This window comes from Haliotis cracherodii, unplaced genomic scaffold, assembly GCF_022045235.1.
Source record: "Haliotis cracherodii isolate W230 unplaced genomic scaffold, xgHalCrac1.p SCAF_27, whole genome shotgun sequence".
In the NCBI taxonomy this organism is placed as follows: Eukaryota; Metazoa; Mollusca; class Gastropoda; order Lepetellida; family Haliotidae; genus Haliotis; species Haliotis cracherodii.
The window spans coordinates 1540986-1613074 of NW_027266283.1; the positions used below are offsets into that span (position 1 = coordinate 1540986).

Genomic DNA, 72089 nt, shown 5'->3' on the forward strand with positions numbered 1-72089 from the left:
TCAGGAGAGCGGTAGGTCGTGGATTCTTGACCTCCTCCGTGGTCTAGTGGTAGAGCGTCTGTCATGAGAGCGGTAGGTCGTGGATTCTTGACCTTGTCCGTGGTCTAGTAGTAGAGCGTCTGTCATGAGAGTGATAGGTCGTGGATTCTTGACCTCCTCCGTGGTCTAGTGGTAGAGCGTCTGTCAGGAGAGGGGTAGGTCGTGGATTCTTGACCTCCTCCGTGGTCTAGTGGTAGAGCGTCTGTCAGGAGAGCGGTAGGTCGTGGATTCTTGACCTTGTCCGTGGTCTAGTGGTAGAGCGTCTGCCAGGAGAGGGGTAGGTCGTGGATTCTTGACCTCCTCCGTGGTCTAGTGGTAGAACGTCTGTCATGAGAGTGATAGGTCGTGGATTCTTGACCTCCTCCGTGGTCTAGTGGTAGAGCGTCTGTCAGGAGAGGGGTAGGTCGTGGATTCTTGACCTCCTCCGTGGTCTAGTGGTAGAGCGTCTGTCAGGAGAGGGGTAGGTCGTGGATTCTTGACCTCCTCCGTGGTCTAGTGGTAGAGCGTCTGCCAGGAGAGCGGAAGGTCGTTGATTCTTGACCTCCTCCGTGGTCTAGTGGTAGAGCGTCTGCCAGGAGAGCGGTAGGTCGGGGATTCTTGACTTCCTCCGTGGTCTAGTGGTAGAACGGCTGCCAGGAGAGCGGTAGGTCGTGGATTCTTGACTTCCTCCAGCTTTGTCAAGTCCGCTCTCTTCGAGTTGATATGAAGCTTGTCATGTCAGCCTTATGATGGTATGAAGCGTTTCAAGTCCGCTTCATGTTGGTATGAAGCTTGTCGATTCCGCCTCATGTTGGTATGAAGCTTGTCAAGTCCACCTCATGTTGGTATGAAGCTTGTCAATTTCGCCTCATGTTGGTATTAAGCTTGTCAATTTCGCCTCATGTTGGTATGAAGCTTGTCAATTTCGCCTCATGTTGGTATTAAGCTTGTCAATTTCGCCTCATGTTGGTATTAAGCTTGTCAATTTCGCCTCATGTTGGTATTAAGCTTGTCAAGTCCACCTCATGTTGGTATAAAGCTTGTCAAGTCTACCTCATGTTGGTATGAAGCTTGTCAAGTCCGCGTCATGTTGGTATGAAGCTTGTCAAGTCCTCTCTCTTCAAGTTGGTATGAAGCTTGTCAAGTCCTCTCTCTTCAAATTGGTATGAAGCTTGTCAGGTCCACCTCATGTTGGTATGAAGCTTGTCAAGTCGGCATTATGCTGGTATGAAGCTTGTCAAGTCCTCTCTCTTCATGTTGGTATGAAGCTTTTCAAGTCGGCTTGGAGTCGGATTTTAACGGTGCGTGACCGACGCAGCAGAAAGGCCTAATCGGGATTCGGGTCACATTGAGATGTACACGTGCAATAGCCGGTGATGCGGGTCTCATTTGACGTTTGGAACTTGGGTGATCTCACACCAGCTCGGTGATTGTGCTGACGTTCTCACTGATGGGATTGTGCTTGGATTCTACATAATGATCATAGGATTCTGACACACCAAAGGCACACATCTTTTCACAGCACATAGTGCCACACAAAACGACTGGGCCTCCCATATCCATACTGATCTACAAGTCGGCTAAGTCCAATCTCCTGCTATCAGCTGTGGGGCTACTGACCAATCTGCCATCACCAATTGCTGGAAGCTCGTGATTAGTCGGAGCCGGGGCTCAAACTCCAGGTACAGATATCCCGTCACAGTTGCTGTCCCGGCGCTCACTGACCGCAACACAATGTACGTCCACGCCTTGCTGCCATCATTGCTAAAATCAACCATCACCACCGACCACCACCACCGACCTACATCACCCAAACCTGTCAAACCTAGAAACATAATCGGGGCGAACCGGGATTCGAACCCACAAGCATAGGTTTCTGGCGTGCGCAAGGGACGCAACTCTGCACAGCGAGTCGCGGCGCCTTAGACGACTGGGCCATCCGTGCCCCCTTATTATGACACCGTATACGGCAATTAATGACACCATAACGAATTTATTATACCGATAAGTATACACTATTTGGTATCTTTGTCGCACATGTCATGTCAAAACTTAAAACTCAAAACTTAACACTAACATCCTAAGACGCTAAGGGTCAAAGGGAGACTTCTCTTCAAACCTCAGAGGCCAAACCTTACTTTAACTTTCTATATAATCTTTATTAAAGTTGCCAACGTGATAAAAAAAACCCCAAAACATTAACGTCCTTGCACATCAAAATTAATGATATTAAAACAAAAAAGAGTGTCGAATAACGAATTTCTGTACCAGAATTTTCATGTTAAATATGTGAAGAGGTTGTTGGAAAATCCAAAATGCCTTTACTGACGGTATACGGGGTCCAGTGGGGTCAGTAGTTCTGCTCTCTGATTGGTCAATCTCACTTTGAAGCATAATAAAAATAATTATTACCTACGAGGGGTTCATAAAAATCATATGTGCCATATCAAAACAGTGTATTGTATCATCCAGACGGCAGTGTTGACGTCATTCGAATATTATTGTGACGTAAGGTCAGAATGACGTCACACTAGAAACGACGTCATAGCTCAAGATTGTTGACGTCATTCAACAAATTGTGGTTCCGCTGCTGTTGCTACTTGCTGTCCTTATAGTTAAACACTAAAATTTCTCTCCGTATGTAGACAATAAATAGAACATTATATTCGTGTTCATGTAATACTATGTCAACGACAAAAACAAAACAAAGCTGAGGTCGTAAACATAGTATGACATGAACACAAATATAATATCCTCTACATATGGTCTCTGGAAGCAATAAAAAGAGCAGAATAACTCCTTATCATACTCAAGGGAACAGGCAGTGTCAAAGATTTAACAGGCCATTACACTGTCAGAACTAGTACATGACCATAATCTACCTGCTGAAACAGGACTAGCCGGCCCTGGGTTGGTGCAAAGTGGATCAATCGTAGGTCTTCAGACAGAACTGTCACCAATACGGGAAGTGAAAGTGAAACCAGGTGGCAGTCTGTATGTACTCACATACCGAGAATGTATCTTGAAGGAGAAGCTTTAATTTCGCGTCCAAGATCTTTGCACTTCTATAGCTACGTGCTTGCACCTGTGTGGCTGCTTGTAGTCAGGACTAATGCCCATTGTAGAGTGCTAGACAACAGAGACACCATGCCATAGTTTAACATGAATACCCCACACAGACACAGTATAAGGACTCCGAGTCGACCAGTCCTTGTTTCAGCCCCTCAATGCCACTATTACCGCTAACAGCGACTTGTCAGCAGAGCAAATGCAGGTGCAAAAAAACTATTCAGGGCCACATTCCACAAAGCGATCGTAGTGCTAAGACGATCGTAACTCCTATACTTTAACATAGACTTACGACTGTCGTAGCGCTACGATAGCTTTGTGGAATAGGGCCCAGGAATCTGGTATTTCCATCACTCCTTGCGATTTCTTACAGCACTGCAAGCACTGTTCCATCTAGCAATCTGATCCCATTACTGGTACAAAACTGACATGGTATGACTCACTTACAAAACATTTTCAGTAATGAAAGACAAAGAAGAGGATGACATTGGCAGTGAGTTTTATTTAAGGCTACTTTGACACATCATGACAAGGAAGATCCATGTTTGTCTTGATTTTCAGCGACCCAGGCTTTCTGTAACAAGTGACTAACAAATTTGTGTGGCCCAGATTGGATTATTTACAGACACGCAAAGAACATTCATAGTTTCTTTGTTTTGGTTTTCAGCTTAGTTTTTAGCTCAGCAGTGTCTTTTAAAGATTTGGACTTGGTCTGTTTGTTTGTTGGTTTTCTAGTTTTCGGTTGTCTCTGTGAGGAGTCTGATGACGAGTTGATTCCCTGCTTGTATTTCTGAAGCAGGACCTGCTGCTTTGTCTCCAATTCTCCCTGTCGGCACCACACTAGGATGTTCACACCTGAAACAGTTGGGATTCAGTCAGTGAGTCAACACCACATTAGGATGTTCACACCTGAAATAGTCGGGATTCAGTCAGTGAGTCAACACCACACTAGGATGTTCACACCTGAAACAGTCAGGATTCAGTCAGTGAGTCAACACCACACTAGGATGTTCACACCTGAAATAGTCAGGATTCAGTCAGTGAGTCAACACCACATTAGGATGTTCCCACCTGAAAGAGTCGGGATTCAGTCAGTGAGTCAACACCAACACCACGATGTTCACACCTGAAAGAGTCGGGATTCAGTCAGTGAGTCCACAGCACACTAGAATGTTCACACCTGAAATAGTCGGGATTCAGTCAGTGAGTCAACACCACACTAGGATGTTCACACCTGAAAGAGTCGGGATTCAGTCAGTGAGTCAACACCACATCAGGATGTTCACACCTGAAATAGTCGGGATTCAGTCAGTGAGTCAACACCACACTAGGATGTTCACACCTGAAATAGTCGGGATTCAGTCAGTGAGTCAACACCACATTAGGATGTTCACACCTGAAACAGTCGGGATTCAGTCAGTGAGTCAACACCACACTAGGATGTTCACACCTGAAAGAGTCGGGATTCAGTCAGTGAGTCAACACCACATTAGGATGTTCACACCTGAAAGAGTCGGGATTCAGTCAGTGAGTCAACACCACACTAGGATGTTCACTCCTGAAATAATCCGAATTCAGTCAGTGAGTCAACACCACATCAGGATGTTCACACCTGAAAGAGTCGGGATTCAGTCAGTGAGTCAACACCACATCAGGATGTTCACACCTGAAATAGTCGGGATTCAGTCAGTGAGTCAACACCACACTAGGATGTTCACACCTGAAATAGTCGGGATTCAGTCAGTGAGTCAACACCACACTAGGATGTTCACACCTGAAACTGTCGGGATTCAGTCAGTAAGGCAACAACACACTAGGATGTTCACACCTGAAATAGTCGGGATTCAGTCAGTGCGTCAACACAAACACCAGGATGTTCACTACTGAAAGAGTCGGGATTTAGTCAGGGAGTCAATACAAACACAGGATGTTCACACATAAAACAGTCGGGATTGAGTGAGGGAGTGAACACCACACTAGGATGTTCACACCTGAAATAGTCGGGATTCAGTCAGTGAGTCCACACCACACTAGCACTGCCTAAATCTAGCGCTCATTTACATTGTTTATTGTGAGATATTATTTCTAATGCAACAACCGACATTCCCATTTTCCTCATCAGCTTCATGCTCGCATAAAACTTCCTGATTTACAGTATCTAATTTGTATACATATGTTATTGGAGTGTGGCCAGGATCAATCTAACTAGCATTTGTCCTACTTGGCCTCTATATCCACTCTGTTGAGCTCTAAGGTCACGATACGGTACATGGATAGGTGAGGTGAGGTGGGGCGAGATGAGGACTAGTAAAATATGATGGTGGTTTTAAAATGTTAGCCCGATGAGATTCAAGCCGCACACAGACACAGTATTTTGACTCAAAGCCAACCAGTCCATGTTTTATCCCAAGCACCAGGCTGGGTAACAATAAGTACCATATTTTAATATCTTTGGGCATGACATTGTGGGGGATCTTAGATTTTCCGATCTCACCCTCAAATGCAAATGTTGCTAAAACCTCACAGGACCCCTGAAGATCTAGGGTAGAATAGGTCTTCAGCAACCCATGCTTGCCGCAAAAGGTGACTAACGGGATCGGGTGGTCAGACTCGCTGACTTGGTTGATGCATGTCATCGATCCCAATTGTGTGGATCGATGCACATGATATCAATCACTGTATTGTCTGGTCCAGACTCGAATATTTATGGATCACCACCATATAGCCGGAATATTGCTGAGTGCGGCAATACACAACAAACCAACCAACCAACAACGTCAAAGTCGTAAACCCATAATGCTAACAACTCAGCCCAAAACATATTTGCTAAACAAAGCAACATTTGACAATCAGTGGATTCACTCACCCATGCCTGAAGCTAGCTTATCTCCATCTGGGCTGAATTTGTTCAACTGAAAAATACAAACATTTTGAATGTTGTTTTATTCCACGGCTGAGCAGTAGAACATAGAACAAGGTGAGGTATGTGCTGGGGACATGGGTGGCCACTGTGCTATAGCGATGCAATTCGCTGTATAGATTTGCATCCCTTAGATGTGGAAGACAACCCGGATTTCCAGAATTGCTCTCATTCTGTTCCTGGGTCTGTCAATTTGCACCCAAACCGTGAAGATCTGTGCGTTATCTGACAACAATGCCGTCCATACCCGTGAAGATCCGCGTCTTCAGCAACCCAATCTTGCCGTAAAAGGCGATAATTATTTTTGCTTTTTAAAAATAAAAGGTGATTAACAGGATCAGGTGGTCAGGCTCCCTGAAATGATTGATCCATGACATCGCATCCCAATTGCTTAGGTATATGCTCATGATGTCAATCACTGAATTGTTGTTCAGACTTAATTATTTACAGCCACTGTCATATAGCTGGAATAATGCTGAGTGTGGAATTAAACAAACAAAAAAACAAACAAATAAATAAACAATTTACACACTTTCCCTACTCGTAGGTGCCACCAACGGTAAGTCAGTTTTTCAGTGAGCATTGACATGACATCTCAACATAACAAACTTGGCAATATTGATATGAACAGGTGGACTTTAACAAGGTAATATTACAAGATTGAAATTTTACAAAACCAGGGCTTCAAACAATTGGCTAAAATCGCAAACGGCTAGCGCTCTATTGATCCACTTTTACCACTTCTGATAAGGATTTTTAGTCAAACGTATTTTATTGTCTAAACAGACAAAGGGATTGGGCACAAATGCACTTGTTGATGCCTTTTCCCTCCATACAGCTAGACATAATATTGCATACCAAGGATAAGGATGGGTTACTAGGAAATGAACAGAACATGACATGACATCCGGTCCTCACCGAGACTATCCCTGGTGCTGATGGGTCATGCAGCTGACACACTGTAGCCCCTGTGTTTGCATCGAACACATCGATTGTTCGCCTCTCACCGCTCGTGTAGCCGGGGAATGTCTTGTCAGGGTAGCGACCCACCACGATCAGGTCCAGGAGGGGGTGCCATGATGCCTGCAGACAAACAAACAAGCAGTCCTTAGTTCAAAACATATTGCTCTCTTGCTCCTATTACATTATCCCCCCTGGACATGTCCTTATCATGTTCAGTGTGATTACCAGGCTATTAGATTATTCCCCCTTGACATGTCCCTATCATGTTCTGTGTGATGTGATGTGATGTGATAGAAGATTACACTATCCCCCTTGACATGTTCCGATCACGTTCGGTGTGATGTGATGTGATGTACCAGGCTCTTACATTATCCCCCCTTGACATGTCCCTATCATGTTCAGTGTGATGTGATGTACCAGGCTCTTACATTATCCCCCCTTGACATGTCCCTATCATGTTTGGTGTGATGTGATGTGATGTTCCAGGCTATTACATTATCCCCCCTTGACAGTCCCTTTCATGTTCAGTGTGTTGTAACAGGCACTTCCATTATCCCCCCTTGATATGTCCCTATCATGTTCGCTGTGATGTGATGTACCAGGCTATTACATTATCCCCCCATGACATGTCCCTACCTTGATGGGTGTGATGTGCTGGAAGAAGCGATGTGGGTGTGGTATTGTCCTTTCAAGGCTCCACTCAGGAGCCCGATACACACGGATCTCAGATCCCTGGTCAGTGGTGAGGAGTCGGCAGCCATCAGATGGATTGAAGTACACTGAATCATACAAACATACAGAACTTGTTCTTATGGTTCATATACTGCTGGGGGCGGTCGAGTAGCCTAGTGGTTAAAGCGTTCGCTCGTCACGCCGGAGACCCAGGTTCGAATCCCGACACGGGTACAATGTGTGAAGCCCATTTCAGGTGTCCCCTGCTGTGATATTGCTGGAATATTGCTAAAAGTGGTGTAAAACCATTTACTCTCTCACTCATTCACTCACTCACTATTCCCGAGGCAAGAGAGTTAACTGACTTTAAAAGTCCAGTTTTCACCCTTGCCGAACTAGGCTGGAATTCCTGGGCTCGATCGTAGCGCAACCTGTGGCTATTACAAGTTATGTCCTTTCTATGCCTCTCCTATTGACCAATCAGATTTAACCTCTCGTATCACTTGCATTTGCTTCTAACGAAACGGTGGCGCCCAGTCAAGACAATCTGATCGATAATCAAGATCTATAATGTGATGTGTGTGTCTTACATCGCGACGTGCATCAAATCACGTGAGCACCTTGATTAAAAACATGAACAGATTTAGAAAATATCTGTTGACAACGAGTTAGTGGTGCACATGCTTTGCAAATCCTGCAGTCAACCGAATTCTGCATGACACTTTACGAACTGGATTTCGATTTCGGTGCCCGATTTTGATTGGAATATGCATAGACTCGTTAGTCCAGCCAAAATGTAACTCCATAATACCAGCCTAGTTCGGCAAGGGTAGGAACTGGACTTTTATAGTCAGTAAACTCACTTGCCTCGGGAAGATGTCATATATACTGCTGGGTGAGTGATTGACTATTGGGTTGAATAGCAAGCCAGTAAAGATTAGGGCTGATAGCATCACCAGGGTTGAAGTTGGTCACAGTCTCAAGGTGCCAATCATGAGAAATCTTTGACTTGTCAGTAATACCTTCACAGCGTGTCTTCAAACTAGACATACCAGAGTTAACTCCCTTGTCATGTTGCAGAACACAGAGGGCGCTCTTCTTGTCCTTGATCATGCGTACGTCCCAGAGCTTGACGGTGTGATCGATGGAAGCGGTACACAACGACCAGTCTTCCCGAGGGGAGAACTCTGCGTGGGTGACCTTGCCCTTGTGTAGCTTGTGGCTCCAGATCTGACATAGATCATTATATTATTACAAATCATAATGTTGAAGAAAGATCGACATATACACAAAATAAATTGTTATTTAATCTTCACGCATGATTCAGGGTTGGAACAGCAAGCCTGTGTGTTTAATGATATAATTTGAGACACCGGAAAATATTAAAACTCAAAATGTACTTTGGAACCAAGGTTAATCATGTCATCCTTTGCATCTATAGACTCAATACACATCATGTCAATGTTGAGGTAGTAAAGTATGGCCTGAAAACCACTGTCAGATGAAGCACATCCATAACTAACTAAACTGAGGACTGAAAAGACTGAAAGACTCAAATATCTTGATTACATATGATGCAATCCATTTAGCCATGTATCGAATATTGTGTCACCTGTCCATTTGTGCTTGGTGACTAGCAATGATGGCAACATTCTCAATATGTTTTTGTTCATACCTAATGGTTTACACCCAGATTGATTTAAATGTGTGTGTGGTTTACAAATGGATTGATGTGAATGTTTGTGGTTTACACACGACTGATGTGAATATTTGTAGTTTACGCACGACTGATGTGAATATTTGTGGTTTACTCACGACTGATGTGAATATTTGTGGTTTACGCACGACTGATGTGAATATTTGTGGTTTACACGCGACTGATGTGAATGTTTGTGGTTTACACACGACTGATGTGAATATTTGTGGTTTACGCACGACTGATGTGAATATTTGTGGTCTACACACGACTGATGTGAATATTTGGGGTTTACACGACTGATGTGAATATTTGTGGTTTACACACGACTGATGTGAATATTTGTGGTTTACACACGACTGATGTGAATATTTGGGGTTTACACACGACTGATGTGAATATTTGTGGTTTACACACAACTGATGTAAATATTTGTGGTTTACACACAACTGATGTGAATATTTGTGGTTTACTCACGACTGATGTGAATATTTGGGGTTTACACACAACTGATGTGAATATTTGTGGTTTTCACAACAACTGATGTGAATATTTGTGGTTTACGCACGACTGATGTGAATATTTGTGGTTTACATATGACTGATGTAAATATTTGTGGTTTACACACAACTGATGTAAATATTTGTGGTTTACACACGACTGATGTGAATATTTGTGGTTTACACACAACTGATGTAAATATTTGTGGCTGACACACGACTGATGTGAATATTTGTGGTTTACACACGACTGATGTGACTATTTGTGGTTTACACACAACTGATGTAAATATTTGTGGTTTACATATGACTGATGTAAATATTTGTGGCTGACACACGACTGATGTGAATATTTGTGGCTGACACACAACTGATGTGAATATTTGTGGTTGACACACGACTGATGTGAATATATGTAGTTTACGCACGACTGATGTGAATATTTGTGGTTTACACACGACTGATGTGAATATTTGTGGCTGACACACAACTGATGTGAATATTTGTGGCTGACACACGACTGATGTGAATATTTGTGGTTTACACACGACTGATGTGAATATTTGTGGTTTACACACAACTGATGTAAATATTTGGGGTTTACACACGACTGATGTGAATATTTGTGGTTTACACACAACTGATGTAAATATTTGTGGTTTACACACAACTGATGTGAATATTTGTGGTTTACTCACGACTGATGTGAATATTTGGGGTTTACACACAACTGATGTGAATATTTGTGGTTTTCACAACAACTGATGTGAATATTTGTGGTTTACGCACGACTGATGTGAATATTTGTGGTTTACATATGACTGATGTAAATATTTGTGGTTTACACACAACTGATGTAAATATTTGTGGTTTACACACGACTGATGTGAATATTTGTGGTTTACACACAACTGATGTAAATATTTGTGGCTGACACACGACTGATGTGAATATTTGTGGTTTACACACGACTGATGTGACTATTTGTGGTTTACACACAACTGATGTAAATATTTGTGGTTTACATATGACTGATGTAAATATTTGTGGCTGACACACGACTGATGTGAATATTTGTGGCTGACACACAACTGATGTGAATATTTGTGGTTGACACACGACTGATGTGAATATATGTAGTTTACGCACGACTGATGTGAATATTTGTGGTTTACACACGACTGATGTGAATATTTGTGGCTGACACACAACTGATGTGAATATTTGTGGCTGACACACGACTGATGTGAATATTTGTGGTTTACACACGACTGATGTGAATATTTGTGGTTTACACACAACTGATGTAAATATTTGTGGTTTACATACGACTGATGTAAATATTTGTGGCTGACACACGACTGATGTGAATATTTGTGGCTGACACATGACTGACGTGAATATTTGTGGCTGACACACGACTGATGTGAATATTTGTGGCTGACACAGGACTGATGTGAATATTTGTGGCTGACACAGGACTGATGTGAATATTTGTGGCTGACACACAACTGCTGTGAATATTTGTGGTTGACACACGACTGATGTGAATATTTGTGGTTTACACTCGACTGATGTGAATATTTGTGGCTGACATAATCCATAGTAATGGGTAAGGGGACAGACTGAAGTGAAGTGCCCCTTCCTTGTCACCGAGCCTATGACCAGTCTCACCTTCTTCCCCTCGTGAGACAACAGCAGCGTGTTGCCCACGTTGTCCCCGACAACCACCACCTTCCGTGCCTGGCTCACGTCCACAGAGCAGTACCAGAAGCTGAAACATGCATTCAGCTCCTGTCAGACTTGCTGTCTGTATGTTAAAAGTTATAAAACTCTTGTGGCAGAACAGCTCTGACTCATGAGCACCGGTAGAAACTAACATGTTTAGTCCACGAGTCCTTATAATGATAACATATAGCCATGATAGCAAAACCCTTAAAATGGTAATTTCTACTTGTTCTTATGATACCTTAACTATTGGGCACTTTGGACTACAGGACTAGTTCCAGTTTCTAACCCTGAAGAGTATATAACAATCATAAAATTTGAAACATATAGAAAAGATTGAAATATTGGCAGCTAAATTGAAAGTCAGATTAATACCTAGTCTTTGAACGACTAACTCATGACAGCTCCAACTAGGGTGTCGGTTGATGACAGCTTAAAAGAGGGTGCTCACGAGGCACCTGACTTACTCACGACAGTTTAAACAAGGGTGTTGGCCGACGAGGCACCTGACTTACTCATGACAGTTTAAACAAGGGTGTTGGCTGACAATGCACCTGACTTACTCACGACAGTTTAAACAAGGGTGTTGGCTGACGAGGCACCTGACCTACTCATGACAGTTTAAACAAGGGTGTTGGCCGACGAGGCACCTGACTTACTCATGACAGTTTAAACAAGGGTGTTGGCTGACAATGCACCTGACTTACTCACGACAGTTTAAACAAGGGTGTTGGCTGACGAGGTACCTGACCTACTCATGACAGTTTAAACAAGGGTGTTGGCTGACGAGGCACCGGACTTACTCATGACAATTGAAGGTGTCAGACAACACATCTGCTTTTCTTCCGTCGGTGTCCTGGAGGACGACTCTCCCATCAATGGAGGCAGTGATGATGCGCCTGTGGTTCCATGGCCAGAACTTAATGGCCTGTATAGATCCCCCAGGTCCTATCTGAAACACAGACAGTCACCAGTGACCTACCCTTGCTGGCTTCAAGTTCTCCTCCTTGTCCATCCCTCACAGGGTAAAGTGAAGTATATCAATAATAAGCAACAGGCTGCAACAAATAAGCTGGTTCAGTAATGCGGCACAGCAGTGTCTGAAACTGAGGGGGCTCTGGGTTGCATCAGTTTTACTCCTATTTAGGGACATAAATCTTGGGATCCCTGAATCTTTAGCTTTTACCATTCAGTAAGGATTAACCTAGAACTGGTCAGGCTGATATCACAGCAATTGTCAGTAAAAATTCCCAATTTGAAATTCAAATTTCCCAATTTTCAAAATTTACAAAAATAAAATAATAAAAAACATTCAATTTTTCACTAGATCACAAAATTTTCCCAAATGAGTTTAGTACCCTAGCTAGTTTGGCAATTACAAGGACAAAGTGACTTTCACGCCTAACTTTGAACAATTCATACTGTCTTGAAACAAAGGGTGTCATGGGGTTCCAGAGGTTTTCTGCCACAGTATTTGAATCCCGGGACCTCCCTTAATTAACATAATGGTAATGACAAGAACCGCCTGACTTTCATGCTTGGTTCTGAACACTGCACATGTATAGAAAATCTGCTCACGCCATGGATAAAATTGTCGTTGTTGTTGATGTTGTTGATGTCCCAGAGGTAGATGTCTCCGCCTTTGGAACCAGCTGCCAAAATGTTGGGGCTGCTGGGGTGCCACGCCATGGCGGTCACTCGACGGTCAAACGGGCTACCAGTGCGGAAGAGCTGCATGTTAGACACCATGCTAACTACAGGACCTGCCACGCCCTGAAACAGATCAAGGCTTTGTCTGAAACAGTCTCATCACGAGGGCTTTAGTCATTTTTCAAAAGCTTTACACTCCTTACAATGAATTGTTTGATAGGCATTACTTAGAAGTTGACGGATGACAAGATAGACACAATTTTATGGATAACATACAGTATTAAAGAAGTTGTTATCCATAAAATTGTGTCTATCTTGTCTCCTTACAATGGGTAAGTTGATCTTAACAGTATTTCACTAGGATCATCTTATATTGTATAGTTTATGATATTTTTGCAAAGCAAACAAGAGGACAAAGTCATTGATATCCAGCGTTAGAAATTGGCACTAGTCCTGTAGTCCTTGCCAAACTGCCCAACAGTTAAAGTATCATAAGGACTAGTAGACCTTTGCCAATTTTAAGGGTTTTGCTAAATGTTATCATTATAAGGACCAGTGGACTAAATATGTTAGTTTCTACCCCTGGATATCCCCGACAATTCATAAACTCCAAAAGTGAGTGAGTGAGTGAGCTAGTTGGGTTTAACGCCGCTTTTAACAGTATTTCAGTTATATCACAGCTCGTCAGCTTAATGCGGGAGGAAAGCCCGAAGTGATGCAGGTCTCAGACGTTTACCACTTCGGTGAAACCCACGAGCACAGGTATGGTGCTGACAAACCTAGAAACATAATCAGGGCGAACCGGGATTCGAACCCAAAATCATAGGTTTCTGGCGTGCCCAAGGGACACAACTCTGCACAGGGAATCGCGGCGCCTTAGACGACTGGGCCACCCGTGCCCCCTAAACTCCAAAAGACATGGAACCATCTTAAGAGTGGGATACCCCTTGGTTTCAAACCCCCAAGTGCTGTCTAACCTGCGCATGCTGGAGTCGGGGATGTGAGAGAAGACCGATGGATGCCTGATACTGATGGTGGATGAAGTTGAGGCTTCGCTGAAGATATGGAAACATCAAATTGGGCGCGATTGATAGTTCTTTCTTTCTCACAGAAAAATCAAGCTTCACTTCAGTCTGACCATTTAGGATTCTCCGACATGTTGTGGACAGTTCAGTGGCTTTGACTTCATTTTCACGAGCTTCATCGACAACTGATTGAGCTGTTTTGTCCTTTTTGTCTTTCTGGTTTTGACTTGTCGTTTTCTTGGGTCGTTTCCTCAAACATGTTGCTCCACTTTCTTCCTGCAAGTTGTTGAGTTCTTGAAATCTCTTGGATCTCCTAGGGCCCATGCTAAAGTATTGCTGTATGTCACCCGGTCCGGAGAGAGTCTGGAATTAAGACCATCAATGAATTTTCCATGTTATTTTACTTTCAATTGAGGTGGTGAAATAGGGTTTAACGTCGCGTCCAAGATTATTGCACTTATATAGCGACGTGCATGCACGTGTGTGTGTGTGTGTGTGTGTGTGTGTGTGTGTGTGTGTGTGTGTGTGTGTGTGTGTGTGTGTGTGTGTGTGTGTGTGTGTGTGTGGCTGCTTGTACTAGTCCGGACTAATGCCGATTTATAGTGCTAGCTCACTGAGACACTATGCTGCAGTTTAACATGAATACCCCACTCAGACACGGTATACTGACTCCGAGCCGACCAGTCCATGTTTTAGCCCCTTAATGCCGAGCGCCAGACAGGGTAACAACAAATACCATCTTTTAACGTCTTTAGGTATGACGCGGTCGGGGATGGAACCCCGGACCTTCCGCTCTCCGGGCGGACGCTCTACCAGTAGACCACGGAGACGTCTTCTTTCAATTGAAACCTACCTAATTGATAGTAGCAACATTGTGATTGAGAATTAAATAAGTTTATATAAAAGTGAGTGAGTGAGTGAGTGAGTGAGTGAGTGAGTGAGTGAGTGAGTGAGTATTTATAGTCACATCGGCAATATTTCAGCCATATCGTGACTAAATCAAGTTGGACAGGAATAATACACACAATTTGATTGTAAAACCTGTCGGCAAAGGACAGTAAAATAACTAGATTATCACAGATGTGTATTTTAAAACTATAAAAACCATAAAAAGATATCACGATAGATAACAAAATATTAAAAATGGGGTTAGGGATCGCTAGCAACCAAAGCTAGGCCACCATACTAGGAACCGTGGGGACTTACGATACTTCTGCTACTTGCTTGGTGCCCCAGCAGGATTTACACCATCCCTTAGCTGCTGGCAATTATCATCAAGTTTAGCCAAAATTAAAACAAACAAGTATACTACGACTAAAAACGGTAGTAGAAATAAACTTACCTCGAATGATGTGGTCTAACATACCCTCTCAGGGGGATAATATAAAAGAGTGAAAGCGTTCTACAGGGTTTCAGATTAGTTCAATTCCAGGACATTGACTGACTGTTGTCCAAAATGTCCTTAAAATATGTTCCAATTTGGTGAGGCCATAGAAATATGTCCCATCACCTAGGGCAACACTTTTTTTATTTTATGTTTTAAGGATTTATTCCAGCTTTTACACACTTGGTAGGGCGAATAAAAAAATAAATAGCTATGGTGATCATTTATTAATTTACATTAAGTCATTCTGTCATGGAGTAAAAATTGTAGCAGGCTTCTTGAATCACTGAGATTGATGTAGACATGGAATTTATATATAACATTTAATATTGAATTAAGAGGGTCTATATTAAAAGCGGGAGTCATAATAAAAATAAATATTTTTATGTTTAATTTATTTCTTTTACAGCTGCTTTTCAGTAGGGACGGCAGGCCCGTGAAACAAAAAATAAAAAAGTGTGGCCTAATATCATAAAAATAACCCGACATTTGTCTCCAGCAAAAGCTTTAGCAGGCGAAACTGCTTAGAAAGACTTCAATCGTGTGATTACACCTCATTTAGTACAGGGATAATACCTGGGTCTTCCCTTTTTTCAAGTAATAATTTGGGGGTTTGAAGACTTGAACGTTGGGGTAGCTGGCTGGTACAGGCTGTGTATTGGCAAAGAATTGTATTGCAAAATATTGGGAACTTAAGTGATTGACACTGACGGTACTACCAACCCAAATAATTATTACTCTGCATGGTCAGTCTCTGGCAATTTGTAGTCATGGATACAGAGGAGATAACAACCGCAGGAAACATCACTTCACTTTTCCACTGTTTTATCAATCAATTTCAAGGCAGACATCATTGGTGAATGAATTTCTGTGTAGAATTTAGGTTAAACGAAAGAAATCATAATGAAACTTGTTATATATTCTCACCCAATATACCAGAACACGGAAAAGAATATTGCATTACGTATCGTTTGAAAAGTTAATTGCAGTATACAATGCAGTCCTACTGGCCGGGGATGTGTGTTTGTATACGTGAAGACTTGCAGTGGTAACCGTATCTCTGCTGCTCCCTATAAACAAGTATGAGATTGACTTGTTGCTACACAGCGACATATGTTCTGCAACATTGAAGTCAAAATTTTAATTATCAGCTAACTCAGGACATCTAATCTGATAATCCAATAACAAAACTGTTCTGATATTGGATGTTTTTTGTTTGTTTTTGATGCTTAACATTTTCGGTGGAATTGTTACAATGTTTTGATCCAAATTCACTGTAAAATCTATCAAAATTTTACAAAACAAATACCAGTCATTTAGATTTGTCAATGACCTTTTTTAAGTTTGTGATAGAAACTTTTTTGCAGGGTTAGAAACTGGCAGTAGTCCTGTAGTTCTTGACAAACTGCCCAATAGTTAAGGTATCATGAGGACAAGTAGAAATTTGCCATTTTTAAGCACTAAATATGTTAGTTTAGAAGACTTGGGAGGTAAAAATGCAATTCAAAAGATTATTTTTATGTACTCTCGGAACATGTTTCACGAACAAATATTGAAAGCCCTCAACATCCATTAGCTTATTCAACGACATTGCATGTGGAGATGATAGATCACTGAGGAGCTTATGCACAATCGATGACCCCAGCAACCTTGTTGCTAGGGAGACGTCACATGGCATTGTTTCGCCTATGGATCTTGCACCAAAATTCCACAAATTACGTCATCGGGTATTGTGACGTGATTGTAAACTTTGAGGTGCAAGGCCCTGTTCCACAAGGCGATCGCATTCTAGCGCAACGACAGTCGTTAGTCTAGGTTAAAGTATGTGATTTGCGATAACCTTAGTGCTACGATAATTTTGTGGAACGGACGCCTGAATTCTAAAGGTGGACCATTGTATGGTATTAAATTCATACATTTCAACTTTTGACGTGTTTGAAGTATTATTCTGTTAAAACTCAATTGGATTATGCCTTGGATCGTGTAGGTGTCAGCCTATTCGCACTCAACAGTATAATTCTAAAAACGTTATAAATGTCAAGTAATAAATAAAATACTAAACTCGCTCCCGTGTTATACCAATTTTATGAAACGAGTGAATAGTTCTGGTATCTGACGAGCGAAAGCTGTATTACATGGGAGCTCGTTTAGTATTCTATATTTATCTAAAACCTCATTTCTGGTAACATTTATTGACATATTTGTGTTTTTTTTGTAAGTTCAGATACCACGTTACTTACATAATATGTGTCAGTGTTCCAGCAAAAAGTGTTTCATAAGTACAAGTCACCATATTGAACACTGTAGAATGTATTGAAATGTCCATGTGATATTAAATGAATTCTAAGCTATCACTCATATATAGGCCTTTACAAGATTCGGGAAGAAAATAGGTCTTCAGCAACCCATGCTTGCTGTAAAAAGAGACTGTGCTTGTTGTAAAAGACGACTAACAAGATCGGGTTGTCAGGTACGCTGATGCATGGACAAATATAGGCCTATAGGTTGATGCATGTCATCGTATCCCAACTGGTGAGACCGATGCTCATGATCTCAATAAGTGGATTGTCTGGACCAGACTCAATTATTTAAAGACTGCTGTCATATAGCTGGAAAATTGCTGAGTGGGGCGTTTAACAACAAACAAACAAATCAGTGCTGTTTTCAGTGATGTAGTCACATTCTAGCTGCAGCATTCCTAACCATACATTTCTGTCCGTCTCCCTAAATATAGTCCTGCACCATGACTGTGGAATATATTTATTTTATGAAAAAAAGAATAATCTAGAAACGCATACAAAAGCAAGTCTAGCCAGCTCTATTCCACTGCATAGGGAATTTTTTAAAATATTTTAGAGTCAAGAAGGATATTGTGTTACATAAGCTTCAGAGACTAAATGTTAGTCTACCCTAAATATTAATAACTGAATTGACTTGTCGCTAACGGTTTAACCTGTAACAATTCGGCTACTTTTACCGCAGCTAATTTCAGCCAGTCAAGACATTGCCATACACAATCTCCTTAAAATAATATCTTAGTGTTTTGCATATAGATCTAGGTAGCGAGCACTTAAATCTGATTAAGTACAAGAGATTTTGACTCTCGACCTCATCCGGAAGCTCACGGCTTGTCAGATACCTGGTCTGAACATCGGAGATTTACTTATACTAAACATGCTAAATGAGATGTAATTCGAGCACATTTCTGTTTCGAGGTATACCAGTAGAATGGCGACGCATACTGATAATTAGTATTGCACAATACATATAACACGAAATCTAATCCAACTTACATAAATGTTGTCTGCTACCAGATATTCCCGCGGGTTACTCAAAAACATGAAATCTAATACGGATCAGGCAAACGAAATAACTATCCCGACTGACAGAGACAAACATGGCTTTTAAAGAAATATCTTGCACATCTAAATTGATTACACACTGGATCGAATGTTTTCACAAATAATGCAAATGTTTATTTATTTGTTAAAATGAAGTTTTAGAAGTTTGACTCGGTCCTGTCTTTCGAAAGATAGCGTATCATCAGAGAACCAGTTTAGTGTGGCCTTGACCGCAGTCACTTTCAAGGTCACTTTGCCGGTAGCTCTTGTTTCTCTGAGTCTGCTCAAAATATTTCTACAAAGATGGCTAGCCAAAGGAAATTTGTCGTTGGTGGCAACTGGAAAATGAATGGCGACAAAGCGAGCATTGATGGAATTATTGCTTTTCTCAACGCTGGACCCCTCGACGAAAATGCAGGTTAAAACTTTAGAAATCTCAGCATGATTCTGAGTGTAGTGTCACATAATTTCGTGGCGTTCTGCACGTCAGTAGTCCAAAATTCATAGGTGTACCTTTCAGAGTGATATGTGTCCAAATTTCAAATTACAATGAACTGCAATATTAATATTATGACAAGGAATTACTTATGAGTGATTTTTAAATTTTTTTTTACACTTTTATTTAAATAGCATGGTACACGAGATCATCATTGTAGGCCTAGATTTATGAGGGATTGTAATGGTGCACGCTAACTAACCTACTAAATATGTCACACGCAAAATTTTCTTGTTCTGTGTTTAAGTTTTTGAAACATCAATTAGGATTGATTGATGCTGAATTTAGACCTGTACCTGTCATTATTGACTCAAGGGTGGACAACTCTATATTTTCGTTTGCGGCATCACTATTTTGTGGTGTGATATAGGGCTGGGATGAGTCCAAATTAACTACCTTGGTAACTACAAGTAGCAGTGCCATACTGAGTCCTGTATTCGATCAAGTATCATGCTTGGATTTGCATAAGTAAACAGTCGACGGGGGATGGGGGGTGGGGGGTGGATTACAAGATTTACTGATACCCCGATATATAGAACCCACAATAATCTTGAGCAGTGTATAATTTCATTCTGCTTTACCATCTGCACCAGGTGCAACCAAGTGAGTTAATCAGGTTACACCACCAAAATATTGGCTGCACCAGTTTATCATATATTGAAACACTATATTTTCAGTTGTTTTGAATATTAATATTAACTAAATTCAAATGAAAAACTTGAGAATGTGCTCCAGTATTTTATTTTGGGGAAATCTGTATATCTTGATCATGTTGATATCCAGTAAGCAACCTTGAAATATAGTTTCAATGTGTCTGTTTGTTGTGATTGTTGTGAGTGAGTGAAAGCGTATGGTTTTACGCTGCTGTTAGCAATATTCTACCAATATCATGGCAGGGGACACCAGAAAAGGGTTTCACACATTGTACCCATGTCTGGAATCGAATCCAGTTCTTAGGCGTGACGAGTGGACACTTTAACCACTAGGCTACCCCACCACCACTGTTGTGATTGTAACCTCAATAGTGACTATTCTAGGGGTAATTGTAAAGAAATAGTTCTGCAGGTACACTGCATTCTAACCTACTGTGTATTTTACTATTTCCATGAAATTTTGCTTCCTGGATTCTTAATCATGTGAATGTGGGACATGTTACCTGCACTGGGTGCATCCTGGCAATACAAGTTACTGCACTGGGTGCAACCTGGCAATACATGTTACCTGCACTGGGTGCATCCTGGCAATACAAGTTACCTGCACTGGGTGCAACCTGGCAATACATGTTACCTGCACTGGGTGCAACCTGGCAATACAAGTTACCTGCACTGGGTGCAACCTGGCAATACATGTTACCTGCACTGGGTGCAACCTGGCAATACATGTTACCTGCACTGGGTGCAACCTGGCAATACAAGTTACCTGCGTAGGGTGCAACCTGGCAATACAAGTTACCTGCACTGGGTGCAACCTTGTAATACAAGTTACCTGCGTAGGGTGCAACCTGGCAATACAAGTTACCTGCGTAGGGTGCAACCTGGCAATACAAGTTGCCTACACTGGGTGCAACCTGGCAATACAAATTACCTGCACTTGGTGCAACCTAGCAATACAAGTTGCCTGCACTGGGTGCAACCTGGCAATAGAAGTTACCTGCACTAGCAATGTTTTAAGTGCGCTTGTGCAGCTTGTATAAGCAAAGTCGGTCCCTGCTGAGTCATACCCTTTCCATGGCCATGGGGATTCTGGTTTAGAATAAGTCCCCAGAAACCCATTGTTGTCGTACAAGGTAACTAAATGGATCATTAATGTATTTCATATGTACACAGTACTTTGTAACAGACTAAAAATGTGGGACCATATTCATTTTGATTCTAAAACATGTATTTCACTGGTCCGTTTTGACCAGACAAATGGGGCGTTGTTACCAAATCATCTGGTCCATTTTGTTGCTGTTCAGCTTTTACAATGGCCCTTGAATATAAAATTAAGGGTTTGATATTATTTTTCTTTTCACTTTTTTTAAAAGTAATGTGCAACTTAGCTGCGATCTTCCTGATGATATGGTACTCCTTAACCATTGTTAACCATAACGCTGTCGGTGGGGTCGGCACAGATACAACAGAAACGTACCCCAGGCAGCTTTCTGTCTGTGACAAATCAAAATGTGTCCCAGCTTTGCAACTTGTACAACACTGGAGTCAAGACAAGTGTATTTTCATAATCCTCTAGTTTCAGTTTGGCCATCACATAATAACTCAGTATACCTCAATTCTGCAGTTTACCTTAATCTCCTACATACTGGTAATGAATCATACCTGATCATGGATTAGATATCTTACACATTCTGAAGAACTGCCATAATTTTATTTTCCAGGATTTGGCATACCAGAAGTCAAGTTTGCGAAGAAACTGGTCTTAATTTATTGCATTGTGCCACTAAACTTAGCCTGATTCAGCACTGGTGACATTGCGTTCTGTTCCAAATTTGATTTAGCGAGGTTAAGTCTCAACATTGAAAAACAAAATATGTTTACCTCCTACATACACAGATACAAGTCTCTGCAACCTCTGTCACCACTGACCGCCTCCGTGGTCTAGTGGTAGAGCATCTGCCCGGAGAGCGGAAGGTCTGGGGTTCGATCCCCAGGCGCGTCATACTAAAAGATGGTACTTGTTGTTACCCTGACTGGCGCTCGGCATTAAAGGGCTAAAACAAGGACTGGTCGGCTCGGAGTCAGTATACTGTGTCTCAGTGGGGTATCCATGTTAAACTGCGGCATGATATCTGAGTGTGCTAGCACTATATATCGGCATCAGTCCGGACTAGTACAAGCAGTCACACACACACACACACACACACACACACACACATACATGTGCATGCACATCGCTATATAAGTGCAATAATCTTGGACGTGATGTTAAACCCAATTTCACCTCACCCTGTCACCACTGAAAAGTCACAACAATAGTTATGACACCATAAATTGGGACATTTTGAATCCCAATTTCCAATCAAACTGGCCAACAACTAAGTGGCCTCTGAAAATTTAACAACTTCTCACTCCTTAAATGTTTTTCCTGCACTTTGATAGGAAATCTTGGCTTCCTTTTGCCTCATTTCCTGGTGATTAATGGGCAAATAAGGAAGTTGTTGTACCTATCATTACAAAAACGCATCCGGTTATTGTTCTACTGAGATGGTCCAATTAAAAAATTAAACGTACCCAAAGGGGTGAAATTTTCACTAGCCAAACATGCCTTCTACTTTACGTTTCCGCAAGCCCTTTGTAATTTTAACTGGCAACAGGCCAGTGGACCAGCAGTTATATCGATCCCTGTATTTGATTTGGGGGCAGGTACTTGTGTCCTTGCCTGACCCTCAGCTTTAAAGGGATCAAACAAGGACTGGCCAGTGTATGTGTGTGTGGTCAGTGTGTGTGTGTGTCTTCTTGTACTTGTTCTAAAAAGTGCCGGTTATAAAGTGTCAGATTACTGAGATGCCATACTGCAGTTTTAACATGGATACCCAACTCAGACATGGTATACTGGCTCTGAGCCAACCAGTCCATGTTTTATCCCCTTACTTGCAAGCACCAAGCAGGGTGACATCAAGTATCATCTTTTAACGTCTTGTGGCATGACCCGGCTGGGGATAAAACCATAGTTGCGTCACAAGATTTTTTGTTAAAACTGATTCTAAGAGTGCCCTGCCCAGGCTTCAGGGACAGGAAACATATTATAATCCATGCAAACGGCACTAAAATACATTGAATTTCTAGTGGGTGTCGGGTAGGCTAGTTGTTAAAGCGTTCGCTCGACATGCCGAAGACCCAGGTTCGATTCCCGACGTGGGTACAATGTGTGAAGCCCATTTCTGGTGTCCCCCACCGTAATATTGCTGGAATATTGTTAAAAGCAGCATAAAACCTCACTCACTCACTCACTCACTCACTCACTCACTCACTCACTGAATTTCATTCCGGCACTTATCATGTTGACTAGACAATCACACTGAACTGATTCTCATGTTGTCTTTACAGAGGTGATTGTTGCTCCTCCGACACCATATTTGGATTATGTGAGGTCAAAGGTCAATGCCAATGTAGCGGTTGCAGCCCAGAACTGCTACAAGGTTGGGAAGGGAGCCTTCACAGGAGAAATCAGGTAATGAGAGAATTTCCACACTTGTCAGGTACTTATCACTGCTTATAGCATCGCTGTAATAACTGACTAAGTTGTCTAAGGTGCTGCAATTTGCTTTGCAGAGTTGTGTCCCTTTGGTATGCCTTAAACCTATGGTTATGGGGTTTGTTTGTTTGTTTGTTGCTTAACGCCGCGCTCAGCAATATTACAGCTATATGACAGCGGTCTGTAAATAATCGAGTCTGGACCAGACAATCCAGTGATTGACATCATGAGCATCGATCCACGCAATTGGGATCCAATGAGATGCATGTCATGGGTTTTGAATCCCCCTGATTATGTTATACCTGGAATATGCTTGTTGGTTTACATTAAAGTTCTTATATTTCCATTTGCAGTCCTTCCATGATTAAAGATGTCGGAGCCACTTGGGTTATTCTGGGCCACTCTGAGAGGAGGCATGTGTTTGGGGAATCGGACGAAGTAGGTACCAGTGCTGTAGAAACCGCAAAATGTGAATACACATACGAGACTGTGTTATACCTAGAGTTTGCCATGTGGATCTTCCGTTATAGAATTGGTCCCCAGCAACCTATGCTTGTAGGAAGAAGCAGCCAGGTCCTGATGAGGACCAGCCTATGCAGAATAGGTGCCCAAGACCTTGTAATAGCTGCCAAAATTGTTGTTCAGGGTTACTTACCATGGTTACCTGACTGATTGTGGGGGCATTGATCATGCTGGCAACCACTGGTTGTCCGAGCCCATTATTGATGTACAGCTCACCATGATAAACCTGGAATATTGCTGACTTCAGCTTAACAAGCACTCATGCCTGGAATAACGTCTGACTCATGTTTGTTTCTCCTTGCAGCTGATCGGGGAGAAGGTGAAGTTTGCACTGTCGGAGGGTGTGAATGTCATCGCCTGTATCGGGGAGAAGCTGGAGGAGAGAGAGGCGGGGAAGACCAACGAGGTGGTCTTCAGGCAGACTAAAGCCATTGCAGGTAACACATGTGGTCTTCAGGCAGACTAAAGCCATTGCAGGTGACACAACATGTGGTGTCCAGGCAGACTAAGGCCATTGCAGGTAACACAACATGTGGTGTCGAGGCAAACTAAAGCCATTGCAGGTGACACAAAATGTGGTGTCCAGTCAGACTAAAGCCACTGCAGGTGACACAAAATGTGTTCAGGCAGACTAGGCACGATGGGGTAGCCTTGTGGTTAAAGTGTTTGCTCGTCACGCCAAAGGACTGGGTTCGATTCCCCACATTGGTACAATGTGTGTAGCCTATTTCTGTTGTACCCCCGCTGTGATATTGCTGCAATATTTCTAAAAGCGACGTAAAACCATACTCAATCAATTAGGCAGACTAAAGCCATTGCAGGTGACAACATTTGTTGATATTGGAATAATCATTGTGTATTGTGAACAGTTTGATGTAGTTAGGGGATAATGTGTGTCACAAAAAAATAAACAAACATATGTGGCATTTAGTAGCTATAGTGTCAATGAAGGAAGAATTTCAATTTGTTTTTTTAAAGAGACATATAAAAGTTGAAATCCATTATGTTCACAAACACTGATACTACATCAAACAGTTTGTGCCAAATACTTATAACCCAATTTTGGCATTTTGGTAGATGTTGGTATTATATGGACTTGGTCCAGTCGTCTAAGGCGATTTGCTGTACAGGGTTGGACCCCTGGTTCATTCAGATTATGTTTATAGGTTTGTCAGCACCATACCTGTGCTTGTGGGTTTCACTGAAGTGGTGACCGTCTGAGACCTGCATAACTTCAGGCTTTCCTCCCACATTAAGCTGACACGCCGTGATATAACTGGAATACTGTTAAAAGCGGCGTTAAACCAAACCCAACCACTCACTATTATATGGACTATTACTAGCAGAGCAAACTAGACTGGATAGGATTTATCTTGATTAATAATTTTGACTAGTGTTTAATGTCACGGACAATGTAGAGATATAATGTGAAAAAGTAACTTGTTTGTGTTTAAAATAATTGGACTCCCTGTATTCTGACACTCAACTTTTATTAATGTAGTTACAAAGAACCATTTGTTCCAGTGTTTGTACATCTCACTGACATCGCTTGATGTGTGTGTGTTGGCAGATAATGTGTCAGACTGGAAGCGAGTGGTGCTTGCCTATGAGCCTGTGTGGGCCATTGGCACCGGGAAGACAGCCACGCCTGACCAGGCACAGGAGGTGCACGATAGTCTGCGGAAGTGGGTGTCCGAGAACGTCTCACCTGAAGTTGCTCAGAATGTCAGGATACAGTATGGAGGTAGGATTTGTTTGTTTGTTTGTTTGTTTGTTTGTTTGTTTGTTTGTTTAATGCTGCACTCAGCAATATTCCAGCTATATGACGGCAATCTGTAAATAATCGAGTCTGGACTAGACAATCCAGTGATTGATATCATGAACATCGATCCACGCAATTGGGATCGATGACATGTATCAACCAAGTTAGCGAGCCTAACCACCTGATCCCGTTAGTCGCTTCTTACGGCAAGCATAGTTGCCATTTACGGCAAGCATGGGTTGCTGAAGACCTATTCTAAGCCAGATCTTCACAGGTCTTTGGAGGTAGGAACTTATCACATATGTCTTACCCATGCACACCCATACTGTTATCTGGAAGCGGTTTTCTGTTGGCTGTACTCAACCATGTCAGCATGCTCAAAAGAAAGGCCTCTCTGGTACTTGTAGTTTTCATTTTTTGAATCTTTTATTTAAATGGTATTTATAAGGATCTTTAGAAAGTCTATGGGGACCATTGTCAGCTCAGTTAAAGTACACTTTAAAACTTCAAAAAGGGAGGCTTTGTTTGTGTACTTCTGAAAAGTTACATACAAGTTGTACTTGGTGTCTTTTTGACAAACTTTTTGATGTTTCCTTGCAAATGTCTGTTGAATGTGAATCTTAATGAGACAGTTGCTTTCTAAATTGAATTTGGGTCAGAAAAGGTTGTTTGTGTTGAAGTTAAGAATCATTAGAAATAGCCAATCACTAGTACTAGTTTTAAAAGACAAGTGGAGTGTAGACGTCTGATGATCCTGCAGTCTGGTCTCATCTCACCTGAAACTATTTCACATCCTTTATGACGAGGGAGCTTGTGTCGCCCATTTGTATAAGGCTCCGCAATTCGCTGTGCAGATTTGCATCCCTTGGGCACGCCAGAAATTGTGGGTTTGAATCTCTGTTCACTCCAAGTATGTTTCTAGGTTTGTCAGTGCCATATCCTTGCTCGTGGATTTCACCAAAGTGGTAAACATCTGACAGATGCACCACTTCGGTCCTACCTGACATGTTGTGATACTGGAATACTGTTAAAAGCGGTATTAAACCCAATCACTCACTCACTCACTCACTCACTCACTCACTTGCCCTGATTATGTTTCTAGGTTTCACCAAAGTGGTAATCGTCTGAGACCTGCATCACTTCGGGCTTTCCTCCCACATTAAGCTGATGAGCCGTGATATAACTGGAATACTGTTAAAGGCAGCATTAAACCCAACTCACTCACTCACTCTTGTCTAAACAGGATCATCCTGACAATATGAACCATCTTGATAAATTGTGGTGTAACCATGGTGATAAAACTGAGGTTTCTTAAATGTCTTTTTTCCCATTTCAGGCTCTGTAAATGCTGCCAACTGTAAGGAACTCGGAGCTAAACCCGACGTTGACGGTTTCCTCGTGGGGGGTGCATCCCTGAAGCCAGACTTTGTCACAATCGTCAACGCCACAAAAGCCTAGTGCAACCACAGACCTTAAGCTGTACTACATCTAATACAAAGTCATGGTACAATGTATCAACCCTTACTGAGATCCAAACTGTGCAGTGTAGAGCAGCGTCACTAAAATTATTCATTGATTCAAATGGATGCTTTCTGTTTGTTTTCAGTTCTCCTTTAATATTGTAATAATGTCACCACCAATCCTAGGTAAATTCTATGGAGCCAGTGTGAGATTGGGGCTAATCGCCCTATGATACAAAATACTGTATATTCTGTTTAGTCAGTTAAATAGTATTACTAAAGGGCATGGATTATTGATAAATGGCATGATTGATTATGAACAGTTATCAATGTCCATGGTAACCTGAGTGATATGACAAGCTATAGAATCTCAAGTACTATGTAAGTCAGTACTAATCTAATAATTTAGTCTGTTGTCATGGTTACACACTGAATTGTTTGATAGGCATTACTTAGAAGGTGATGGATGACACAATTTATGGATAACAGCTTCTTTATTTACTGCAAAGGCAACGTTTCGGTATAGATTCTATTCTGTTGTCAACAAGTACTAAAAGAAGTTGTTATCTTTAAATTGTGTCTACTTTGGTTACAAACTTATGTTTAATAACACCAGAAACTATTTTGGATGTTTCTTTTCTTATCATGGAAGTATTACACTCTGTGTGTGTCGTACAGCGTCAGGGTACAGCACTTTTCACAGTTTTATGAAATTATTCAGTGGTATCTACCAATGTTTTATTTTCAGTCTTGTCTTGAGTGTGCATTATTACACTGTTTTGTTTGATCCTGTTTTGGACCCCTGTTTTTTGTGTTTGTTGAGACAGCCCAGTGTTGACAATATTGGAACGATTCCATGCTGATCTGTCCCTGTAAGCTCCAACTTGTTTATGTTATGTCCTTGTGCTTCAAATAAACATGTTTTTGTTAAAAGAAGCAATCACGACTAAGTAACTAGTTCAGCATTGTAACATTTGATGCAGCGACTAAGTAACTAGTTCAGCATTGTAACATTTGATGCAGCGACTAAGTAGCTAGTTCAGCATTGTAACATTTGATGAAGCGACTAAGTAACTAGTTCAGCATTGTAACATTTGATGCAGCGACTAAGTAACTAGTTCAGCATTGTAACATTTGATGCAGCGACTAAGTAACTAGTTCAGCATTGTAACATTTGATGCAGCGACTAAGTTACTAGTTCAGCATTGTAACATTTGATGCAGCGACTAAGTTACTAGTTCAGCATTGTAACATTTGATGCAGCGACTAAGTAACTAGTTCAGCATTGTAACATTTGATACAGCAGACTGCATCCTTGTCACATGGGTGGATTGTTCACCCTTCACAGTGATATGTCAACACCATTTTGAAATAAAGATACTCTCGGTACACAGATGTTGCTTTTACTTCATCTCCGCTGATGCAGTACTATGTACTATACCCCTTCTACTATATGTCACCAGAACATAGCTGCAAATACATCCTACAATGACATCCTGAAAGAAGCTGATGCGAATTTTGCATTGCAACATTTTATGCCCCCAAATTCCAGTCCAATTATCTTTTCAAACCATTTTGTTTTAAGATCATTAATGATCAAGATATGAACCAGAACGATCATCAAGTCAAGTTTATTGCCACGGATAATGTTACTATCTTTAGAACAGAGGCCTTCCTACAAACCCAATGTGGCCACTCAAGGTTCCACCTGCTTCACTCAAGGCCACTAAGTTCCCCATAAGTTTCATACCCATGAAGATCCGGGGTAGAATAGGTCTTCAGCAACCCATGCTTGCTTTAGAAGGTGACTATGCTTGTCTTAAGAGGCGACTAATGCGATCGGGTGGTCAGGATCCCTGATTTGGTTGATGCATGTCATCGTATCCCAATTGCATGGATTGATGCTCATGATGTCAATCACTGGTTTGTCTGGTCCAGACTCTATTATTTACAGACTGCCGTCATATAGCTAGAATATTGCTGAGTGCGGCATTAAGCAACAAACCAAACCCATAAGTTGCTCAGGACCATCTGCTCACACAGGACCACCTAGTCGCTGATGGCCAGCAAGTTGCTTTGGTTCATTTACTTACCCAGGGCCCACAACTCCCTCAGGAACACCAACTCATTCAGGGCACAACTGCCATGCAGTTCACAACACAAGTGCATTAATCTCAACGCAACTTTAGACCCCATTTCACCTCACCTCACCTACTAACTTGGCCCGACCAACTCAGTAAGGCCCACTTACTCACTCAGGACCACTTGCTCATCCACGCCTAGTCACCTACTCACTCAGGCCCACTCACCGGTCAACCACCTCACTTAGGGCCAGCTACACTCTCAGGCCCATATCTCACTACTATCTCCTTACTAACAACTCAATCAGGGCACGCCTGCCTCTGTGGTCTGGACAGAGAGTGGAGGTTGGTGGTTCGATCAGAGGGCGTGTCAAGAAGTTAGAAGATGGTACTTGTTGTTATCTGCGTCAAGGGGATAAAACCAGTACTGGTCAGCTCGGTTGGTTTACTCTGAGTGGGGTATCCATGTTAAGCGGTTGGGTTACTCTGAGTGGGGTATCCATGTTAAAACTATGGCCTGGTGTATTAGTGGGTTAGCGCTATAAAACCAGCACTAGTCAGACACACACAAAATTATTGACTTTTGACTTATTTTGACTTGTGCCATATGTTCCCGTGTGAACAACAGACTTACCCTTGCGTGTGTTTGTGATGGGTGCCATCACACTGTCACAAGCTAAACTGTAATCCTCGGAACAGCTCTCCCGAACGCAACCAGGGAACAACTCTCCCGAACACAACAAACATGGGAGGCAACTATATAAGCTTGGGTGTTCTAAGTGTCAGCACCGTGTGCGAAATATGCTACAGTCGGAAAGCGCACGTTAAATCTTCTATATCAGTCAGTCAAGTGTCAGCTGACATTCATAGGATATGACAGCCCAGTGTCATCTCACCTAGGTCCAGCGATACGCCAAAGTTGGCTTCCACGTAACCGTCAGACACGCCTAGCTTTGTGAAGACGACAAGACTGAGATAGTGTATTGTTCTGCAGATGAGACCAGGTCTGTTTCTGTTTCTCCAGACCTCTCCGCACGCACGCACGCACGCACGCACGCACACACACACACACACACATTTCAAATGTATAAATGAGAGGGGGATACAGAGAAATAGTTTATTTTCTGTCAGTCGTTACATAAGTAAATGAAAAGCAAAATCAAGCCATTGGGCTTTTGAGACACAGTAATACATAACACATAAAGAGGATATTGTTCGTATCATGTACAAAACAATATTATACATGGTAACATACATAGGTAATATTAAGTGTGCTTGCTAATAGGACGTAAATTGTGTGACTATAAAATAAATACATGTTCGTTTAAATCAGTCAGATTTGTAAAGGTAGGTTTTCATACAATACAGTAAACTACGTTTATAACGAACATGCTTATAACGAACTGACCGATATAACGAACCTATTTTTTCAGTCCCGGCCATTTGCTGTATATTTGCTGTATGTATGTTTATATCGAACTACGTCTATTACGAACTAAAATTAGTGGTCCCCTTGAGTTCGTTATAACCGTAGATTACTGTATTTAAAAACTGTGCGTCTCAGATCTTCATAAAATGGACATGACATTCAAATATGTGCTTCGTCTTAATAATTATGTTATTAAACTGTATGAAACAATTAAACAACTGAATAAATTATATTTAGAAGACGGGTTGGTGTTTTTTTAAAACGTCCAGTTTCTAAGGCAAAAGGTAAAGATCAACATCAAAATAAAGCTAAAACAATACGGCTATATATATACACCATTTAGCGTCCTAAATTACCTGTAAGCTCTAAGCTTATTGCCATTTACATTATTATCCTACAATTCTCTGCCCTACCTTTCATTATCACTTTTAGTTAGAATATATATTTTTTATTTTATTGGGACGAGGTTACAATGTCATTAAGGTTATTAATATTTTTTGACAGAATTTATGTCGCGTCTGAAATGTAGTTGTACTTGAAATTGAAACTGTAGTTTGGCATAGTCTTCTGGAAAAGGGTAGTAAATCTGTCTCTTTTTCTCTATTCAAGGTATCGTTTGGTACATAGCTGTATCTTAGCAGTGTGACCCTCAATAAATTGAGAGTGGCGCTTGCTCCGTTTAGATGTTTTTCGCATCAGCTGTCTGTTGAAACTGGGAGACACGCTAATATCCCACGTGCACGTGACAGAAGACTATGCTGTGTTTGTAATACTGGGTACGTGGAGGACGAGTATTATGTTTTGTTAGTTTGCTCCGGTTATAACAAGTTACGGGTGGATCATTTACCACAAAAATATTGTAAATATCCGAATAAGCAAAAATTTAATAACATTATATCTACAATTTATTGAAAATTAATTGAACGTCTAGCTATTTATATCTATAAAGCGATGTCACTTCGTAGTACATTATTGTCACAACAATAACAGCTGTGTACATCACATCCATCCTAATACAAATGTAACTATGGGCCGATGGCCTACACTTACGAAATAAACCGAATTGAATAAGGATATTTTTACGATTCTGTTATTTTGGGACATATTTAATATTTTCTTGCTCCCCATCATCACTCATCTTTATGTAAAGTCTCAAAACTTGAAATGTTGTTTAACAACTGATCATATAAAACCCATATCTCCACTCGATGGATGGATGGATGGATGGTTTGTTGTTTAACGCCGCACTCAGCAATATTCCAGCTATATGACGGCGGTGTGTAAATAATCGAGTCTGGACCAGACAATCCAGTGATTGATATCATGAGCATCGATCCATATAATTGGGATCGATGACATGCATCAACCAAGTCAGCGAGCCTGACCACCCGATCCCGTTAGTCGCCTCTTACCACATGCATAGTCGCCTGTTACGGCAAGCATGGGTTCCTGAAGACCTATCCTACCCCGGATCTTCAGGGCGTTAATTTTTAATTTTTAGCTCGACACATGTAACAACAGTATATAATATATATATTCTGTTTTGTTTTAACGATGCTAAAACAGATACATTATCAATCCAATCTCGTTTGTCCCGAAAAATATTCTGTTCATGTGCTAATAATTCGTACTTTTCCAGCCACTCTTGGTATTAATGATATTGGCATATGCTTTAGGAGGTACTGAAATAAGGGTGATATCTGTATATTCTAATGGGTTTCAAGCATCTTACATATCGGTATCTGGTACCTATAAACATATTCGGGGCGAACCGGAATTCGAACCCACAATCATAGGTTTCTGGCGTGCCCAAGGGACGAAACTCTGCACAGCGAACTGCACCTCCTTAGATGACTGCCGCTGCCCCCATGTCTATTCAGGATATAAACCTTCCGTGTGTTGCTATCTAAGGACGTCCAACTGCAGATTAGCGCCCGGTTCCTGATGTATAAATAAGGGGTAATTAATTATCTACACTTAGACTACCTCAAATTTGAAACACAGTAGGTACATGTATATCTACATTCTGCCATGACGACAGACGCTCTTTGAAAACGGTGCTCTCTTGGAATGCATGAGTACACATGAGCCTAAAGGCCAGCTACGTTAGAAAGTTTTGTTTGTTTGTTTGTTTGTTGTTTAACGCCGTACTCAGCACTATTCCAGCTTTATGACGGCGGTGTGTAAATAATCGAGTCTGGACCAGACAACCCAGTGATTGATATCATAAACTTCGATCCACGCAATTGGGATATGATGACATGCATCAACAAAGTCAGCGAGTCTGACCACCCGATCCCGTTAGTCGCCTCTTACGACAAGCATAGTCGCCTCTTACAGCAAGCATGTGTTGCTGAAGACCTATTCTACCCCGGATCTTCACGGGCCACTTTAGAAAGTGCTGAAAAGGAGTCACATGTAGTGATAAACATAAACAAAATATTACAAGTTCAAGATTAATTATGAATTGACTTCAATATTGCGAGAGTTTATGGAGGCATACAAACATATTATTGTAGCGCCTTTGACGACCATATTTGTTAAATTTTACATAATTGTATGGACAAGGATAACTTTCTGATTGTATATTTGTATGTTTGAAACATTTTATATCAATGGGGTGGCAACTGTATGGACAAAATCTAACAATTAACATTGAAACATTATAAAGCTGTCACAATAAGAAAACAATCATGATAACTAAATAGACAGGAATACCAGATCCGGAGTTTTATCAAATCGAATAGATATTGTTCATGGTCAACTTTCAGGAGAGTGATTTTTAAATAAAATATCGCCATTTTGCAGCCAGCATAAGCATTTCTGAACATTTAGACCGATTAAATTTTGTGAGCGATGGGCGAACGATACCTGACTATTTTAGAAAATGTTTCTGGAGCTATTGGTACACGCAGCGATTGGTAAAACGAATTTTATATGATCACTTCGATTGGAACATAATGTTTTGTCCCGAAATGTTGCGCACCATGTTATCAGAAATACACATGTTAAAAACAGTCTATGTGGCTAAATAAACTGGCGTGTAGTAGGACACGATTAATGTGTCTTTTTCAAAGCACATTTTCAGCATTGATATCCTCCCAAACGAATCAACTATCGCGCATCTGGCTTTTACGGGTCAGTGTCAGTAAGACCCCGGATCTAAGATCCTTGTTATCCAACCAGTCTCGTCGTTTGTGCTCGGGCAGTCGGAGAGAAAACAGTTGTCAGTTGTCAAAGAAGGGTTGAAACTGAACGCGAGGCAGGACTGAGTCATGTGACATTGGATTCCGCATCCATTGGCTGAATAAGTTGTAATGGAGGCCATAGTAGTCTGTAATTTCTTCCCCTTATTTGCTGAAAACTTGGAGACTGAAAGTATATCAGAAAGCAGTATATAGAAACATGCATGATATAGAAGTGTTGTGTAAAGACAAGCTATATTCATTGAGCAATATTTTAAGCAACCGTTGTGACATGATATGACAGATATCTTTCATCAAGAACAATGGGAAATCGTACCTTACACGAAGTGCCCCAAGCGAGGTTAACGAGTGTTTTAGAAAACTGAGTAATTTATTGTTATTAATATAAACATGTACATACTCTGATGAAAGAAAATCAAAAACATTGTATTATGTATTGAACAGGTAGCGTTTATACACTCAGGTTATGGTCGTGTGTTGCCCTGATAATGTTTGTCTCATGGTCGTGTGTTGCCCTGATAATGTTTGTCTCATGGTCGTGTGTTGCCCTGATTATGTTTGTCTCACGGTCGTGTGTTGCCCTGATAATGTTTCTCTCATGGTCGTGTGTTGCCCTGATTATGTTTGTCTCATGGTCGTGTGTTGCCCTGATTGTGTTTCTCATATGGTCGTGTGTTGCCCTGGTAATGTTTGTCTCATGGTCGTGTGTTGCCCTGATTATGATTGTCTCATGGTCATGTGTTGCCCTGATAATGTTTCTCTCATGGTCGTGTGTTGCCCTGATTATGTTTGTCTCATGGTCGCGTGCTGCCCTGATAATGTTTGTCTCATGGTCGTGTGTTGCCCTGATTATGTTTGTCTCATGGTCGTGTGTTGCCCTGATAATGTTTGTCTCATGGTCGTGTGTTGCCCTGATTATGTTTGTCTCATGGTCGTGTGTTGCCCTGATAATGTTTCTCTCATGGTCGTGTGTTGACCTGATAATGTTTCTCTCGTGTGGGCGTGTGTTGCCCTGATAATGTTTCTCATATGGTCGTGTGTTGCCCTGATAATGTTTCTCGTATGGTCGTGTGTTGCCCTGATAATGTTTCTCTCATGGTCGTGTGTTGACCTGATAATGTTTCTCTCGTGTGGGCGTGTGTTGCCCTGATAATGTTTCTCGTATGGTCGTGTGTTGCCCTGATAATGTTTCTCGTATGGTCGTGTGTTGCCCTGATAATGTTTCTCTCATGGTCGTGTGTTGCCCTGATAATGTTTCTCCCATATGGTCGTGTTGCCCTGATTATGTTTCTCGTATGGCCGTGTGTTTGCCCTGATAATGTTTCTCGTGTGGTCGTGTGTTGCCCTGATTATGTTTCTGTCATGGTCGTGTGTTGCCCTGATAATGTTTCTCTCATGGTCGTGTGTTGCCCTGATTATTGTTCTCGTATGGCCGTGTGATTCAAGCGACGATGAACAATCATGCACCACACGGGATGTATTGTCTGACATGATTCTCTGTATGAGGGTGTCAATACCCCAAATTCCTTGTTTCGTCCAATCAAAAACACCAAAAGAATCCCAATGGATGGGAACAACATACATTTAACATACAAGTTAACATTTGTATTGATGCCAATGTATTTCCTTTATATGTGCATTCTTTGTCTAACCTTCACCCCTAGATACGTGTGGGCCTGACCTTCCACGTAATGGAACATAAATCGTCCCCAAAGTAAAGTGACTGATCCAGCAGCAGCAGCAGTAGCAGTAGCAGTAGCAGCAGTAGTAGTAGTAGTAGTGAGTGAGTTAAGATTTAAAGTCACGCCGGCAGTATTTCAGCCATATAGAGACTATCAAATGTTATACATAAGAAATACATTTAAATTATAAAAGCCTGTCAACAAAGGACAGTAAAATGAGTAGAATATCACAGATTATTGATTGAAACTAACATGTAATCATAAAAAAAATTCTTTAAAAAAAATCAATAATTAAATGAGCACTAATATTTAAAAGATCCTCAATGGATGAAACTTTGAAATAGTTATCCTTTGAAGTGGAAATATCATTGTAGTCATGCTTGACCGTGGTTCTTTCATCACAAGGTATGCAAAATGGAGGATCTTCACCTTTCAATAAATACTCATGTGTATATCTGCTATGGCCAATACGACATCGTCTCATAATGACCTCTTCAAATCTGGACTGACAGTCCAAGTAGGTGTAACCAAGTTTTTGATTTTATTCCATGCAAATGCACCACCGTCCTTGGATCCGTCTGTAAAATATATTTGTGAGTATTATAGGTGCCTCTTAATTCATTATATTCTTGCTGATAAATTAACAGATTAGTATCTGATTTCTTGAGTTTAGTTAAGGAAAGGTCTACCTGTGGCTTTAACAGTTGCCACGAAAAAGACGACAGAATTTGGGTGGGAGATACGTTAAAGAGTTTAATTTGGGCAGCAGAAATGTCAGGTTTGATTTTATTCCGAGGGGTGGAATAAGTGATTGTTCGTTATGATACAGAACATACAGAGGATTCAAAATGCACTCGTAAGCTGGGTTAGATTGATTAGAAAAACGTTTTGTGATGTATTGTATTGATAGTTTTATGCGGCGTTGTTTTAGGGATGGTTCACCATCCTCCACGTACAGACTATTAATTGGAGAAGTTCTGAAAACACCAAGTCAAAGCTTCAGACCTTGATGATGTATTGTATCCAAAAATTCTAAATTACTTTTACTGGCCCCGTCATAAACGATGGAGCCATAATCGAATTTAGAGTGTATCAGTGTTCTGTATAGCTGAAGGAGGGTTTTCTGATTCTTCCCCACTTGGAATTAGAGACACCTTTTAATAAGTCAAGGACCTTCGCATATCTATCCTTTAAGTAATTAATGTGGGGCAGAAAAGTCAAATGTGGATAAAATATTATACCTAAAAATCTCGCTTCTTTAACAACTGTAATGAGGGTGTTATCTTATATTAGTTCTGGGTTTATATTTTCTACAAAAATGAAAAGTTTGTTTTAAATTTTAAGAATTTAGAGCTATTTTCTGGAGACCATTTCTGGATTTTATTTAAACATAGCTTAAGTTGCCTTTCAATAGTATTCATGTTTTTACCACAACAAGAAATATAAAAATCATCCCCAAAGAATGATCCATGAATCGAATCATTTTGATAAACTTGTTATCTTAATACTGAACAAAGTGACAGACAGGATACTGCCTTGCGGGACACCCTCATCCTGATAATGATCAGACAGGGTAGATCCTACGAGGACTTGAAATTGCCTGTCGGTTAAAAACTTGGATATAAATTGAGGCAAATGGTCTCGTTATCCAAAATCATGTAAATCTTTTAAAATACCGTATTTCCAGGCAGTGTCATATGCTTTTTTAAGATCGAAAAAGATAGACACTGCATGTTGTTTATTGATTATTGCATTCTCAGGGAAATAAATGATGTATGGTACTTCTGTTTTTCCAGAAACCACTTTGAACGTCAGCAATACGATTGTCGGTTTCTGAGTACCAAGCTATTCAATAATTTATCATGCGTTCCATGGTTTTGCAAACGCAGCTTGTAAATGATATTGGTCTATAATTTGAATGGTCAAAATGATCTCTCCTGGATTTGGGTATTGTAGCATCAAGCCACGAAGAAGGAAATTTCCCTGTCGTCCACCTTTCATCATAAATATTCAATAATGTTTTTAAAGACGACTGTAGTAAGTGTTTCAGAAGTAGATGATGAATGTTATCAGCTCCTGTAGCAGTATTGTGAGCTTGTCCTAGGGCAGTATGGAGTTCATGAATAGAGAATAGTTCATAATAATCTTCCCTGTTATGTGAATTACACTCAATAGGTTTGTTTTCTTGCTGTTTTTGATGCTTTTGGAATTGAGGTACATGGTTGGAAGAGGAAGAGTGTTTAGCCAAAGTTCCACCGAGTTTATAAGCATTATCTGATTTATGAGTTTGTAAATGGTCCCCATTTGCAAGATGGTGAATACTGAATTTAGTACTTTAGATGTTTTGGATCATATTCCATACCTTGGACATGTTCGTGAATTTAGTTTAGGGAATAATTTTGCCAAGATTGGCGGTTACTTTGTTTAAATGTTCGCATTTCTTTAACGTTTAAATTTTTATATTAATTCAAATTATGGACCATAAGATGGCGACAGAAATAACGCTCAGCCTTTTTCCTCGACTTCCTGGCTTGTTTGCAGTCATTGTTAAACCATGGTTTACGTATGTGGGGAATTGCAGAGGACTTTGGAAAACATTCATCAGCTATTTTGTTTAGTTCATCAGAGAACGCTTTAATTTGATAAGGAACGTCCACATAAGATCAGGATTTAATTTGCTCGTACCGATTGGCTCGAACAAAGACCAGTTAGCTTTAGTGAAAATTCCATCTTGATGATGGAGGAACATTATTTGGAGTTATTGTTTGAAGAACTGGTCACAGTCTTTGTGGACTGACCATTCGAATTCATTTAGGAAATTTGAGTTTGTAAGTGATAAATCAAAAGGATAAAGTTTGAGAGGATTGTCATCAGCGGATGCGATGACAATGAACCTGGGCCAAGAATCAGCCACTTGTGAAGGCACATCTTCATCAGATGAAAGAGAATATACGAGTACATGCCTACGTTTGTATTATTTAGTTGAACCAGAGTCTAGATTTAAAGACATGTGAAAATATTTTTCAGCATCCATGTTCTCCACCCGCCATAGAGTGTCTACAAGGACGGTGCTGCAGTGGAATCAAGGATACAGTGATGTTATACTTCAGAAAATACAACGCGAATAGCTACATTTTTCTATCAAAATAAATGCTTAACTAGTTTGTCCCATGACAGAACAATCTGCGACGTAATTCGGACGTTGACATCACCAAATTGTCCTATGAGCAACCGCCTTCTGGCATAAGACTCTAGGCAATATTTAGATTTGCAGAAGTAGGTTTATCATATTTCATCATTCAAAATTGTTTGATATGTTATTTCTAAACAACATATGTCAATGTACAGGGCATGGCGTGACCGGCCAATTTTAAGAGTCGGGCCAATTCTACTAACCGTCTAGGTGAAGGAATGGTCGAAGTGGACAAAGGAACGCCGGTTCCTGGCTCAAATGCCCGAAACCACCAGACTCCCTTCCTCCAGCGACACAGGGATGCAACCCACGGCAAACGGGTTGCTCAATTCGTTCGCCACTTACACATTCCACCCCGATTCCCCATGGGTAGTAGTAGTAATAGTAGTAGTAGTAACCAACTGACTGATACGATAGTATTATCTAAACAAGTGAACAACAAGTACAATAATACATAATCAAAACGAACAGCAAGGGACTGTTGAAATTCGTTCGTTGTATGCATCGTTTGCTCCTCGCGAAAATTGTCCACTATTTTGAATCCCTCCCCTTTTTATATACATTGCATACCCAGTGCAGAAACCTGGAGTTATTAATGGTAATTGGGTGATATCATACCTGTACCACGTGTTGTGCGAACGCCCATAGCCAATGCTTCCTTCAGAGCAAGGTCTGGTTGCGTTGTGGCAACGAGTCGAATGTACCGAACAGGGTGTGTGGATGTAGCGTGGAATACGTGAGTCTGTGACTCGCCTGTATCTGCTGGTGTTGTTCCATAGAGAAAGCCGACACCACTAGGACACTGGTCAGGGTTGCTGAAGTAGGTCTGGATCTTAACTGACTGTGTTTTCCATCCTGTGTGTAGAAACGCATGGTTCATGCTTCTGTTCTCATCCATCTGGTTTAAGATTAAGATAATATGTATAGAAATCATGAAAACAATAAATTTACCTTCATATCTACATGTAATTCGGAAGGATACTTAATGCTAAACTGCAAACATCACTCCTAAACATGATCGCCCCGATTATGTTTCTAGGTTTGTCAGCACCATACCCGTGCTCGTGGGTTTCACCGAAGTGGTTAACGTCTGAGACCTGCATCGCTTCGGGCTTTCCTCCCACATTAAGCTGATACGCCCTGATATAACTTGAATAACGTTAAAACCGGCGTTAAACACAACTCACTCACTCACCCACTCACTCAATGAGAAGAGGGTGGACGGTCTGCACCAATGCACACAACGGACACGCCTCTGTCTGTGTGGACTTCCATCGAGTGACGTAACTCATTCATACATGGCAGGAACGCTCTTCATATGGAATGTTGCTTGTTTCGTACCTACAGACATTGTTCTTTGAGATGTAACAATCCCATGTACGGCAGTAAAATGAACGAGACCCGTGAAGATCCGGGGTAGAATAAGTCTTGAGTAACCCATGCTTGCTGTAAAAGGCAACTATGCTTGTCGTAAGAGGCTACTAACGGGATCAGGTGGTCAGGCTCGCTGACTTAATTGATACATGTCATCGTATCCCAATTGTGTGGATCGATGCTCAAGATGTCATTCACTGGATTGCCTAGTGCAGGTTGGATTATTTACAGACTGCCGAATAGTGCTGAGTGCGGCGTGACAAAGAGAAGACAAAGTTGCACTTGGCACCACGTGTAGCAATCCTGCTCACTTGGTGCCGTACGGAAGGAGCAGTAGCTGTTAATTATAGCTTCACAAACCCCATGCTCCCCAGAACGTTTCCAAGGTGATGTTGTGGACGTCATAGTAGCCCTGTAGATCCACCTGCCAGTAAGGTGTTGGTTGTGCATCAGTAAACATACACGTATCCGACCGTTCATCATTTCCGTTTGGATCAGTTGATGGTTTGCCGCCAAGAATATTTCCTGAAAGGAAACCATTACAGTCGATGAAACATTTTCAATAGCACTGGTGTGTTTGTACGAGAGGAACATAACCAAACGGTTGAATATTATTTGTAAGGTTGTGACTAATAGTAGGAGTTAACCTCTGAAGACAGGACTTAGGATATACTCCTATGTTATCTTTGATCTTCATTCAGTGGGTAATTCGGTCCTTTCTCTTTATGGGTGGCACGGGTGGCCCAGTCGTCTGAGGTGCCGCGATTCGCTGTGTAAAGGTGCGTCCCCTGTGCACGCCAGAAACCTATGTTTGTGGGCTCGAATCCCGGTTCGCCCCGATTATGTTTCTAGGTTTGTCAGCACCATACCCGTGCTCGTGGGTTTCACCGAAGTGGTAAACGTCTGAGACCTGCATCACTTCGGGCTTTCCTCCCACACTAAGCTGACACGCGGCGATATAACTGTAATACTGTTGAAAGGGGTGTTAAACCCAACTCACTCACTCACCCTTTCTCGTTATGATTCAATTATCAAGTCCTGCTGGCGAGTCTTCTCTGAAGCCCGAGGCAAGTGAGTTAACTAACTATAAAAGTCCAGTTTCCACCCTTGCCGAACTAGGCTGGTATTATGGAGTTAGATTTTGGCTGGACAAACGAGTCCATGCATAGTCCAATCAAAATCGCACACCGAAATCGAAATCCGGTTCGTAGAGTGTCATACAGATTTCTGTCGACTGCAGGATTTGCAAAGCATGTGCACCGCCAACTCGTTGTCAACAGATATTTTCTAAATCTTTTCATGTTTTTAATCAAGGTGCTCACGTGATTTGATGCACTTCGCGATGTAAGACTCGTTTTATCACGATATAGATCTTGATTATCGATCAGATCGTCTTGACTGGGCACCACCGTTTTGTTTGAAACAAATGCAAGTGATACGAGAGGTTGAATCTGATTGGTCAATAGGTGAGGCATAGAAAGGACATAACTCGTAATAGCCACTGGTGGCGCTACGATCGAGCCCAGGAATTCCAGCCTAGTTCGGCAAGGGTGGAAACTGGACTTTTAAAGTCAGTTAACTCTCTTGCCTCGGGAAGATGGGCCTGTACTTTCAAAATCAGGTCCTTAGTCAAAGGACGGTATAAACAACGAGTCATCCGAGGAAATGTCAGAATCTAAATGATTTATAAAGGATAAATCATGAATGTTTCATGACTGGCCAATCAGCGTCGAGTATTTACCAAAGTCTTCACATAGTACATGTTTCGTATCAGTAAGCCATTTGCTTGTACGTAGTCGTGTGCATGTCTCACCGAGTGCTACCCTCCGCTCTTCCCACATTAGCACTGCCATCACTGTTGCTATGATAACATTAACTCAAATGTTGTAACCCTTGGGGAATAGTGTTTTCTCTTCGAAATCTTAGCTCGGTGGCATCTCAAAGGTTGTGAAGCGAAACATCAGAGACTGGAGCTCGGGTACGTTGCTCGACACAAAGGGATGACGACCATTTCGAAGTTGAACCCATTCCTTCCTTTTGTCACACAGTCTTGTGGATGGCATTATTTGTCAGAAACGTCAATTCTTTAGTCTTTCAGTTCGAGTGAAAGACTACCATGTTTGAACAGATAATATAAATAAATCAGAAGTTTTAATGTTCTGATGGCATGAATGGGAGTGGAAGTATTGTTAAGCAGTCATAATAAATAGATAACTTCACAAGGGAAGCCAACCGATAATGACGGCGACTAGCAATAGACAATGGAAACCAACACTTCATAGATTAGCGCTGATAAATTATCACTGGTAGGTAAATACAAAACACTCAACGAGCTCCCGTGATATACAAATTTTATGAAACGAGTGAATAGTTGTGGTATCTCACGAGCGAAAGCGAGTCAGATACCACAACTATTCACTCGTTTCATGAAATTGGTTTTACACGGGAGCGAGTTTAGTATTTTATTTATTACTTGTCATTTATAACGGTTTTTAGAATTATACTGTTGAGTGTGAATAGGCTGACACCTACACGACCCACGGCATAATCCAATTGAGTTCAACATAATAATACTTCAAACACGTCAAAAGTTAAAACGTATGAATTTGATACCATACAACGGTCTACCTTCAGAATTCAGACGTCCGTTCGACAAAACTATCGTAGCGCTAAGGTTATCGCAACTCACATACTTTAACTTAGACCAACGACTGTGTTATAGTTACAACACACCAAGACGAGTTGTTTAGGCAGCCGAGGTGATCCTTTTGTCTGTCAATCAAATGCCAAGCCAATCCGTGCTCTTACTGCCCAAACAACGAGTAGGTGGGTGTGTTGTAAGTGACTTGTAGCACGGGTTGCGACGGTCATTCCAAAATTGCGTGAGTTTGTGTAAAATTTAGTGACGTATAAAGATGACGTTAAATATGACGTCACATGCTTTCTACCTTCGAACCGTTCTAAACTTTTAATCTAATTGTTAAATCAAGTGTAAACTTTGGAATTTTCAAAGGCACATTAGAAATGTCAACTATTAATTTTCCAAATTTAGCAAAATGCGTTCTGTGTCCAGTTGTTTTTATGTTTGACAGTTACATTGTAATCTTTTATTTAAGTTATAAACATTTCTATTGTTTTTTGTTGTTTATTTACGTTATTACTCTTGAACACTGTGTACAACACTGAAGAAACATTGTTGTAAGTTTGAAATTTCTCAAGCTAGTAGGCGGGGCTTGCTGATCTTGGCATCAGCCAATGGTTATAATCTTTAACAAACTGTGCTCTTACTACCATGATACAGCACGGGTAAGATCAAAGGTACCGCTCGCAACCCGTGCTACAACGTCGCGCTACAGTACGATCGCCTTGTGGAACGGGGCCTTGCACCTCAAAGTTTACAATCACGTCACAGTACCCGATGACGTAATTTGTGGAATTTTGTTGCAAGATCCATCGGCGAAACAATGCCGTGTGACGTCGGCCTAGCAACAAGGTTGCTGGGGTCATCGAGTGTGCATAAGCTCCTCTCAGCGATCTATCATCTCCACCCGCAATGTCGTTGAATAAGCCAAGGGATGTCGAGAGCTTTCAATATTTGTTCGTAAAACATGTTCCGAGAGTACATAAGCACGCGTTTTGGTATTACACAATGTGAAATACAGCTGTATGTTTATTAAACGGGTGATCTCTTCACGGGCAAGTTATAAATGGCAATGGATAATGGGCAGTGTAGGGGGTGGGCGGGGATGTCAGTATGTGTTTGTTCTTCAGCTGGTGCTACCCGACACGTTTAATGAAAGACTAATGTCAATCACAAACATTAACACCGAAAAGAGACGCCATGATATTGACAAGCTGAACGCATGGCTTTCAAAATTTGTTCTTCATATTGATAATCTGTTCAATCACAACTTGGCATCTGGTCCTTAGGTAAAGTGTGGTATATGTTGTTTTTGTTTGTTTGTTGTTTAACGCCGCACTCAGCAATAATCCAACCCCTTATGCTCAATGGAATCTGTTTCAGCGGATAATCTAGATTGGTTATTCCCTTGTAATGATAATATCATATCATTGTATATTTCGATATCAGCGTTAATACTTTTTGAAACAATAGTTTAGTCAAGATTAATATTTAAAAGTTTCTGGAGGACATTTTCAAATTTAATGCATCGGTGACATTAATGATGTCCGATGCAATTCCTTATTTTGACTTGTACCATATTTATGATCTCATGTTGTTTTTTCAGGCGAACAATTAACTTGCCTTGGCATGCGTTTGTGACGGGTGACTCAGGTGGGACAGGGTACGCTCACCTATTCGCGAACCTGGTATCATCATAATTTTTTTATGAATATGGGTAGGGTTTTGTCGCTTTTTTAAGCATGTGAAATAGCTTGTTCCACTGTGAATTATATAACTGCTGCTGCTTTTTGACATTACAATAAGAGCGACACAACCATTGTACGATTCCGTCTATATCACAGGAATGTGTCTTTGAATCACTGTGAAGCCGTCAATTGTTTACCTGAAAAGCCATTCGGGAAGGTAAGGTACAAGTCAAAATAGGGATCTGTGACATCATTATTGTCATTGGTGAATCAAAATGAAAATGGCCTTCAATAGTCACAAACATTTCTGGAGGGTGTGAGTGAGTGAGTTGGGTTGAACGCCGTTTTTAACAGTATTCCAGTTATATCACGGCGTGTCAGCTTAATGTGGGAGGAAAGCCCGAAGTGATGCAGGTCTCAGACGTTTACCACTTCGGTGAAACCCACGAGCACGGGTATGGTGCTGACAAACCTAGAAACACAATCAGGGCGAACTGGGATTAGAATCCACAATCACAGGTGTCTGGCGTGCCCAAGGGACGCAACTCTGCACAGGGAATCGCGGCACCTTAGGCGACTGGGCCACCCGTGCCCCCTTAATCATTCTGGAAGTCTTACTAAGGCCTTAAGTGCGGTAAGAGTCGCATAACGGTCTTTGAAAAGCTACCACGAAGGACGTTTGCTTTATATTTAGAATGAAATAAACTTTCTGAAGCTTTGAAAGTACATCGCATCAAGTGCTTGAAAGTGAATATGTCATCAGAGATCGAGTGTCCCCTTAACAACACACCCATAGTTTTAATGGCAATGCATATATTGACTTCACTTGTTGGAGCTCAATTCATCACTGCCTTGCCTTATTTATGCAGATCGAATCTTCCCAAACCTAGAGAGGACTTTAAAATTAACGTTTATATAATCCAATATTGATTTTGAACATGGTTAAACGAACAATTGACAATATACTCATGTTTATAGAAAATACATTGCAAGTTATCAGGCTTTGAAAATTTTTAAAATAAAGAACAAAAGGAAACACGACCAAGGTAATACGTGACGCCCTCAGGTGATTTAGAAATCAAATCCTTATAAATCTTTCATATTCTGACATTTCTCCGTAAGATACTTTATTTATACCGCTCTTTGAACCGTGAAGATCCGAGATAGAATGGGACTTCAGCAACCAATGCTTATCGTAAGAGTGCGACTGACGGGATCGGGTGGTCAAGCTCGCTGACTTGGTTGATGTTTTGTCATCGTCTCCCAATTGCGTGGATTGATGCTCATGATGTCAATCACTGGATTGTCTTGTCCAGATTCGATTATTCACAGACCGCCGTCATATACATGTAGCAGGAATATTCCTGAGTGCGGCGTTAAACAACATCCCGTGAGTCGCCTCTTACGACCAACATAGTCGCCGGTCACTGCAAGCATGGGTTGCTGAAGACCAATTCTCTTCCCGGATCTTTACGGGTCAGCCAAATTATTAAAAAAGATGGACATAATAAATATTTAGTTTTCAAATTTCATCCGGAGAGCGCAAACTGAGCCCTTTTGTGAATACCAGACAAATTCACTGTAAACTGAGCGGCATAAGAAAGTATATGTTGGCAATTTGTAATTTTCCTAAAAACAGCGATAACTAGTCGAATGTTGGTATTGGGAATATGACTGCCCAGGAATAGGTACCAAAATGGGGGCAACACAGGTCCAAATTGCCAGAAGGTTTGGTTGTACACCATTGACAGTAGCCAGGCTGATTCAGCGGTACAGGCAGACAGGGAGGACACAGGACAGGCCTAGAACCGGACGACCCCGAATGACAACACCACTGGAAGACGGTCAGATACGGCTCATGCACCTGCGAAACAGATTCGTAACGGCGACGGCAACGGCAGTAACAGCTTTGGGACATCCCATTAGCCAACGTACAGTACTACGATGACTTCGTGCTGCTGGAATCCGAGCGTATCGTCCTTTCCGAGGAATGGTACTGACTGCTCAACATCGATGCCTGAGACTGCGATGGGCGAGGCAGGTTCGACGCTGGTTCGGTTTAACATGTTTCGAAATGACGGCAGAGAACGAGTTTATCGACGCAGAGGGGAACGTTCGGCTCTGGCGTGTATTCGAGAGGTCAATCCATTCGGCAGGGGAGGTGTCATGGTGTGGGGCGGTATTTGTGGAGATCAGGTATTTGGTGATTATACAGGGAAACCTGAACGCTGTGCAGTACAGAGACCAAGTGTTGCAGCCAGTTGTGCTTCCGTGCTTACAAAACCAACAGCAGGGGACATTGTTTCAACACGACAGTGCCAGGCCCCATACTGCAAGTCTGACTCGGAACTTTCTAAACCAGCAGAACGTTGACGTTGTGCCCTGGCCTGCCCACTCACCCGATATGAATTCTATTGAACATCTGTGGGACCATCTTGACAGACAGATTAGAGCACGCCATCAGCCTCCCGTCAACAGACAACAGTTGCAGCAGGACCTGAGAGACGAGTGGCAACGGATTCCAGTCCACGTCATCAGAAGACTGACGCCATCAATCACAGCAGGCATTGAGGTCACACACGCCATTGAAGGCAACTGTGTCGACAATGAACTTGTAGTGTGACTGACAATGTTTTGAGGACATTTCAGACAACTTTCGAAAATGAAATACTTACCCCACCATTGTTTACCTTGAGCTTACATAACCTGTGATTGCACAATTTCCTTCAAACAGTGGATAATCAATCATTTGTTACCCCTCCCTAGGTTATATTATAATTCATAACAAAACTTTATCTTGTTATTTTTTTATCGATCATGGAACTCGACCTATACTTTCTTTTGCCGCCCAGTTTACAATTACCCTAAAAATCATATGAGTGATATCTTCCTACCTGCAGTTGCCATGCTGGCTCTAGGGATCAGCGTCATGAGCAACGTTGCCTCAAACAAGGACATCGAAGGAGACAAGCTGGTATGTGTGCTTCTATACCCAAAGTCAATGTTGTTATCACGGCGTGTTTGTAGGGAGTGGGACTCCACGATGCTTGAGTGTCATGATGGAATCAATACTGTCCACCCGACGGAAGGTGTGCGTGTTAAGTATGTCAGTGATGTGAAAACAATGGATCGATAATGGTAATACGAGAACTGGTGAAATCGTTCTGAGCCTGGCTAAGAGTTGGAAATTAAGATTGAATATAAGAATAAGACTGACTATTTACAACGAAATATATCACGGCGTGAATAAAGTAAATAAATGTTGTGTCCAGCCTTTTGCAGGATATTTACCCTCTGTTTGGTGTGTCCCGCCTCTGTTTGGGAATATTAACCTATTGTTTGTTGTGTCCAGCCTCTGTTGGGAATATTTGCTCACTGTTTGTTGTGTCCAGCCTTTTGCAGGATATTTACACTCTGTTTGGTGTGTCCAGCCTCTGTTTGGGAACACTAGGCTCATAATACTAGACTCATGAATATTCAAAGGGCACCTTCCATAGAAGGCGCTGGAGGTATTAATTTACTCCTGCTAATGGGTTAATATTCCCAAACAGAGGCTGGACACACCAAACAGAGGCTGGACACACCAAACAGAAAATGAAAGAGACAAAACCATTTCCATAATCATAGGACATTATGCTTGTGTTCTGGTTAAGACCAGTACCACCTTAAACCATGCAGGTTTCCCCAAGCATTTCGTTCTAGAACACAGTCGTCCGTATGCTAATGACCGTGTCCGTAATGGCGAGATAGTGGATATATGGATATTTAATGCAATGGCCACATCGCGAACATTTTCCACAGAAGTTCACAAATGGCTCTTTCACTTTCAGACGACTGCACACGTGACACTTCTCATGACACATAGAGCAACAAACGACGGATGTGACCTTGGAAATAAAAAGCGAGAAAAAACATTCCAATAATCGAAAGAGACAAAAACATTTTATGAGTACTTCTGTAAACTTCTTGCATGCGCAAAGGGACGTAACGCTGTATAGGGTATACAGTTATTCTTGCGGTATACACAGTTTTTGCGTGCTCTGTTCATTAGGATATTGCTTCAGTGAACATGGACATAATCAGTGAACATGAGCATGAATTACGTATGAAGCATATTGGTAAAAGTTGAGTTTGAAATTTTTGTTGCAGGTTTTAGTGCTCACTGAAACAACTTTTAAGTTCTATTTGTTACAGTTAATTGTCTCACATGAGCGAATGGTGAAACGGAGAAGGAAATGAACCGATGAGAGGATTGACATTTTGTTCATTACAATAATCATAAGAAATAAGAGTCCATTCTACAATTCCGAAAAGCATGGCTTTATGAAGCACTACCAAGTAGTGGCATATTCGGTACTTATTTTAGTAATGCGATATATATTTGAGCCTTTGCTAATTAATAATATGAGAAACATATTCAGAAAGAACTAATAACTAATAACATCGAACAATTTCATCATGCCAGTACGGGCGGTGTATATCTGAACCTTTTGAACCTTAGCTACTTTCAAAGTTTGAACTAAACAGGGTTCAGGTAATTGATGTTTATGTTCTATAACATCTCAAATTAGATTATACAAACAGTTCAAGTCAAATTGCAAGTAAGATTATGCGCAAGATATATGACTTGTACAGTCAGTTCAAGTCAGTGTTCAGGTTAGAGTAGAATGATTTCATTCAGTTCTTATTCTGTTGTTCACTTCCTGGTAAGACCAAAAAAAGAGCACATTGCGAAAACGTGAGAGTGCGAGAACGTGAGAAAAAGAAAAGTAGTATCATCGCTATTTCCTGTTTTGTCGCCTCATTTGACAAGTCGAGAATGCGAGAGTTTTGCATCATGTCCACATATTGCTTTCTCGAGAAGAATGTACTCTGTACATAAAACATGACAATGCTAGATCGCAATAACGAGTGATTTTGCCCAAATCTCTCCATTTCGCATTCTCCCACTAGTTGAATATTTGTCATGTTTCTGAGATCGAAATCGAAAGAATGAAAAAACGCGAGGCTGTCTTCAAGTGTATCCTTTAGCTTCATTACTTGAAACCCTATCAAATGCTTTATACAGTAAACTACGGTTATAACGAACACGCTTATAACGAACTGATGATTTAACGAACTTAAATTTTAGTCCCGGCCATTCGTTGTATACATGCTGTATAAATGCTTATAACGAACTACGGTTATAACGAACTAAAATAAGTGGTGCCTTTGAGTTCGTTATAACCAATAACAGTAGTTTACTGTATTTTCAAAACAGCGTCTTAGCCGACGTAACAGTTTGAATAGAGCTCGACGGTGGCGCACATTAATGTCTCCATCAGTCATTGATTAGTTAAACACGCTATGGGTAGATATTCTTTGACGAAACATATTTGGGGAGTAAAGGGAATTCTGATTTATGGATGTTAGTACAGAATAAAACGGACAATGTGACGTGATCCATATGTAGATATATTGACACGTGTACATCTGATTAGCACCACCCGGGGCTCCAAACGTCTCCATACTTTTTGGGGTCAGACGCTGGATCCGGATCGGGGAAATTGGCTGGCACCATCGTCTTCCTGTATTCCTGTAAACGGGAACGCAACTTCGCCACCATGTCCGGCATCTGCTGTGCAAGGTCGTTGTGCTCAGTCGGATCCACTGGATGAGTAGCAAAATAACAATGAGGATGGCTTTTTTGCTTTACGAATTACTTTCATCTTGATGCTGCATTTATTTTGTACACACTGCGTGATGTAGGATTTAGATTCTTTATTAACAGTATTAAGTGTGTGGGTAATGTTGTTGCTGCCATGGGATAGTGGTCATGCATTATTGTCGGTTTAAATCCAAAAGTTACCCAGGTCTTGGAAAAAAAACATATGCAGAGGTAGGGACTACCAACTATTATAATCACGAGGAATATTGAAAGTTCAACCCACAGCTTGCGATTGCAGAAGTAAATATTTGTGTTCAAACGTGCAGTGTACAGTACATTTAGGATAATTTAGGGAGGGTAATTCAGACACATTTGAATGCCAATGCATGTGTACCTCGAATGTTGAAGAGATGGATTGGGTTATCTCCTTTGGTGTAGACTGTCTGTTCATATTGTTGATTGTAGGTTGTGTTCATGGGTAAGTGCCAGCCATCAGGACCTCCAGGGTACCCCAGGATCAGCTTGTAGTCTCCTACTCTGATAAACAAGAATGCACACACCGTTACATACAATGGGTGTTTGTTTGCTTCTGTTATCACAACTGTGCAATTCTAAATAGGGCGTGTGGTATTGCATCTGAACGAGGTCGCCATATGAATATACAAATGGACTTAGAATAGCAAATCAAACTGTTGCTCACGAAAGCTCAGATTTTTCACAGATTTAAAATACCTTATTCCAGCATGTCCCTCGATTGGGACTTCAAAGTCGTCAATGTTGTAAATAAACTCTGTTCTTTTGGACGGGAAGCCGTTTCGAATAGAAACCCACTGACTCACTCCATCAATGGTGGTTTCTGTACCCAAGATACAATACAAAGTAGTGAAGACATTTCGTATGACCTTACCGTTGAATTTTCGAAACAATTTATCAAACAAAACGACACGTTAAAAATCTCTTGACTTATTCTTTGTAGTAAAAATAATCTTTCATGATTGGAATGGTGTCAATAATAGTGGACATTTGAAAGAGAATCTTTCTACCTGGAGTTCCTCCAGCAGCAGACACTAAAGTCGGCTTCCAGTCCACTGCGTGGATCATCCTGTTTTGAGGTAGCAACAATACACACAATAAGACACATGATTACATCCGCCAAATGACTTCAACATTTCAAATGGTTTTAGTTTATATAGTATGTACTCAATGAGGGATATTAAGAGAATTTAGTTGAAGGTTCATTATTTTTTCACTGTCATGTTATTAAATTACAGTAACAACATGTATATAGTTGTCGAAACATGATCATGAACACCGCAATATGCTGCATATGTTATGTTTTCCTGCATTCAAGTTCCAAACCGGAATGAAATAGGGCCCCTAGCCTTTTATTAACTATTCATATGTCTGTCGAACTACAAACTTGGATCATTTCATTTTGTAGCTTATCACCTTTTTCTAAGGATATTGAGTTAGGGCTGTTGTATTCTATGACGTTACCCATCGTATGTCGTCCTTGTCTTCTTAAGGCCAGCACCATACATGAAGGATATGCCCCTCGTGCCCCCCTCCCAGATCGTGAATTTCCCTCCTCTCAGAGGCCAGTTGCTGGAAAACGCGTCAAGCTGGCCTCCATTCTGAACGATGAATGGTTTATTCCAAAGGAGAATGACATGATTAGTAGTTGGATGAAACACAACTATTGAGATAAACACATACCTAATGTAAGAAAGTGCATTTAAACTTTCAATAAGTGAAACACAAAAACACATATAACAGTTCAATGTATTCTTCACCCATACAGCTGTAATGGGAAGGTATTAAGTTTCTAATGTATAACATAGCACTGCTTGGTGTGAATTTCATTGTTGGAGCCTTGCAATTACACTTTATTTCATTCATGATTTGGTAACTATTTACAAGAAATCAAAATTTTCTCGATTGCAGGATGACATTGTCATACTGTCATTGGTTATAGGCAAATAATATTTAATGTTAAAACAATTCAAAATTGTCAAAGTGAAGAGTTAAGATATTTTGCTAAACTGCCTGAAAATGCCTGTTGATTCTGCAACTACTTACATCTGTGGTGAATAGAATCAGAGTATTATTAAACAAGCCCCGATCCTTCAGGGCCTGGGTAACATTTCCCACTGCCTCATCCAGGGCAGACACCATTCCTGTTCGGGATGATAGTAGTGGGTCAGAGTTTTGAGCAGAATTTAAAATATGTCATGGTGCATTAAATTCATGCTGGTCGTTGAGTCTACAGAGAACAAATTTTTGATAAGTTCGAATCTGGAGACATGAACGTCCAGTTATAGGATGCTAACTTGCATGATGGGTACAATTCTATTAGACAACTCAACAAAAGTAATTGAAACGATGATCAACATGCTTTCTGAGAAAGAGAATATGACAATTGTTTTAGTATCCTCATAGACAAGTGTTTTAGTATAATATAGAGTGTCAACAACAGAAAATAATCAGAAACGAAAAGCAGACATAAACATGCATACCGCTCAACGTTCTTCGCCCGCTGTTTATCACATTTGGATACATATCCTCATACTTCTTGGGCACCTGTGATGTCAAATATTGATGTACATACATAAACAAATGGATCATCATATTAAGCTGCATTTTGGATTGGAAATAAATATACGTTATGATCCTCTTAATTACTCATCATCGTCAGAAATTACCATGATCAATTAATTCCCTTGTTCCCTTGTTATTGTTCTGTAAAGTCACTGTTTAGTTCTGTGATGTCTTTACGCACGGCAACGCAATATTATTATGTACAGCCTTGGAAGGACTCTTTGGAAATGTAAGCAATAAACGAAAAATTCACCCAAGTTCCCTCCCTCTTGATTGACTACATTCTCAGCCTCTGATCAAGCTTGGTAGAATTTAGCATGTTCACGTTCTCTTCACTGTTGTTTTAATGTACCTCAATAGGAGCGTGTACATTCTGATACGGGAGGTACATAAACAGTGGCTGTGAAACATCATGACGATTGATGATATCAACGGCTCTCTGGGCGAATGTGAACTGAAAAGAAAATATGAATGTACACAATGGAGACAGCTCAAAGCTTCCCGAGGATTTAGATGCTAGTATATCACAGAAAGTGTGCATTTTGTAAATTAATCATGAATGGTCTGAAAATTAACACCTGAAGTTAAGGACCATATATTTTCCATGTCAATCGGCTTTGTATACTTACAGTGGAATACTCTCCAGAATAGTTTCTAGCAGGAAGCTTGTTGTCCCTGTAGTCTAAGTACGTCCCAGATGTATGCCACTTATACGGACTAACAGTGTGATTGAAGTAGTCTTCATATGCAGTATAATAACCAAAGTAAGTATCGAAGCCTCGGTACGTTGGTGTGCACTCCCACTTGCAGAAACCCAGGTGCCACCTGAAATGACAGTGCAGTTAATGCTAGTACATTTTCTAAAAGACACCGATAATCGTATATGGACTTTGCTCTATCCAACAATGACAACTACTTCCTCACTCTCTTTGCAGAAAACAATGAATGAAAATGTGTCATCTAAAAAAAATAATATTAGTTCATTTATTGCCTTATATATGTTATATATTCTATTTATATCTCTGTTTTGTTTCTTTAGTGTAACATAATACTTACTTTCCGATCATGTGCGTAGCATAGCCGAGTTTCTTTAGTTCTTGGGGGAGGAATGTATAGTTGAGAGGTACACATACCGCTTGGTCAGGGAACACTGTCCTATGCTGAATAGGAATGTGTCTTTGTGAGATAGCCTCAGATACTCAAGGTTCAGAAAGAACATTCCCACTTACGTTAAAACAATATTTAATGTCATACAAACACGTTGTGACAATACTGACACTAAATAGAGATTGTTCTCTCGTTGTCCTGATGCGACGTCAAATATAATTCACTCACCTACCTATTAAGCTCTCATACGCCGTAAACAGCAAACTTCGAGGTATATGACGGCGGCCTGAACATATTATACATAATCGAGTCCGGACTAGACAATCCAGTGATCAACATCATGAACATCAATCTACGCAAATGGAACACGATGACATCTTAATTGATCGAGTCACCGAGCTGTTAAGTCACCTCACACGAAAAGCATAGGTTCCTGCGGCCCTATATTCTTTCCCTGAATCCCAATGGGTGCTCTTACATATTAAGATACAAACTGTATTTCTGCTCATGGTACCCGTGAAAATCCGGGTAAAATGGGTCTTCAACAACCCATGCTTGCTGTAAAAGGCGACTATCGGGATCGGGTAATCTGGCTCGGTGACTTGGTTGATACATGTCATCGTATCCTAATTGGGTTGATCGATGCTCATGGTGTCAATCACTGGATTGTCTGATCCAGACTCGATTCTTTACAGGCCGCAGTCACATAGCTGCAATATTGCTGAGTGCGGCGTAAAACAACAATCAATCAATCAATCAATTCTTCTCATGGAAAACAATGCCTCGAACTTAAACTATAAAAAACCCCATAAAACAACGACTATCCTGGATGTATTGAATTCTGTGATTGTCTGACCAAACAATTAGTACTGGCTCTTATCTCATACATATCAGAAGGATATGCCCATAATTCAGAAGATATAAAAGGCTATTCTATAGAAATCAGTTTAATCTGGAATGAGAATTTTGAAAGGCAGGAAGTAAATGTCTCTATTGGTATAGACAGAGATGGGAACTTTCCAGAGGAACACCGCTTCAGTTGTAAAACGTATGTTGCAATGACAGGAAAATGTTACAACGTAAAGAAGATGCGAAGAGAATGTCAAATAATGATCCCTGGATAACCTCTCAATCAAAGTAACCATGCCTAGAGCCCAGAATACCTTCTCGGAACCATTCAATTCTTACAAGGCGTCAACTGCATTAATATAGTTTGTTGTCTATTGCCTGATAGTTTCATTACGTTAATGTATATTGATTCGAACATCTCAGAATTGTGATTTCATATTAGTTTTAAATAGAAATGTGTTGCTAGTTAGTTTACTGTTCATTGTTGATAGGCCTTTAGAAACTACATGGCCTATACTCTTTCTTGTCATCACATGGCTGAAATATTGCCGCCGTGAAAAAACATTTGACACTCTCACTTAAGCATAACATTTAATGTAGGATTTAACGAGGACGTTAAGATGACTGTGCACTGACCATGTTGTTTAAACAACGACATAAATACCTGCATGCCTACGTGGAATGGAAACATTCCACTCATAAAGGCGGTACGGGATCTGAAACAATGAGTGTATTAATTCTTGTGTAATATTGAAACGCATAATTCGCTTCCGGCATCCTAAAGACGCTGCTCAAGCCATGGAGGAAATCCGAAGGATGAAAGCAAATTGAGAACATATGCGTTGGCGATTTTTCAAACAAAGACATTTCAGGAATTCACTACTTAACCTAGTTCATTCTTAAATTCGGCGGTTTTATTTTTTAATGCTTTGATTTTCAATTAGAAATTGCAACAGTAATTACAATTTACATGTACACTTTCGTGTGGTCCCTGTGCTGAACTGTATGAGTTTGAAGTAATATTTGCTGAAGTAATATGTTATGAAGTAATATAAGTAATACGTACATGTGTATATGGTCAGTTTATGTTTTTTAGGTTATGTTTTCAGTAAGGTATTAAAGAATTATTTGTCGTTCCATATGTTTTCATATAATACGAGGGCGAAACAATATAACACATATTTACGGGCTGCATAGAGGCTGGACATATGCATTTTCGAAGATGATTCCCTCTGTGGCCAGTTTGTCGATGTTCGGGGTCTTCATGTCAGGATTCCGGAAACCAAGATCATGCCAGCCTGTACGAAAAGACTGTTTTCGTGCCAGCCTGTACGAAAAGACTGTTTGCCCTGCACACTCGGGAATGCAGATTAGCACAACTGTTAAATTTCTACTTTGAAAATGGGACACATTTACAATGAGCTATTGTTTCAGCATGAGAGAGAGAGAGAGAGAGAGAGAGAGAGAGAGAGAGAGAGAGAGAGAGAGAGATGCCTGAAATATACGCACTTACCTAGGTCATCTGCCACAATAAACACAATGTTCAGACGCTGAGCGGATGAGAATGACATGAAAAACAGTGACAGAGCAAAGAACTGATGAACCTCCATCACGTTAAACTTTAACCAAAATGAGACCGTAGGCTCAGTCTGCCAACATCTAGACCTTTCAGTGTCACAGGCTAGACTGGTTAATCCTATCTATTCCTCCACTTTGACCTTCATGTTAAAGTACATTGTTTCTGAGATGTGCACGTATGTTGAAACCTAACTCATAAAGTAGGAACCTTTAAAATAATTCAAAGAACGGAGAGCTTCGTATTGGGATAGATATGAAACGTCACACCAAGACGAAAAAATATATTACCGTTTGAGATATTAATTCTCTGTCTTTGACCCACAGAAAGGTAACAGCGACTGTTACATACATTCCAGACAGATAACAAACATATGCTGACATAGGTGTTGACATTTGCACTCTCTCACAAGGCTTGATACCCACAGTATGAAAATGAAATACACCAAACAACATGCGCTGACTACATGATAGTCACTGTCTTCAGTGAATCCGCAGATCTGCGTGTCTTTGTTGTTTGCTAGGGCACGGGTGGCCCAGTCGTCTAAGGCGCCCTGATTCGCTGTGCAGAGTTGCAACCCGATCCATTGCATATGTGAATGAGCAGTTCATGTCGAGCAAGGTATTTGTTTTACGCCGCACTCACCAATATTCCATCTATATGACATGATTGACATCATGAGCATCGATCCACGCAACATACATCAACCAAGTCAGCGAGCCTGACCACCCGTTTAACATCAGAGGGCCAACAAGATGCCGCAAGCCTAGGCTGCAGAATATCACAAAAGCATCATGAAAAATGTCCAGTCTGGACATTGACATTTTTCGGGATAAACAGGTCAATTTTGACACAGATGATTACAATCTGATTAAGTTCAGGCGAATACAGCCACTGTCGAGAAGAGTGGACACATGTGTTGTCTTGTAACAACTTGCAGTATTTGTTTGAATTCAATCTTCCTTTAACTGTCCAAATCGGCGTCATTCCAAATTGACTGATCCCGGCTCTAACCAATAGGCGATCATTTGAAAACTTCTTGCCTCTTGACCTAGCATTGATATCCTGGAAGAACCGAAACTTGGATTCATAAGTGAAAATCAAGTCAGAATAATAGTGTTTCTTAACTTGGATACACCTCTTTTTTCTCCATATCCATTGCAGTCATGAGGTGAATCCTTTTTCGGCAACTGTGTTTTATATCCTGACTGATTTCGGCAACTTTGAATTGTCCATATCTGGAACTTATGTTGACCCTCGACTTGCCCTTACTGCTATTTGTTTCGCTGACCAGCAGGGAGGGGCATGGCAGCCACAAGACTGGCGAATCAACGCTACACTGAGGGAGTAGGCTGACGTCCCAATCCGGCCTGTGCTCAGCGCCTACGAATGTCTTTAAACTTCGCCAAACTGATGCCCTATGTTGCCCTGTCAATTTTATGAGCTTCTCTGCCGATTGGTCATCTGATTCATATAACGCCAGTAGTCTATAGTCCGGTTTTCCTGTTCACGGTTTTCCTTGTCACCTTCATGTCGTCTGCTGGCATTTCGGTCACGTGGCATACAGGTCCTTTGCAACAAGCAAGGTAATCAAATCAATGCCTTTACATTTCAGAAGAGCACAGTGTGCATAACAAGACGCATACATGTAATTACAAAATCGAGTCTAAAGTGAAATGTTTTGTCGTATTTTTTGTCTACTGGGTGCTACATGGAGCTGAGAGCATTTGGCATCTGGTGTGTGAATAAGTGTGCAGTGTTAAAAAATAAGATTCCTTGATAATTTGTCTCCATAGTATTCGAATGCAGGGAACTTCCCGTGCTCCTTAACGATGTTCATGAGGCTTATGACAAAGACAATTTCTTTACATCTTGCACACTTCTGTAATGTTGGGTTTCTTTGCCAGGCTGAAATACACTGGGGCCCCGCATGTATTATGTATGAAAAATGGTAACAACCTAAGGAACAAAGGCTCGGTAAACCGCCAACACAATGTTGGAGTTGTGAGGATGTAAACATATCTGGATGTTCTCAACTAACGAGAATAATAAGAAGTTGTACACACTTGCATAATGTATTACGATTGTAAGGAAATGCTCACTGCTTTCATTTCAGGGAGATCACTTATATGCTGTATGTGTATCACCACTGTCATCAGTATCATTATAAAGCAAAAACGTTGACAGGAAGCAGCGTGTATGGTGGATATATAAATCAAGACTTTGAAATGTTTTTTAGAAATTTATCATCACGACAGAGTTGTAAATACTTTAGAGGTAGCTAGAAATAATTATAAAAATCTATGCAGAACAAAACAAGCAAATATTAGAAGAAACATCAGCAAGAAGAATACTGAAACACCGGATCGTAAAGCTTTTCGGACATTGATTAAACAGTACTCAATGAAATCAACAGTACCTAATAAAACGGAGCCGTCTATTTGGAACTTCTACTTCACATACTTTCTTCGTACACATCTGTCATCTGATGGAGACATTTCAGAGGAAGTGTGTGAAGTTATACATATTCACATACACAGACTTAAATATGTGTGAATTTTGTGAAACAGATGACAGTTCCCTTTCAGATGTTATGACCAAGGAAGAAATATTAACAGCAATTGACAGTCTTAAGTCAAGTAAACCCCAGGGACATGATGGGATACCAGCTGAATTAATTTGTCACCAGTATTAAGTACATATTGTAACCCCATTAAATTTACTGTACAATAAGCTACTTTTTCAGGGTTATTTTTCGACAGTATGGTCAGCGGGTATTTAAACAACTTTATGAAAGTAAGGTAAAACGGATGATCTATGAATGGAGATTATATTTCCAAGGATAATTCTTTTTAAGAATAGGGGACATCTTTCGCAGTTTAAAAAAGTCATGATAATGAACCCCTTGGTGTTTTTAGTTCTTGTAAGTACCTTGGTTCAATGGTCACCCCAAAATTAGTTGGGGGAATTAGGATTTGACTTTCACTTTGTGTGAGTTCATTGGAGTATGAACCTCTATAGTGGAAGGGACAAGCTGTACGAACGTCAAAGCTTGCGACGACGTTCACTCTATGAAGGTTCAAAGTCCAATGAACTCACACAGAGTGAAAGTCAATTCTGATCATTTTTTATGTCACTATTTTATACCTTGACGGATGTAGCGCTGTGTATACGTGTGGATGTATACGTGTGACTTCATGTTTACACTGACAGCCACATAACAACAAACTGTATCGCAGAATAAAATAGTTCCCCAAAAAGAGACGTGACATGCGTATACATTCCCAACTTGATTCACAGGAACATTTGTTGTAGTTTGTTTACAAGAACTGCATTCAAATAATATCATCATTGGATGAGAAAAGGCTGTTAAGAACTACCTCGGTAAGTCCGTCACAATGACAGCTCGTCGACATACATTAATATCAAGCACTAGACGTCTAAATGGCCGACAAACGTGACAGGGGAAATTTCGAAAGCTGTTAACCTGTGTCATCATTGCTCAATGAAAGGTGATTATAAAGATGTGTCAAAAAGATACTGAGTTAACGTCATACACTGTTGTAGAGTGTCACTGTCGTCTAGACACGGATCAAGTCGATACTTCGATAGTGGATGTGCATGTCTGCGTTTTGTGGGCGGTCGGGTAGCCTAGTGATTAAAACGTTCGCTCGTCACGCCGAAGACCCGGGTTCGATTCCCGACATGGGTACAATGTGTGAAGCCTATTTCTGGTGTCTCCCGCCGTGATGTTGCTGGAATATTGATAAAAGCGGCATGAAACCAAAACACACTCATTCACCAAGATGGGTTGTAGAGAGTATATTCGTCAGCGACCTTGCAGTCAAACTCTCTGACGTTTCTCAATGAATGCTTAAACGCTGAGTTTAAGATTAAGGGGTCTAAAGTATCTGAAACAACGGTTTTGTATGTATTCGTGCAAGGAAATTGATGTTTCCATAAAGGATTATATAAATATTTGTCAGGAAAATCGCACTGATACTTATATATGGTTGTGAAATATGGGGATTCAAAGTGAGAGAAAGTTCAGAGAAGCTTCTTAGAAAGGTTTGTAAATTTATTTTGATACAAGTTAAAGTTCTGCAAATGCTGTGACATGTGGAGAATGTACAAGGCTTCAACGTTTTGTTTAATATTATGTGGACCGTTCAATTCGGTCCGAATAATTTGTATGTCCAATGATAGATATACTTACCAAGGTTACATAGCAAGGGTAGGACTGGGGACCATATAAAAGGAGAATGTTGAATAGGATATCAAGTGATAATCTTGCAAAAAGTGTACTGCTAGTATCTCACGTCCGTTGACACATTAAAGAAATAGACTTGTGAAGATTCCGGGGTAGAATAGGTCTTCATAACCCATGCTTGCCGTACAACGTGACTATGCTTGTCGTAAGAAGCGACTAACGGGATCGGGTGGTCAGGCCCGCTGACTAGGTTGATGCATGTCATCTATCCCATTTTGCGTGCTCATGATATTAATCACTGGATTTACTGGTCCAGACTCGATTAATTACAGACCGCCGTCATATAGCTGGAATATTGCTGAGTGCGACGTTAAACAACAAACCAAACCAAAAAATTAAAGAAATCCAGCCAAGAATGATATGAATATTGGCATCATCTATCACAATAATTATCTGAACTGTTTTGTATGGTCAGCAGATACCCAGCCTCCGGGGCCTAATGGTCTACAGTGTCACAAATAACCTTGCAGAACAACGTCTCTTAACCATACCAGGATTCGCAGCTGTTGTCTGTGTTTGTTTGTTGTTTAACGCCGCACTGAGCAATATTACTGCTATATGACAGCGGTCTGTAAATAAGCGCGTCTGGACCAGACAATCCAGTGATTAACATCATGAGCATCGATCCACGCAATTGGGATCGATGACATGCATCAACCAAGTTAGCGAGTCTGACCCTCCGATCCTGTTAGTCGCCTTTTACGGCAAGCATAGGTTGCTGAAGACCTATTCTTCCCCGGATCTTCACGGGTTTGTTGTCTGTGAGAACCACACCTTTGCTGGTGGGTTTCAGCAAAGTGTTAAAACATTACACATGAACTTTTTCAATCACGTTGGGCTTACCCTTGATATTAAGTTGACACAAAGTGATGTAACTAACATTTGGAGTTCAAAGTGGTGTTTGACTCATGTCACCAAATGTAATTGTGACTCAGAAAGAAACTGGAAACTGACAGGAGCAACATATTGTTCCATATTTTTTTACACAAATAATTCGAAGGTCAACACCATCCCGGGCTCCAGACGTTCCCAAAGTTTTTAGGGTTAGAAGCAGGATCATGAGGAGGGAAAAGGGCGGGGACCATCTGCTTCCGGTAGTCATCAATCCGAGCTCTTAGTTTGTCAACAATGTCCGGCATCTTTGCTGCCAGGTCGTTATGCTCAGTGGGATCCTCTGCAAGTGGAGAAGGGAATACTTATTAAAAAACTGATTTGCTTGTACATAGATGGTTGACATGTTTTTGAATAAACACTTTTCTGATGTGATCAATATTGAGCAAGTCTCAAGCAAATTAATTTGGGGAAATGGATAGGTATTATTATTCTCATCACCTACCACGTATATTGTACAGATGCACTGGACTATCTCCTTCAACATATATGGTGGTTTCATAAATATCATTCTGTGTCCTGTTCATAGGCTCGTGCCAGCCATCAGGTCCACCTGGGTAGCCCATTATTAGCTTGTAGTCTCCAACCCTGTCAACAAACAGTACCACTCAAGTTCACATCTTTTCAACTGCGGGGGCACGGGTGGCCCAGACGTCTAAGACGCCGCGATTCGCTGTGCAAAGTTTGGCACGCCAGAAACCTATGATTGTGGGTTCGAATCCCGGTTCGCCCCAATTATGTTTCTAGGTTTGTCAGCACCATACCCCTGCTCGTGGGTTTCAACGAAGTTGTAAACGTCTGAAACCTGCATCACTTCGGGCTTTACTCCCACATAAAACTGAAACGCCGTTAAATAACTGGAATACTGTTAAAAGCGGCGTTAAACCAAACTCACTCACTTTTCATCTGCACACTTTGTAGTTAATAATATATATTGTCCGGTGTTAAGCAATGTTAGAGAGCACTATGTAATGAATTGCAATAGTAAACGTCCAGCTCTCGAAGTCGTAGGTCGCAAGTTATACAAAAATAATGTTCGTTCCTTGAGTGCATAAAGACGGATGTTACAAAATATGTTTTGAAACTTAACACCTTATTCCAGCATGTCCTTCCGTTGCAGGTTCAAAGTCGTCAAGATTGTATATGAACTCGGTCCTTGACGACGGAAGGCCATTCCTGATAGAATCCCAGTGGCTTATACCGTCGATTGACGTCTCTACAATATTGGTGGATTTATCTCACAAAAACGTGAACGTAGAATCGTCATTTCAAATTTATAACATCGTCTGACAATAATCACATTTTCAAATCTATTCTTCGGGATAGAATTAAAAATAAACATTCCCAAATGGGAGGTAGAGGTGGTGATGATTTGGACAAGCGTAACACGTGCGTGCGGCTGATATGAACACATTGCAGACCCGTAAAGATCGGGGGTAGAAAGATCTTCAGCAACCAATGCTTGCTGTAAAAGGCGACTATGCTAGTCGTAAGAGGCGACTAACGGGATTGGGTGGTCAGGCTCGCTGACTTGGTCGATACATGTCATTGTATCCAAATTACGTAGATCGATGCTCATGTTGTCAATCACTGGATTGTGGTCCAGATTATTTACAGACCGCCGTCATATATCAGGACTATTGCTTAGTGCAGCGTTAAACAACAAACATATTGCTGTCGGAGACCACCGTGTAAATCAGATTTAGAACTGATCTTTTGCAACGCATTCTTGTCGATGCTCGTGATATCAATCACCAGATTGTCTGGTCGAGACTCGACTATTTACAGACCGCAGTCGTATAGCTGGAATATTGTTGAGAGCAGCGTTAAACTACCAACCAAGGAACAAACAAATCTAAGAAGGACGTTCCTTATTACCAGGCGTTCCTCCAGCTGCAGACACCAATGTGGGGTTCCAGTCTACAGCATGCATCATTCTGTAATATAATGGATCTGTGGTTACATGTGTGTTAGTATTCTCAAACTGTCAAATCTCATTAACCAAATATCTTTAACTCAGAGGAACATTAATCGCTGCTTCATCTCCTTTAACACTATCAACATTCTTCTCATTAATGTACGATATTAAGTTCATGAACCTACAAACCCATTATAAGTTGTCTTGGTTTTCTTTAGTCCAGTGCCATACATGAAGGATGTCCCTCTCGTGCCTCCCTCCCAGATTGTGTGCTTCCCTCCTCTCAGAGGCCAGTTGTTGGCATAATCTTCAACAGGACCGCCATTCTGGAGTGATATGGTATTGCTCACACTGAATGATTCAATATACAGCTATTACTCTTCACATAATAAGGAAGTGTAACTGATCTCTAAAATCAGATTGTTCTTTAAAACCAATAACATTAAACCACTGCCATTTGGGTATTTGTATGATAACCGATGATTGATTATGTACATACAAACAGCCTTTTTTATTCCCGTTTTTTTTCGAATGATGAATTGAGAAGACTTTTCTTACATCAGCTGTGAACAGTATGAGTGTGTTTTCAAACAACCCCTTCTCCTTGAGCGCCCTTGTAACGTTTCCAACTGCTTCGTCGAGGGCAGACACCATTCCTAAAAATATGTAACATCAGCATATAATTCTGTTATCATGTAAGCATTTGTTTAAAGAAAATATGTTCACAGTTTAACATGGTTTCTTCACCAAGACATATAATACTGACTCAGAGACGAACAGTCTGTGTTTAATCAGCTTAGTGACGAGTAACAAAAAAGTAACACGTGCCATCTTTTGACTTCATTTGGTATGACGCAAGCCAGGCAATGGAACCTTACCTAATGCTCTATCTACCACACCACAGAAGTGGAATGAGGAACACGTGTAATTAATTATAGTTTGAAGAAATTTAGAGTACCTGAGTATGTTCTGCGACCTTGGTTTATCACATTGGGATACATGTTGAAGTACTTTTCGGGAACCTGGATATAATAAGACAGGCGAATAATATCATGGAATGGCATGAGTCTTGCAGCAACTGACATGTCGATTGATTGTTGCAGCTATTTCAAGCGAGAGATAATCATTTAAGCCCTTTGGAGTTGTTTCCTCCAGGCACATATTCACAGAAACTAAAATGAATGTTGTACATACACTCTTCAAAAACAGAAACGCACAGGTAGATTTTTAGAAAGTTTATTATACCTAATAAATTCGATATATTTGAATTAATATCATAAATACAAATATGACATTTTGGAGCTTGATAGGCTTACGAATGCCATAACTTGCACGTGCAGTTTGCTTTACAATTTTCCACCATGACATTTTTTTAACGAGTGTGAATACAATGAAGTTTAAAACATTGCAAGTCGACAATGGCTGCATCTTGACGCACCATTTGTCGAATATCAGGCCACCAACATTTTCCAATAACATACATCCAATTTATATACCGGATTTTTTGCGTAGTCATGTTCAATGAACTAAATACTACCTGTGCGTTTCTTTTTTTAATTGTATTGTATTGTATTGTATTGTATTGTATTGTATTAACTAGACTTGCCCAATTCCTTTTGGCTATTATATCACAACATACACATCTGAACACAACTGCACCCCTCAATCTGTTTATCTAATCCCAGGATATCCCCGTTTGCATTCAATGTAATCTAGTAAGAAGACTATCTCAATGATTTTGTTAGAAATAGTTAAATATGCACATTTTGTCTGTAATGTAATTTGTGAATACACTACCTTACCTCAATTGGAGCATGTACATTCTGATAGGGCAGGTACATAAACAGAGGCTGGGAGACGTTGTGTTGATGGATGATGTCAACAGCTTTCTGGGCGAATGTATACTGAAACAGAGCGACAGAATGAGTACATCATATGTATTCAATACATTCAATAAAATTACTCTTACCTTTGTATAAGATATGTCTCGAGGGGGAACGGGTGGCCCAGTTGTCTAAGGCGCCGCTATTCGCTGTGCGGGGTTGCGTCCCTTGGGCATGCCAGAAACCTATGATTGTTGGTTCGAATCCCAGTTCGCCCCGATTATGTTTCTAGGTTTGTTAGCACCATACCCGTGCTCGTGGGTTTCACTGGATATAACTGGAATACTGTTAAAAGCGGCGTTAAACCCAACTCACTCACTCACTCACATATGTCTCGTATTACCTTATGCTGGTGTCCCCAGCCATCATGTTTTTGCAGCGGTGTAAACCTGTACTCACTATTTTATCACCTAACTTCAATGGCCAGTTCAATAAATCATTAACTATTATCGACGGCCACTCATTCTTTTAAATAAACAGCTTGTTTCTCAATGTGAAATAAAGTTATGCATTAAGAAACCCCAAACGCTGGACATTAAAAAAGTATCACAGATACGTATCCTGTGTCAGTGCAAGTCTGGAACATTTTAATCTTTTTAAACATTACCATCCAATCTATATTTTTAACTTGTTTCGCCGATGTTTTGAAAGTTACTCACAGCTGAATACTCTCCCTTGTAATCCCAAGCGGGAAGTTTGTTATCTCTGTAGTCTAAATATGCACCTGAAAATAAAAAAATCAACGAACACTGATATCCACAAAATATGCACATATATCATATCTTTCTCCATTTGTTATGAAATTATTGCATGTAGCTGTAGCAAATGTTTTAAGACATTCATAAATGACATACTTCATCAATATATAGTGAGTGAGTTAGATTTCTTGTTGCACACGCAACATAACTCACACAATGAATTATACCCACGCAATTAGCTATAATCAGACATACATGTATATTCACAGTTCAAAGTTTGCAGAGCAATTATGAGAAAATGTATTTCAGATTTGCTGGTTTATTAAACAAGCAATATGTAAAGTTCATGACCCTTCAGGGGGCACGGGTGGCCCAGTCGTCTAAGGCGCCGCTATTCGCTGTGCAGAGTTGCGGCCCTTGGGCACGCCAGAAACCTATGATTGTTGGTTCGAATCCCGGTTCGCCCTGATTATGTTTTTAGGTTTGTCAGCACCATATCCGTGCTCGTGGGTTTCACCGAAGTGGTAAACGTCTGAAACCTGCATCACTTCGGACTTTACTAACACATTAATCTGACACGCCGTGATATAACTGGAATACTGTAAAAAGCGGCGTTAAACCCAACCCACTCGCTCATAACCCTTCATAACATGGAACACAATTAGAAGGTCCATCCACATGCGCTTTAAGCAGACATGCTTCAGTTACCTAAAGTACATACGACATACATGGCTGATAATTGTAAGCGTATAAGGATAACTGTTTTCTGAAGTTCATTGAGTTCATCAGTACAATTTAGTTTTGCATAAGATCCAAAAATATTGTCAAAATCAGTTCTGGAAGACAGCGTTTAAGATCCAAATAAAGTGACACATTAAACGAGAACCTTAAACCCATCAGTGAAAATGGTTCCACCTGGTAATTGATAATGTTCCTGATTGTATATGGATGACTTTATGATATTTGCAAGCGATCCTGAGAAATTTCTCCCACTTCACCAACTGCCCCCATGTACGTTGTGCTGACATGTTGATAAGGAATCATTGTTGACAACAGTGATGTGTGGTTTGATTCTGATCCAAAGTGATGTATGTATGGTCTACTATTAAAAAGAGCCCTTACTGAAATGATTCTAAACTAGGGGCTTGTTTGAATGGACTTTGGTGATATACTGGTGTATTGGTAGTTGTGCACTTGCCCTTGCTGTGATTGAAGTAGTCCTCCGCTGCACTGTAGTAGCCGAAGTACGTATCAAACCCTCGGTACGTCGGTGTACACTCCCATTTGCAGAAACCCAGATGCCATCTTGAAAACATCACAGAAACTTTGGAGGTTGATGCGTTGTGTAGCATATGTTGTTATATGGCAGTACAATGTATTGTTAAACAGTGTTGTAATTGCATTACATTGTTTCTACTCATTCAGTAGAAGTTCATAACACTGTACTTTGACATTGGTTACGAAAAGTCTTGTCAGAATACAATCTAACCTTATGTAAGCAGTCATGTTGAATTTACAATATTTAGATGCATTTGGGTCAAATGTATTCTTAAATAAGACCAGACTTATCCAGAACTGTAAAGAACATTATCAGTGTGTAAGTGAGTATGGCTTTACACCGCTTTTAGCAATATTCCAGCAATATCACGGCGGGGGACACCAGAAATGGACTTCACACATCGTACCCATGTCGGGAATCGAACCCTTTAACCACGAGGCTACCCGACCGCCCCAAAGAACATTATAGAAGGGATTTAGACTGATCATTTTCACCCTTGATATCCAGCCTCCGTCTATTTTGTAAGCTTGACCACTGTTGCTGCTTGGTGAATATTATTATCAATGCCTCTATTGTTATAACCACTTCTATTATATTACATACTGCCATTGAATTTGATACCGCCACTCTATTGTGTACTGCCATTGTTATTGATTAGCAGTAATTTGTATTGACTTGTAAATCGATCCTTGTCACAATCAATTTAGCGATTCATATCGAACATAGAATACATTCATATAAATTTATCTATACTCATAAAAAAGTATGGGTCATGAAATATATATGTTAATATGAAGTATAAGAACGAAAATTAGTGTTTCGGACAAACATGCCCAACAAGAACGTTCATGCAAAACACGTTCTTTAATTTGCAAGTACCGCACACAGTAGCGCCACATACGCACGGTGTCATTCCTGATTTTGACAACTTCAAGGAAGGTCGAATAATCTCTGTGGACCATATTTTTGTCAATCGTATTTATTCTGCTTATGATACGGTGGTGATATACTTGATTTAATTCATTTCGCAGTCGCCAATATGTTCAATGTTTCACATTAACTGTTCTAACAGACTATAGAATAGTAATCAACAAACCCAAAATATTAAACGATCCACCCCGTTAAAGCCGTCCGTGGTCAATCTAAGACTACAGGGTCGATTGTTCTGAGTGAGTGAGTGAGCGAGTGAGTGAGTTGGGTTAAACGCCGCTTTGAACAATATTCCAGTTATATCGCGGCGTGTCAGCTTAATGTGGGAGGAAAGCCAGAAGTGATGCAAGTCTCAGACGTTTACCACTTCGGTGAAACCCACGAGCACGGGTATGGTGCTGACAAACCTAGAAACATAATCGGGGCGAATTGTGATTCGAACCCACAATCATAGGTTTCTGGCGTGCCCAAGGGACGCAACTTTCAACAGCAAATCGCGGCGCCTTAGACGACTGGGCAACCCGTGCCCCCCGATTGTTCTGAAACCAGGCTCTTCGAAATGGAGCTCAAACGGAGAATCAAATTGCTGCAAGCGTTGATGAGGCTACTGGAGTACGAGTTACAGGTCAGACGATTACAAATCGTCTACATGCAGCTCATCTCCATGCTCGATGGCCACGTGTTGAGCTGCCCCTTACAAAGCATCACATTGCCAAAAGACATCAATGGTGAACACAGCGGCGAAACGAGGGTTATCATCGCTGGTAACGTGCCATGAGTCCCGATTCACTTTGTATTTCTTTGATAGGCGTGGTCGTGTCTTGCTACGTCGAATTTAACGCGAAGCCAATGTCAACCTAGGACGTCATGACAGATTGGCGATGGATTTGTTATGGTGTGGGGTGGCATCACTATGAATGACCGAACCCAATAACATTCTGACACCCATTTTTGGTCCAGTTTGTAAGGCGTGTGGGTCAACGTTTTCCCTTTCAGTGCGACAACGCCCGTGTTGTCCTTGCAGGAATGGTTGGTCCTCGCTTCCAGTAACACAAAATCCATAGAATGCTATGGCCTTCAAAGAGCCCAGACGTTCCCCATTTGAACACGCCTGGGTCATGGTAGGGAGACGTTTGCGTCTTCGTCATAGGTCGCTTACCACGTTGGCTGAACTTGGCCAGGCGCTGCAAGAGACGTGGGAAAGACTCCCTCAAATCGTCATTGGGAGACTCTTTTCAGGTATGCCTCATCGAGTGAACGAATGTTTGACAAATCGTGGCGGTATGACGCACAACTGATCCAAATTTGTCAACTTTGAAATTTCCCATCTTACCCGTATGGTCCTTCAAGAACGCTCCCGGTCATAAAACGACCATCATACTTCAATGCCGATTGTAATATGTTCCAAATCGGTTCATTATGATCAACTATTACTGGAGGCTAATATATCTTACAGTTTTGGAAACATTAAATTATTATTGAGTATTCCCCTACTTTTTAAAGAGTATTCTTTGTTTTCAACGTGGTCTATGTATAGTGTATAGTTCATACGGATTACACAATCAGTTGGGCAATATCGTATTCTGTAGAAGCAGTTGTTTTATAATGTGTTGCTGGACATACTTGCCGACCATATGGGTAGCATAGCCGAGTTTCTTCAACTCTTGTGGCAGGAAGGTGTAGTTGAGGGGCACACACGCGGCCTGAACATCGCTCAGAACTTTGTGCTACAATGTGAAATTTAGAAGAAAGACCCAATTCCATGCTAACAGAGAAAACAACATTTCACATAAAATTAATAACACTTTTGGCTAAGGGGAATTGTTCCCCATCCTGGTCATAATGGTCAACAGTGGCAAACTTATTTGCAGAACTTTCACATCATTAATGTTAAATATGTTATGCCCAACATGAATCTGATTTTATGTGGAAGAGGAATCATTTTACGTCTCTTACCTGCATGCCCACCTTGAATGGAAACATTCCACTCATGAAGGCCGTGCGAGACCTGTAAATCATCATTGCGCAAAGCTCAGCCGACAATATTGAACATGCTCACATCAATCTCATCCCAAAGATCCTTATTTTAAAATAGTTATATTTTTCAAGATTCAGAATTCAAGGCAGATAATTCTAAAAATATATTTGACAATTGAAATCTTTACGGCATATACTAACGTTTGATGTTTTCATGAGACATTAGTTGAACTAGTATACGATTGTATAACATGTATGTTTGAGTGATGTAAAAGGAATGATATTTACGGGCTGCAATAAGGCTGGACATAGGCGCTCTCAAAGATGATCCCCTCTGTAGCCAGTTTGTCGATGTTAGGAGTCTTCATGTTTGGGTTTCGGAAACCAACATCGTTCCATCCTTATTGTGGTAAATGGTGACATGATATTATTTGGATATATTCACATCATTGAAGAGTAAAATAAAATAGTATTAACAGTACAGTATTTCTCCATATGTTTACCTTGGATGGTAGCCTTCTGTGTAACACACTCAGGTTAAATCTTCTCTAATATTAAAACTCAGAATCATTATTAGTGTATAAACTCAAGGTATTTTAAACATTCATCCTTGAATGGTCAGTTATGCCTAACATTCTGAATGAGGTCATGTATCACGTTTTTCTACCATAACAACTGCAAGAACAACCATACTCGATTTTAATACCAGGCATCAATACACCAGAACGGCATAAACTTAAAACAAACATAACACCGGAAGTCATATGCCACGTGATTGTCGAACAATCTGTCGCGAATCGGTTCGATTCATGTGAGGAAATCCGAGTTTTCGAACTTACAAACTATGTCTTTGTTTATGGAATGAAAACACGTTTCGTGCAATATGTATTTGCAAATCTTAACGTAGAGAATCAGTCATCGAGTTATAGACAATTATTATTGCCTATGAAGGTTTACATTTTTTAATCAAACTTATTTGTGTGTGTTAAGAGCCTGTGACGAATACACAAATTTGTCAGGCATTACGATTCTTGTCAATAGATATGCTATATCTGCTGATGCATGTTAATATCTTGTAGAGACCTATCGTATGACCCTGTATGAAAATGTGATCATCCTGCATCAGTACATAGGCACTTTATTATGGACGAAAACATGCTCACCTAAATCATCTGCAACTATGAAGACAATGTTGGGGCGTTGTGTTGCCGCGCAAGACACAAGAATCGAGAGGAACACAAGGATGTGCTTCTTCATTGCCACGGTAATACAAAAGTTATAACACCACAGAGGTCCTTGTCACATTAACTAGGTGACCTTCGCCCTCTTATCAGGTAGATTGATATGAACATATGCGATATGTGAACATTGATAGTGATAGGAACTAAAGTGTTTCAACACGTCAACACTAAATTCATATAGATTCCAAATGGCTCAGACTGGTACGGGTACCACTCCATGTCTGAATTCTGAATATTTTGTCTTACATGTCATTCTCGGTCCACCTGTGCCAAGCGATCACAGTTCTAAAACTGTAATCTGTTATGAGGTGATTTCCAAATTGAAACCTAGAGTCTGTTTATCCTTGCTCAAAGAAGTTAGACGTAAAGGTCCGTGCGTGCGTGCGTGCGTGCGTGCGTGTGAGAGAGAGAGAGAGTGGGAGAGAGAGAGAGAGAGAGAGAGAGAGAGAGAGAGAGAGAGAGAGAGAGAGAGGGGGGGGGGGGGGGGGGGGGGGCAGACAGACAGACAGACAGACAGAGACAGAGAGTGTCAAC

General features: G+C 40.8%; 4 protein-coding genes and 1 pseudogene across 4 annotated transcripts; 1 reads left to right on the top strand and 4 right to left on the bottom strand.

The window, feature by feature from the left end:
- Window positions 1-3591: 3591 nt before the first annotated feature.
- Window positions 3592-14577, bottom strand: LOC139473237 (DNA damage-binding protein 2-like). The gene is made up of 9 exons (XM_071255766.1): window positions 14194-14577; window positions 13145-13339; window positions 12370-12518; window positions 11513-11612; window positions 8695-8872; window positions 7607-7749; window positions 6926-7090; window positions 5954-5999; window positions 3592-3942 (listed from the first exon to the last, which is right to left on the bottom strand). Exons 1-9 carry the CDS (start codon window positions 14563-14565, stop codon window positions 3728-3730), a joined length of 1563 nt encoding a protein of 520 aa, XP_071111867.1. The 5' UTR covers window positions 14566-14577; the 3' UTR covers window positions 3592-3727.
- Window positions 14578-19212: 4635 nt separating this feature from the next.
- Window positions 19213-27863, top strand: LOC139473176 (triosephosphate isomerase-like). Its single transcript, XM_071255692.1, has 6 exons — window positions 19213-19384; window positions 23506-23629; window positions 24007-24091; window positions 24480-24612; window positions 25746-25919; window positions 27274-27863. The coding sequence occupies exons 1-6, from the start codon at window positions 19270-19272 to the stop codon at window positions 27393-27395; spliced, it is 753 nt and encodes a 250-aa protein (XP_071111793.1). The 5' UTR covers window positions 19213-19269; the 3' UTR covers window positions 27396-27863.
- A 6147-nt stretch (window positions 27864-34010) lies between these two features.
- On the bottom strand, window positions 34011-48805 carry LOC139473137 (uncharacterized). The gene is made up of 5 exons (XM_071255656.1): window positions 48795-48805; window positions 47586-47662; window positions 40723-40887; window positions 39607-39843; window positions 34011-34279 (listed from the first exon to the last, which is right to left on the bottom strand). Exons 1-5 carry the CDS (start codon window positions 48803-48805, stop codon window positions 34053-34055), a joined length of 717 nt encoding a protein of 238 aa, XP_071111757.1. The 3' UTR covers window positions 34011-34052.
- A 1189-nt stretch (window positions 48806-49994) lies between these two features.
- LOC139473294 (arylsulfatase B-like) lies at window positions 49995-56628 on the bottom strand (annotated as a pseudogene).
- Window positions 56629-61653: 5025 nt separating this feature from the next.
- LOC139473198 (arylsulfatase B-like) lies at window positions 61654-71611 on the bottom strand. Its single transcript, XM_071255720.1, has 14 exons — window positions 71478-71611; window positions 70603-70714; window positions 70294-70345; window positions 69961-70064; window positions 67301-67433; window positions 66090-66179; window positions 65350-65451; window positions 64506-64569; window positions 64106-64203; window positions 63737-63873; window positions 63508-63566; window positions 62722-62845; window positions 62075-62217; window positions 61654-61912 (listed from the first exon to the last, which is right to left on the bottom strand). The coding sequence occupies exons 1-14, from the start codon at window positions 71569-71571 to the stop codon at window positions 61740-61742; spliced, it is 1485 nt and encodes a 494-aa protein (XP_071111821.1). The 5' UTR covers window positions 71572-71611; the 3' UTR covers window positions 61654-61739.
- Window positions 71612-72089: the final 478 nt, after the last annotated feature.

What these genes read in the sequence shown, in the direction of transcription:
- LOC139473176 (XM_071255692.1), top strand. Translation starts at nt 19,270, where the DNA reads ATGGCTAGCCAAAGGAAATTTGTCGTTGGTGGCAACTGGAAAATGAAT. An exon ending in ACCCCTCGACGAAAATGCAG is followed by an intron (nt 19,385 to 23,505) that starts GTTAAAACTTTA and finishes TTGTCTTTACAG; the next exon opens with AGGTGATTGTTGCTCCTCCG. An exon ending in TGTTTGGGGAATCGGACGAA is followed by an intron (nt 24,092 to 24,479) that starts GTAGGTACCAGT and finishes TTCTCCTTGCAG; the next exon opens with CTGATCGGGGAGAAGGTGAA.
- LOC139473237 (XM_071255766.1), bottom strand. Translation starts at nt 14,565, where the DNA reads ATGGGCCCTAGGAGATCCAAGAGATTTCAAGAACTCAACAACTTGCAG. An exon ending in ACGACAATTTTATCCATGGC is followed by an intron (nt 12,519 to 13,144) that starts GTGAGCAGATTT and finishes TCTGTGTTTCAG; the next exon opens with ATAGGACCTGGGGGATCTAT. An exon ending in CAGCACCAGGGATAGTCTCG is followed by an intron (nt 6,000 to 6,925) that starts GTGAGGACCGGA and finishes TGTATTTTTCAG; the next exon opens with TTGAACAAATTCAGCCCAGA.
- LOC139473198 (XM_071255720.1), bottom strand. Translation starts at nt 71,571, where the DNA reads ATGAAGAAGCACATCCTTGTGTTCCTCTCGATTCTTGTGTCTTGCGCG. An exon ending in CATAGTTGCAGATGATTTAG is followed by an intron (nt 70,715 to 71,477) that starts GTGAGCATGTTT and finishes TACCACAATAAG; the next exon opens with GATGGAACGATGTTGGTTTC. An exon ending in CATTCAAGGTGGGCATGCAG is followed by an intron (nt 70,065 to 70,293) that starts GTAAGAGACGTA and finishes TTCACATTGTAG; the next exon opens with CACAAAGTTCTGAGCGATGT.
- LOC139473137 (XM_071255656.1), bottom strand. An exon ending in AGCCAGCATGGCAACTGCAG is followed by an intron (nt 40,888 to 47,585) that starts GTAGGAAGATAT and finishes GTTTCCTTTCAG; the next exon opens with GAAATATTCTTGGCGGCAAA. An exon ending in AACGTTCTGGGGAGCATGGG is followed by an intron (nt 39,844 to 40,722) that starts GTTTGTGAAGCT and finishes TTCTACACACAG; the next exon opens with GATGGAAAACACAGTCAGTT.